We start from the raw sequence: 72089 nt of genomic DNA, 5'->3' as shown, positions 1-72089 counted from the left end.
AGCTATGTTGGTGTTACTTGTCTATAGCCTGTGTGTACATGTTTTATTGTTTACGTTATGTTTTACCTATCTCGTATGATGAATTATGTAGCTTTATCCCCTCTGCAGTGTATGCTTTGCCACTTAGTGGAGAGAAGCAGGGACTCCTGTCTCTTGATAGGACTCCCTGCTCATGTGTGGATCTGACAAATCTGAATCGAATTCTATAGCCATTAGAGTGAGTACTCCCAAAGCAAATGCATTCATCTCTACCTATGTCTAACAGAGTGACTCAAACAGATGACTATTAAATCCCATTAGGCACCAGGGTCCCGAAGTGACCGGCCATCAGAAGACCAAGATCTAAACTAAAATTGTGGAAAAGGGGTCTTAAAAGTGCCCATACACTTTCAACAACTTTCAGCTGATCATTAGTTTGGCCAACAGTTATCTCTCCTGACCTCCCCATACACATGAGCGTTCAGCACGGCCAAGATGTTTATGTTTCCCTATGGGGAGTAAGCTGTAGCCAGGCGGCTCTGCCACTCACTTATCTCTCCTGGAGTAATAGGGCCGGGCGGTAGAAATCCGACACGCTTGCCTTTGGCATCTTGAGCTGACTTTAGTGTATGGGTACCTTATAGAAGCATTCCGTGTTGTTGTTTTTTGGTTTAGTTTTTTTACCCATATCCTGCACAATCACTATCACTGGTCATACAGCCCCATTTGTTTTATCTCAGCACAGCTGCATCTATGTGTTTCATTACAGTAATTTGGTCATGTGATCACCAATCTGACTCTTCAAACCTTCCAGCACTTAATGTGTCATAGCAGGAGGTCAGTTTTGAGTTCTTGACCTGTGGACTACAAGATTACATCATCACCTGCCAGATCCCTCCTACTACCCCTCCGAGCTTTATCTGCTATTTCTATGAGATCAGTATATATATATATATATATATATATATATATATATATATATATATATTTATTAGTTATACACCCCCCCCCCTCCCAGATCTTTCTGTATGCTGCTGCTATCTCTATGGTATCAGGTATCATATATAGTAGTTTAGTAGTTATACACTTCCCCTTCAACTCTATCTGTATACTGCTGCTGCTGCTGCTGTCACTATGGGATCAGGATATATAGTAGTTATAAACTTCCCCTGAGGTTGTATTTACAACCTCAGTGTAAAAGGCCAAATACTTCAAATCACTTTCACCTCATGGCAATATAAAAAATATAAAAAAAAATAAAAAAAAACACTTTGAATCAGAAAATGCATTAAAACTGCACATAATGTAAACTGACCTTAACCCTCTTATGAGTCTTTTGAGTTCACCTTGGTGATCTTCAGCACTAGCCGCCTGATTAGATGAACAGCTGCAGTGATCAAACACCTCACCCAATCTCTCGGAACAACCAGAGGAATCACTGAAAACTTATGCAAAATCTAAGCAAAAGATTTTAGGGATCTATTTACATCCAAAATTTGGTGAAGAGTGAAGTCTGTGCGGTGGATCTGAAAGGAGGCCTGAGGCCTAGTCCAGCAACCACGCATCTACTACCAGGTAACTCCATTAGGGTCAGTTCACACTGAGGAATCTGAGAGGAATTTCCACGAGTAATTCTGCTCGCTTTTTCCTCTCCAATTCATTCAGCAGTGAAAATCCCCATAGAGCCGTGCAGAATTTCTGCCCCTCAGTTCACACTGAGGAATCTCCTCAAGCAGAATTCTGATGAGGACGTATGTTCCTGAATCAGTGTCGTTCTCCCCGGAATTGGCGCGGAATCGGCGCAGAATTCGCGTGGAATTTCCGCATGAAAAAAAATTAAAATGTATGAATAGAAATACTTGATACTCCTCCTCCGCATGAAACCTGCATTCCGCGCGAATTCCGCACGATTTCCGCTCCAATTCTGCGCGAAATTCTGCGCAAAATCTCTGTGAGTTCTTGTGGAAAAGTAACAATATTTTGAGGCAGAAAATTTCTGCTTGATTTCCGCCCCAATTCCTCAGAGTGAACATACCCTTACAGAGGTGACAGTCAAAGCCTTGCGGTAAGCCTACAGTCTTGGAGATATTATACAGGTCAAGTCCAACAACGTAGTCAAGTCCAAGACTCTAAAGTATAGCATTGACTGAATCAGTCATATAAAGCGCAATCAACTATAAGTCCCAGCAAGCCGATAAGCTTCCCTAAGTTCACCTGCATCTCCTTCACGCTGATCTGAGCATAACGGATTGTACCATCTTTTCAACCACAGTAAAGCAAGCCAATTAACCATAACCTTGTGTTGGAGTGATTATTTGCCCCGTGCCTGGCTGAGGTGAAGCTGGCCTACCTCGGGTGGTGTATAGGTCAACCACGCCCTGGCGTCATGATAAGGTTAATTACACATTACCCTCACCCGTCATTACAGTATTAGTTCTTCCTCAGCAAACCAAACCCGTACAACCTGAGTTTGGTCAGAACTTTGCTAAAAGTTTGGTTTGGTAGGAGGTTCTCAGGAGGCAGTATGGTGGTGATGTCCAACCCACTATAAAAGCCTATGCACATACAGCAGTGGAAATAAGTATTGAACACATCATTTTTCTCACTAAATACTTTGAGACAACAGTAGCTGCTATTTCCAGGTCTTCCTGAAGCTCTCCACAAGTGTCCTGGACTCTTGGACAACTCTTCTGATTATTCTTCTCATTCCTTAATCTTGAGGAGCACCTGGTCGGGACAAACTTATGGTGAAATCATTCACATTTCTGTATTATGGCTTCAACAGTGATCAATTGAATATTCAGAAGCTTACAAATCCACCTGTACCCAACACCAGATCTTGAGACAGTAGTGTTGAGCGGCATAGGCCATATTCGAATTCGCGAAATTTTGCGAATATATGGACGAATATTCGTCATATATTCGCTAAGTTCAGATTTTATTTTCGCATATACGAAAATTTGCATATGCGAAAATTAGCATATACGAAAATTTGAATATGTGAAAATGTGCATATGCAAACATTTACACATGCGAAAATTCGGATATGCGAACATCTGCATATGCAAATTTTCGCATATGTGAAGATTTGCACGCCAGTCTCACACAGTAGTATTGCAACCTTCTTTACACCACACAAGCTGGAAGCAGAGAGGGATGATCACTGTGATGTGTACTGTGAAAAGAAAAACAAACAAAAAAAAACAAATATTCGTAATTGCGAATATATAGTGCTATTCGCTTTGCAAATATCCGCGAGCAACACTATGAGACAGCTCTTTGCTGTTACCCATCATGAGGAGTGTCTTTTGGGACACCTAGGCAATGAGACCTTTTGTAGCCATTAGTTGGATTGATAGGATTCAGCTGTTTTCTTGGCTTTCCATGCCTTTTTACACCTCCCTTTCTTCATGTGTCCAATTCTTTTGTTATGTGTCATGTCATATTAATACAGACAATTTAATGTATGAACTTATTTGTTTTGGTTTCTTTGTATGTATGGATTACTTGAGTTGTTGTCAATGTCAACAGAAAATTTGGAAATATATTTAGTGAAAATATGGTGATGTGTTCAGTACTTATTTTACCAGCTGTAGCTGCAGCAGCCAATTGTAGAGATAGCAGGTGTTAGGTGAAGATCTCTGTGAGGGACACTGAGCAGCGAACAAGAAATATAGGAGTAGGACCACACATACCGTATATACTCGAGTATAAGCCGAGTTTTTTCAGCACGATTTTTCGTGCTGAAAACGCCCCCCTCGGCTTATACTCGAGTGAACTCTCCGCCTGTCAAGCCCTTCATCAGTGGTCTTCAACCTGCGGACCTCCAGATGTTACAAAACTACAACTCCCAGGACAGCAATCGGCTGTCTGGGCATGCTGGGTGTTGTAGTTTTGAAACCTCTGGGAGGTCCGCAGGTTGAAGACCACTGCGGCCTTCGTCATCATCCAGCCCCCCCCCCCCCTTTTGTTCTGTACTCACCTCCCCTCGGCGGGAAGTTAGGGTGAGCTGGTCCAGGCCATCTATGCTGCAGGGACCGTCCGGTGGGGATTGTTAGTCCTTGCGGGCTGTCCATTTTCCCCGGGGGGGGGGGCCTCTTCTCCGGCCCCGGAGTAGTGACGTTCATGCGCAACGTCCCTGTGCGTCGTCATCAAGGCAACGTCACTAGTCCAGGCCCGAAGTGCGGAGCCCCTCCGGTGAAAATGGACAGCCCGCAACGACTAACCATCCCCACCGGACGGTCCCTGCAGCATAGATGGCCCGGACCAGCTCACCCTAACTTCCCGCAGAGGGGAGGTGAGTACAAAACTGATGATGACGATGATGATGACGAAGGCCGCAGTGGTCTTCAACCTGCGGACCTCCAGAGGTTTCAAAACTACAACTCCCAGCATGCCTAGACAGCCGATGACTGTCCGGGCATGCTGGGAGTTGTAGTTTTGCAACATCTGGAGGTCTGCAGGTTGAAGACCACTGATGAAGGGATTGACAGGCAGTGATGATGAAGGGGGGGGGGGATGATGACGGGGGTCTGATGTATTTCCCACCCTAGGCTTATAGTCGAGTCAATAACTTTTCCTGGGTTTTTGGGGTAAAATTTGGGGCCTCGGCTTATATTCGGGTCGGCTTATACTCGAGTATATACGGTATATAATAATTGTTGTAAAGCAGCAGAGTGTATTCTACATCTGTTCTGTCAGCGCAAAATCTGTTTTCATTGGAAGTTAAGTGTGATAGCCTTTTTTTTTCTTTTACTCTAATTGTAAAAAAGCTAGGCATAGAGGGTTTTGTGTCACTTTTGTGCACTTTCTATGATGCCAAAATCCTGTTGCTACTTCCCAAAATGGGAATTATTTTTTTAAAGCTTGTAAAAGGCCGCTGCTTCTTCACTTTCTAGGCACAAAAGCTTGTGCTACTTCATACAAAGGGATCATTATTGGACCACTTGGAAAAAGCCATTGCTTCATCTGATACCTTTGTGTGCATATAAGCACTGACAGGCATCTGCCTCCAAAAAGTTTTTTTTTTTTTTTAAACATTAATTAAAAAAAAAAAAGTATAAAAATCCACAAGTTCAATGGGGAAGATTTATCAAAACCTGTGCAAAGGAAAAGTTGCCCAGTTGCCCATAGCAACCAATCAGATCGCTTCTTTCATTTTGCAGAGGCCTTGTTAAAAATGAAAGAAGCGATCTGATTGGTTGCTATGGGCAACTGGGCAAATTTTCCTCTGCACAGGTTTTGATAAATCTCCCCCTATGTGCTTTTATTCAACCTGTTAGTTACTACCGGGTACCATCCAATTACCCATAGTCTTGCATGTTGCCGTAACTTTGAAATTAAAGCGTACCTGTCAGCAACCCAAAAAAAACACCCAGGCTTACCCTGACACACATGCTGATGTTACCGCTGTTGTGTCCCATGGTTTTCACCCACTGGAAAAGGCTATAAGCACTCCTTCTATCCTGCTCACAGACTTTCCGTTGTCTTGCATGGAGGAACGTTCCTCTAGGCAGGTATTTTTTTATTTTATTTTTATCCTACTAGCTGAGTACCTGGCATTGCCAGGTCTTCCTACCTAAACCTTTTTGGAAAGGAAAATGAACGATGATGCTCCTGTTCTTATCTTATCCCATCTTCATACCCCTTCCTTATATCCAGACCTCATATCCCTCATATTCGGTTCTCACATCTGTCCTCATAGCCTGGCCTTATATTCCACCCTCATACCCCCTCCTTATATCCAGACCTCATATCCCATCCTCATATACAGTTCTCAGGTAGGACTGAGCTGTGATGAAAAGATTGTAGGCTGAAAATAGAAAGGGGTGTGACTTTGTGGGGGTGGGGCTTGTGGTAGGGGCGAGGCTTGTAGGAGGAGGAGGGAGGGAGGGCTGAGCTGTGATAAAGAGATTGTGGTTGAAGGAACTGTGATGTACGTGTAACGGGCAAAAAAGGGCCGAAAATAGCAGGGGTGTGGCTTGTAGGAGGGGTGTGGTCTGAAAGCTAGACCAAAACACTGACCAGGAGGTGCAGAGTGGAGCTTGTGGAGTAAGGTACCAGAAGTCCCATTGACTTGTATGGGATTGTAGACAAAATCCCTAACCCTAACCCTAACCCTCACTAATGGGGGGGGGGGGGGGGTTAAGGTAGAGGTATAGAGGTGGAGCAGGCTGCTCAGCCGGAGGGTCCTCAGGAGTCAGGAGATCCTGTCCTGTAGTAGCATGCAAAGAAAGTAGAAGAAAAGGGACCAGTGGATTCCAGGCTCTGCTTGCTCAAACACCTTAGGCAGAGATTAATAGTAAATAGATATCTGTAATTTTATTATTTTATTAATAAATATGATCCCTGCAAGGATCTTTTACTATTAATCTCTGCCTAAGGTGTTTGAGCAAGCAGCGCCTGGAATCCACTGGTCCCTTTTCTTCTATTTTATTGTTAGTTGACATATAAGTAACATATACGTTTTATCGAAATATCTCCAGCCATTTGAAAGTGATGCTGGAACATACACACACACCTACACACATATACACTCATGCATATACACACACACCTACACACATATACACTCATGCATATACACACACACCTACACACATATACACTCATGCATATACACACACTTACACACATATACACTCATGCATATACACGCACACCTACACACATATACACTCATGCATATACACACACACCTACACACATATACACTCATGCATATACACACACCTACACACATATACACTCATGCATATACACACACCTACACACATATACACACACCTACACACATATACACTCATGCATATACACACACACCTACACACATATATACACTCATGCATATACACACACACCTACACACATATACACTCATGCATATACACACACACCTACACACATATACACTCATGCATATACACACACACCTACACACATATACACTCATGCATATACACACACTTACACACATATACACTCATGCATATACACACACACCTACACACATATACACTCATGCATATACACACACACCTACACACATATACACTCATGCATATACACACACACCTACACACATATACACTCATGCATATACACACACACCTACACACATATACACTCATGCATATACACACACTTACACACATATACACTCATGCATATACACACACACCTACACACATATACACTCATGCATATACACACACACCTACACACATATACACTCATGCATATACACACACACCTACACACATATACACTCATGCATATACACACACACCTACACACATATACACTCATGCATACACACACACACCTACACACATATACACTCATGCATATACACACACTTACACACATATACACTCATGCATATATACACACACACCTACACACATATACACTCATGCATATACACGCACACCTACACACATATACACTCATGCATATATACACACACACACCTACACACATATACACTCATGCATATACACGCACACCTACACACATATACACTCATGCATATACACACACCTACACACATATACACTCATGCATATACACACACACCTACACACATATACACTCATGCATATACACACACTTACACACATATACACTCATGCATATACACACACACCTACACACATATACACTCATGCATATACACACACACCTACACACATATACACTCATGCATATATACACACACACCTACACACATATACACTCATGCATATACACACACTTACACACATATACACTCATGCATATATACACACACACCTACACACATATACACTCATGCATATACACGCACACCTACACTCATGCATATATACACACACACACCTACACACATATACACTCATGCATATACACGCACACCTACACACATATACACTCATGCATATACACACACACCTACACACATATACACTCATGCATATACACACACACCTACACACATATACACTCATGCATATACACACACACCTACACACATATACACTCATGCATATACACACACACCTACACACATATACACACATGCATATACACACACACCTACACACATATACACTCATGCATATACACGCACACCTACACACATATACACTCATGCATATACACACACCTACACACATATACACTCATGCATATACACACACCTACACACATATACACTCATGCATATACACACACACCTACACACATATACACACATGCATATACACACACACCTACACACATATACACTCATGCATATACACGCACACCTACACACATATACACTCATGCATATACACACACACCTACACACATATACACTAATGCATATACACACACACCTACACACATATACACTCATGCATATACACACACACCTACACACATATACACTCATGCATATACACACACACCTACACACATATACACTCATGCATATACACACACACCTACACACATATACACTCATGCATATACACACACACCTACACACATATACACTCATGCATATACACACACCTACACACATATACACTCATGCATATACACACACCTACACACATATACACTCATGCATATACACACACCTACACACATATACACTCATGCATATACACACACCTACACACATATACACTCATGTATATACACACACACCTACACACATATACACTCATGCATATACACACACCTACACACATATACACTCATGCATATACACACACACCTACACACATATACACTCATGCATATACACACACACCTACACACATATACACTCATGCATATACACACACACCTACACACATATACACTCATGCATATACACACACACCTACACACATATACACTCATGCATATACACACACCTACACACATATACACTCATGCATATACACGCACACCTACACACATATACACTCATGCATATACACACACACCTACACACATATACACTCATGCATATACACACACACCTACACACATATACACTCATGCATATACACACACACCTACACACATATACACTCATGCATATACACACACACCTACACACATATACACTCATGCATATACACACACACCTACACACATATACACTCATGCATATACACGCACACCTACATACATATACACACATGCATATACACATACACCTACACACATATACACTCATGCATATACACGCACACCTACACACATATACACTCATGCATATACACGCACACCTACACACATATACACTCATGCATGTACACGCACACCTACACACATATACACTCATGCATATATACACACACACCTACACACATATACACTCATGCATATACACGCACACCTACACACATATACACTCATGCATATACACGCACACCTACACACATATACACACATGCATATACACACACACCTACACACATATACACTCATGCATATATACACACACACCTACACACATATACACTCATGCATATACACGCACACCTACACACATATACACTCATGCATATACACGCACACCTACACACATATACACACATGCATATACACACACACCTACACACATATACACTCATGCATATACACGCACACCTACACACATATACACTCATGCATATACACGCACACCTACACACATATACACTCATGCATATACACGCACACCTACACACATATACACTCATGCATATACACACACCTACACACATATACACTCATGCATATACACACACACCTACACACATATACACTCATGCATATACACACACACCTACACACATATACACTCATGCATATACACGCACACCTACACACATATACACTCATGCATATACACGCACACCTACACACATATACACTCATGCATATATACACACACACCTACACACATATACACTCATGCATATACACGCACACCTACACACATATACACTCATGCATATACACACACACCTACACACAAATACACTCATGCATATACACGCACACCTACACACATATACACTCATGCATATACACACACACCTACACACAAATACACTCATGCATATACACGCACACCTACACACATATACACTCATGCATATACACACACACCTACACACATATATACACTCATGCATATACACACACACCTACACACATATACACTCATGCATATACACGCACACCTACACACATATACACTCATGCATATACACACACACCTACACACATATACACTCATGCATATACACACACACCTACACACATATACACTCATGCATATACACACACACCTACACACATATACACTCATGCATATACACGCACACCTACACACATATACACTCATGCATATACACACACACCTACACACATATACACTCATGCATATACACACACACCTACACACATATACACTCATGCATATACACACACACCTACACACATATACACTCATGCATATACACACACACCTACACACATATACACTCATGCATATACACGCACACCTACACACATATACACTCATGCATATATACACACACACCTACACACATATACACTCATGCATATACACACACACCTACACACATATACACTCATGCATATACACACACACCTACACACATATACACTCATGCATATACACACACACCTACACACATATACACTCATGCATATATACACACACACCTACACACATATACACTCATGCATTTACACGCACACCTACACACATATACACTCATGCATGTACACGCACACCTACACACATATACACTCATGCATATACACACACACCTACACACATATACACTCATGCATATACACGCACACCTACACACATATACACTCATGCATATATACACACACACCTACACACATATACACTCATGCATATACACGCACACCTACACACATATACACTCATGCATATACACGCACACCTACACACATATACACTCATGCATATACACACACACCTACACACATATACACTCATGCATATACACACACACCTACACACATATACACTCATGCATATACACACACACCTACACACATATACACTCATGCATATACACACACACCTACACACATACACACACACAGTACATACATACCACACACACATACATACACACATACATACTCCCACACAGCTATATATATATATATATATATATATATATATATATATATATATATATACACACAGTTCTTTTATTCCTAATGTACATACATTTGATGCTGTCTGTTCTCTGAGTTTCACAGCTCTCAACTTCATCAATTTTATAGACTGCTCATTACAATGTCCGGGAAAGTTTGATCTAGGATCGCCGAAAATCCATTGAAAGGAATTGAATGAACTTCAAGAGTCTTCAGTCGATGATGTAACAGTGCAGGACCACAGACTAGAACAATTAAGGCCGTATGTTCCAATGCCAGTCAGATAAATAGACGTTTTGGGAAAGTGCTATTCTGGAGGCCCTGCATGGTAGAAGGTTTTACACTCTAGGAGCAGGGCCTGGTTATTTAGGGCAGATTAATGTGTAATTCGTAACTAACTGCTGGGGACATAACAAATTGATGTCTCTGCTTTTTTACATTAAGGAGAAGAATTGAATCTCCCAGGAGACAATGCCTGAAGTCCTAACTAGACAAGACCTTAATTGACATCACTCCAAGGAGGTAAGAGAGCTGCTTCACTCCAAGGGTTAAATTACACGATTATTAGCATATTACGGCCGGATCTCTCATTGGAAAGCCTTTTGATGAATCGGTTGAGCTTGTCATTACGTCAACGTTCCCCAAGAGGAAACCATGGATTATCCGAGCGGTAATATTAAGAGAAATCTGCCTAGAGAAGATATTAAATGAAATGGAAAAGCTGCGTTTCTGCTCGCAATCTCATCTGCAGATCTGAAGACTGAATATAATGACACAAACATCTTATGAGATTAATTTTGGTGTAGAACAGAACGGCGGGGACAGTGATGCCTGTTCTGCCTGTGCCCCATCTGGACGCACTAAACGTGGCTGTGAGGCACAAGCTGAGCTCAAGCATCTCGTAGTTACAGGTCACTTCTCCGGCGACAAATACAATTTTCCAGGAGTGATGCGACTGCACAGAGATAGCGAAAAAATATTATATTCCATTCTTTTTTTTTGTTTTTTTTTCAAAGTGGGTTTATTTTTTTTTACGTACACATTTATGTCAACTCTTGAACTCCACTTTGTGGATTATAGATTAGTACATTCTATATATAAACTTCATTGTACACACAGCATTAAAGGATTCATTTGTAAGAAAATGTAACCTTCAATAAATATAGAAAAAAAGAAACAGATGAATTGTGCTATCTATGTGCCATTATCATCTAGACAACGGCACAATAAATCCCGGCCTCATATTCCATGACCATATCCCTTATTAATATCCTGTCCTCATATCCCATCCTCACATCTCAACCTCATATCCCGTCCTCATATCCCAACCTCATATCTAATCCTCATATCTCCACCTCATATCCCAACCTCATATCCTGACCTCAAAGCCTGTCGTCGCCTCCCGTCCTCATATCCCACCCTCATATCCTGTACTCATATCCCGACCTCATTTCCCGACCTTATATCCCATCATCATATCCCATCCTCACATCTCAACCTCATATCCCGTCCTCATATCTAATCCTCATATCTGTACCTCATATCCCAACCTCATATCTTATCCTCATATCTCCACCTCATATCCCAACCTCATATCCTGACCTCAAAGCCTGTCGTCGCTTCCCGTCCTCATATCCCACCCTCATATCCTGTACTCATATCCCGACCTCAATTCCCTACCGCATATCCCATCCTCATAGTCCGTCCTCATATAACAACCTCATATTCCGGCCTCATATCCCGACCTCATATCCTGTCCTCATATCCCATTCTCATATCCTGTACTCATATCCCAACCCCATTTCCCGACCTCATATCCCGACTTCATACCCTGTCCTCATATCCTGTCCCCATATCCTGAACTCATATCCCGACCTCATTTCCCGACCTTATATCCCATCCTCATATCCCGTCCTCATATCCTGACCTCATATTCCAACCTCACATCCCGTGCTGATATCTCGTCCTCATATACCCACCTCATATCCCGACCTCATATCTCATGCTCATATCTCGTCCTTATTAGTGTTGCTCGCGAATATTCGCAATTCGAATATTATTCGCGAATATCGCATATTCGCGAATTCGCGAATTTCGCGAATATAGCGCTATATATTCGTAATTACGAATATTCTTTTTTTTTTTTTTTTTTTTTTCTTTCACAGTACACATCACAGTGATCACCCCTCTCTGCTTCCAGCTTGTGTGGTGTAAAGAAGGCTGTAATACTACTGTGTGAGACTGGTGTGCGAAAATTCGCATATGCGAAAATTCGCATATGCTAATTTTCGCATATGCGAATGTTCGCATATGCTAAGTTTGTATATGCTAATATTCACATATGTTAATTGTCGCATATGCGAATATTCGCATATGCGAAAATAAAACGAGAATATAACGAATATGCGAATATTAGCAAATATATGACGAATATTCGTCCATATATTCGCGAATATTCGCGAATTCGAATATGGCCTATGCCGCTCAACACTAGTCCTTATATCCTATACTCATATCCCAATCTCATATCCTGACCTCATATCCCTTCCTTATATCCTATTCTTATATCCCTACCCTAGACCTTTTGCTGTCATGATGCCACTATTTTATTCTAATTAAACCTTTGTCTGTACCACCTATGTAAGGACCTGATGAAGAAAAAAGAATCTCTCAAAACATGTTGTACACAATAATAATAATAATTAAAAAAAATATTTTCATTTTATCAAATCCAATCTGGGAAAAGGTAGTTTTTTTGGACTGAAATATGCATCCTTTGCTTTGAGAGATCCTCAACATCATTTTTGGATTTTTCCAAGGACCCTGATTTACTACCACTCCACTTAAGTGGAGTATAGTTTTCTTCCACAGTATCTACTATTTCCCTACGTTTTGCTTTTTGTACAACTGCTCTGATCTGTGGGGTTTTCAGAACTCAAAACCATCCCATTTTCTGTGGAAACATTGGTAAATATGTACATTTTTAAAAATTTTGGGAACTAGTCTCTGTCTGGCGGCCACACTCCATTTTCGGGTTTTCTTAGTAAAAATAGAGAGTTTGTCGTGTTTTTTGGAAATTGTGGCACAAATTCTGGTGCAGGCACAATTTGTGGTGCAATGCAACACTTTTTGGCACACAACTCGACAAAACAGATCGGGTTTAAAATAGAAAACCAGGGCCATTGTTTTTGTTGTATCACCCAATGTCTCTTCAGCCTAAGGTCATAGACTACTTCCCCTGCATTTCTCCCCCTGCATTTCTACCAAGTTTCGTGACTCAACCACTTCACCAGAACAAAGATGCCAGGCTTATTCACATTGTCACATCATTTGGCCAATCTGATGCCCATGTGAGTTGGTCCCAATCTACAGCTTCTCTGACAGAAGCCAGAAGACCAGAAGCCACTGATGCCCATATGAATTGCTCAATCAGCGTCTAGTAAAGATACATAGTGGTAATAATTGAACCAGATATTATTAGTAATCGATTCAGAGTTCCAGGTAATTCCAAAGGGCTCACTTACTTTTTTTTGTGACAGTGTATTATTTTTCTTATCTGTAATTGACAATTATGCTGGTTATTAGGGCAGGTATGACCCTGAACAGAATTAAAAGAGGACCCCAACTGATGAAATATCATACCAAAATCAAAGTAACATAATATATATTAGGGCTTCTCAAACTTTTTCTATTGGGACCTCAGCAGTGAACTCTTCAAATACTAAAGTGCAGTGCAAAACATCTCTCCAGCAGGGCCAAATACAGCAATGCAGCAGTATGGTAGTTGGGGTGTTGTTTCGGTAGATGAGGGGGTTAAGGTTAACCCTATAGCTCGTGATGCTAGGCTGAGGGCTAGTATGCTGAGGTAATTCTCCGGCCTGTCGCCGCCCTTCCCAGTAACGATAGGTGCATGCATAAAATGACTGAAGGTCCACAAGGTAGTTGAACTTGAACTTGGATAACTTTACTTAAATGCTTGCGGTACATCCAATGCACAATAACAGTCTCATGAATACAGTCTCTATATAGTTCAATGACTGACAGTTGTTGCGGACCTTGACTTCTGATATAGTCTGAGAATTTAGGGTAATTTGCGAAGATCCATCCAGATTTAGGGGATAGATAAGGTCCGGTGATCCTGCAGAGTGCTTAGGGATTGATACACTCATGATTCTGAATAGATCAGCCGTTGCCGCAAGGCTCGGGCCTAACTCACTGCGGAAGACAGCTGCGCAGATCCTGCTCGTTTGACAGCCCAGGAACAAGAGAGAGAATAATGGCCGCCGCTCCCTTATATGGGCAGGGCCACTTTTACTGGTCCAAGCAACTGTCACTCACCGTCACAGGGAGTGATGGGCAAAATACATCACAGGGACCTCCAAAGGTCCTTAAGCATAAAAACCATAGAGTTTACCTGATCACGTGACCCGCAGGTCCTGCTACACTCCGTACAGGTAATTAACCATTTATATACATTTGTACAATTATATTTATATAAATCCTAAATAACTGCTAGATAAGTAATACCTAGATGAGAGGTGACAAGGGGCGGACTAGATAAGAAAAACCCCGTCATCCTAGGGACTCTGGCTATGGGGACTTCTACACAGGTACCGTATAGGATGCGGTACCGGGATACCACATATCCATCCTATGTTACAATCCTAGTACCAGAATTATCATTTGGATTTACGTTCAGTAAGGCGGCAGATTCATTCACTTAACATCATATTCATTGCATTTTATTATATGTTTTATTGTGATATTAACCATCTGAATCTGTAGCAAGCTCAGATTCTAGTCTTCTATGCTTATTTTATAAATGTATTCAATTATTTCTAATAAAATATACAACAGCAACATCCTCATTTTTTCTTCAATTTTTTTTTTAAATGTTCTTTTTTTTGAGAATTTTTTTAAAGGTTTTTTGGAGAAAAAAAAATCACTTATTTTTTATTTTTTTTAAACATTTTTTAAACCCTGTATTCAGAACAATTTAATTCCTGTCCACACCTAGAAGGCTGATTCCACTTATTTTTGAGCACTTCTATTTCCTTGGCACCTTTGGGTAGGGTGTAACTCAGTACCTCGATGTAAACAGCGTTCATTCTCATAGTGTGTAGCCACCCAATTCCTATTCATTTATATTTATTATTTAAACTTAAACACACACACACACATTATATATATATAATCTTACTTTTTTTTAACTTGAGCTGGAGCTTTAGTCTCCTCTATGCTATAAAATTACATATTTTTTCTAACAAAAAAAAGGACCCAACCTCATAAAATATCACACAATGCATCTCTAGCATAAATCTGATTCCTTCCCATTGCAACCTGGAGACTTTGATGAATAGAAGTTGTAGCCAACAGTAAAAATAAGGTCTAAATTCATATCTTAAAAAGACTTGCCCTGTTTTTGTTAAGAATTGCTATTGAATTGTTGCTTTAGGGAAACCATCCAGGGCAATCTGTCACACTTTGACTTCAAAGACGTTGTGCTTAGTATATCAATCAGGAAAACAACCCAACTAAACCTGTAACCCGGGGTTTGTCCTTCTAAGTCTACATGATGTATACCATAGCTCTTGGGGGTTTATTTGCATGTGCTTAGAAAGATCCTTCTGCAAAATGGTTCAGAAATGAACTCCAGCAAAAATGACATCTTGTTTGGTGGAAAACTACAGGACACATTTAACACTCTCCATTTCCCAAGTCTATAAAGTACTATTTATAAAACCAAGTGGCCCTAAATGTTATTCTATAGTCTTATTTCAGGTGCCAGTCAAGGACCATAACTAAATTCAGGATAGCACCACAACACCACTGTTGGGTTTACCAGTCTCCTCCTCATTGACCAGTCTCCTCTTCATTGATCAGTCTCCTCTACATTGACCAGTCTCCTCTTCATTGATCAGTCTCCTCCTCATTGACCAGTCTCCTCTTCATTGATCAGTCTCCTCTTCATTGACCAATCTCCTCCCCATTGACCAGTCTCCTCTTCATTGACCAGTCTCCTCCCCATTGATCAGTCTCCTCCTCATTGACCAGTCTCCTCCCCATTGACCAGTCTACTCTTCATTGACCAGTCTCCTCCCCATTGATCAGTCTCCTCCTCATTGACCAGTCTCCTCCCCATTGACCAGTCTCCTCTTCATTGACCAGTCTCCTCCCCATTGATCAGTCTCCTCCTCATTGACCATTATCCTCCCCATTGACCAGTCTCCTCCCCATTGACCTGTCTCCTCCCCATTGACCAGTCTGATTTCCCTATTGACATGATTAGAAAGAGGAGAAAGGGCACTGTATTCATTATAGTTAAAAGATAAAATAAGACGACCTCAGAGCCATAATATTTGGGGGGGAAGCAGTAAGTATTGACTTTCCCTGCAGTGCCTCCAGAGGTAAACCGAGGTATTGCAGTGTTCTCTAAATCAATGTATTGTCTGTGTAATGATCTTTTTTGGAGCTCTCCAATCTGGATAACAGATAAGGGTCTCGCTATTAACTCGTAATGCTCTAATATGGCATTTAAAAAGTAACATTGCATGCCAGTTTCTTTGAAATAATACTGATGTGTGTCTACTTTGGGGTTGTCCCAAAAATTACCATTTACAAATATGTTATTTTAGGCAATGAACACCCATTAAAAAATCTTGTTTAAAATGTTGGAAAAAATTGAATGTTATTGTGGACAATGGTGATGCTTGTATTAATAGAACCCTGTCCTAACAGAGACAGTGGCCAAGTTGTGAATAAACTTTTGCAATTCTCTGTGGCCCATGGCTTGTAACTTAATAAAACCCAATGCATAATATTAGGCATAGAAACATTGAAACCTAGAATGTGTCAGCAGATAAGAACGATGCGGCCCATCTACTGTAGTCTGCCCAATATTCTGAAAAGTATATGTCCATTCTTATATGAAGGATAGTCTTATGCTTATCCCTCTCTTATATGAAGGATAGCCTTATGTCTATCTCTATCTTATATGAAGGATAGTCTTATGCTTATCCCTCTCTTATATGAAGGATAGCCTTATGTCTATCTCTATCTTATATGAAGGATAGTCTTATGCTTATCCCTCTCTTATATGAAGGATAGCCTTATGTCTATCCCTATCTTATATGAAGGACAACCTTATGCCTATCCCTATCTTATTTAAAGTAAAGTCTTATGCTTATCCCTATCTTATATGAAGGATAGCCTTATGTCTACCCCGATCTTATATGAAGGATAGCCTTATGCCTATCCCTATCTTATATAAAGTATAGTCTTATGCTTATCCCTATCTTATATGAAGGATAGCCTTATGCCTAACCCTATCTTATGTGAAGGAAAGTCTTATGCCTATCCCTATTTTATATGAAGGATAGCCTTATCCCTATCCCTATCTTTTATGAAGGAAAGTCTTACACCTATCCCTATCTTATATGAAGGATAGCCTTATGCCTATCCCTATCTTATATGAAGGATAGTCTTATGCCTATCCCTATCTTATATGAAGGATAGTCTTATGCCTATCCCTGTCTTATATGAAGGCTATCCTTATGCCAATCCCTATCTTATATGAAGGATAGCCTTATTTATATCCCTATCTTATATAAAGAATAACCTTATGCTTTATACTCCCTCCTATCTTATATAAGGGTATTCTCAAATAAGATAGGGCCAGGGACTATTGATAGGATTCAGATTATTGGGCAGACTAGATGGGCCAAATGGTTCTTATCTGCTGACACATTCTATGTTTCTATGTTTCTTATGCCTATCTTATATGAAGGATAGCCTTATGCCTATCCCTATCTTATATGAAGGATAGTCTTATGCCTATCCCTGTCTTATATGAAGGATAGCCTTATGCCAATCCCTATCTAATATGAAGGATAGCATTATGTATATACCTATCTTATATAAAGAATAACCTTATGCTTAGCCCTATCTTATATGAAGGATAGCCTTATGTATATCCCTATTTTATATGAAGGATAGCCTTATGCCTATCCCTATCTTATATGAAGGATAGCCTTATGTATATCCCTATCTTATATGAAGGATAGCCTTTTGCCTATCCCTATCTTTTATAAAGGATAGTCTTATGTATATCCCTATCTTAAATGAAGGATAGCCTTATACCTATCCCTATCTTATATGAAGGATAGCCTTATACCTATCTCTATCTTATATGAAGGATAGCCTTTTGCCTATACCTATCTTTTATGAAGGATAGCCTTATGTATATCCCTATCTTATATGAAGGATAGCCTTATACCTATCTCTATCTTATATGAAGGATAGCCTTTTGCCTATACCTATCTTTTATGAAGGATAGCCTTATGTATATCCCTATCTTATATGAAGGATAGCCTTATACCTATCCCTATCTTATATGAAGGATATACCCTATCCCTATCTTATATGAAGAATTTACAAATCTGTTTAACTTTCTGGAGCCAGTTGATATATACATTTTTTTTCCTGGATAACCCCTTTAATTTAAAATATGGGAGTGGATTATACAGTCAGGGGGTGTGAATGTTGTACATTGAGAGGCGTGTCTGCCTAATGCACACCCCTGACTGTATAATCCCACCCATCACGCCCATCTGACTGATTCCCTGAATAGTCAGACAAACTATAAACCCTCATTTCTCAGGAACAGGAGGGAGTATAAAGAATCTGTAAAAAGGTGTGTGATCGGGGCAGCCTGAGATATTATATGATAATACGATCTAATATTTTTGGGTTGGCCACAGATCTTGAAGTAGAAAATGATGAAGACAATCCCCAGGGCACTTGCACATGTAACACTCATGGTTGGAAGACAGGAACACTGGAGGTAGTGGATCCACTGGACCAGTGTGGCAATTGACGCGGGCCTTACAAGGGAGTGGAGTCCAAGATGCCACTGGTTTTTGCCAGAGCCCGCCGCAAAGCAGGATGGTCTTGCTGCGGCAGGCGGTAACCAGGTCGCCACCCCTGGCACGACTCAACCAGACAGGTGTCTGAGGAGATTCGAGGCACAGGAGTGATACAGCAACTTGTAGTCAGGATAGCTGAAGGTCAGGGCTGGCTTCACAGGTGCATAGTCAGGAATGTAGCAGGAGGTCAGAAGGCAGGCGGCATAGGAGCAAGGTCAGGTCACAGATCAAGGGGTCATAAACACGGCAAGGCAAGTCAGAATAACACTTGGCACAAGGCAACAAAGATCCGGCAGAGATGTGTGGGAGGAGCAGGAATATATAAGTGAGGCACAGATGTAAAACTAATTATGAACGTGCTGGCCCTTTAAATCTTATAGCTCCGTGTGCCCTAGGAGACGAGGACACGCGCACCAGAATTGTAAGGCAGGGGAGGAGGCAGCAGAGGACCGAAGTGAGTGATGGGCTGGGATTCGCATGCGGGCTCATCCCACAATGTGAATCCCAGCCCCGCCAGGAGTGGGGCAATGCGCTCACGGCCATCGCGAGTGTCCGGAGCGCGGATCATAAGAGCACAGTTACAACTCAACCTGAAGTACCTTAGTAAAGTAAATATAAGAGATTAAAGACTTCAGGAGTCAGAGTCTATAAAGTTACATTCAAAGATCTTAAATGTCCAATAAATGATGTCCTGTTTGGGTGCACAACAAAGCAGAATTCTTGTTTTATGACAGATAAATGGAATTCAATAGTCTAGCAATAAACATTGCATCTACATTGTGATCCAATACAAGCTCAATAGAGTTGCCAGGGCATAAAGAGTTAATAAAAAATAAAAATCGGATAGTAAACTCAAGACAGACCCTGACTAATGCTCCTTATATTGGACGGATCAAAAGAGATAAAAGGACTATATTTTAGTATTATTCAGAACATCGGTAGCTAACCATATGGGGGGTATTGTTCAGGTGGGCGCGGTACGCCGCCGAGTATGATTTTGATTACGCCTGTTAATCACCGGCTGTTAGTGGCGCGGTGACATTGTCCGGCAGGGCAGCAAGCTTTGATTTAGTGACCGACTCGCTGGGGAACTCATTCACTAGACGTATTGCAGCAGAGACCCCTTCAAGAGTCTCATCAATCATTCTTTAATCAGAACGCACCCCTAGCGACTCATTGCTCTTGCCGCGTAGAGGAGGGCGGCCTGAGGTACTCCGGAACACAATCCTACTCAATATGTCTTGAGCCACCACCTCGGCAGACATGAAGCCCGTTAAGATGAGATGTAAAAGTGATTAAGGTGTTGGCTTTAAGGGGATTATTCACACTGACACTCCGAACAAGCTATTGACCACCGAGCACTGTTCCCGCTAATTAGAGACTACAACTAAAGACAATATTAGTGTTCTTTAGATGTTCCTGGAAAATTACACTGAAACGTTCCATTTCCTGTTATGCAAATCAGTATTAAACTCCTATATAACCGTATTTTTCACCCTATAGGACGCACCGGCTTATAAGATGCACCCAATTTATAGGTGCAAAATCTAAAAAAATAAAAATTTTGAACCCAATAGTGGTCTTCAACCTGCGGACCTCCAGATGTTGCAAAACTACAACTCCCAGCATGCCCGGACAGCCGTTGGCTGTCCGGGCATGCTGGGAGTTGTAGTTTTGCAACATCTGGAGGTCCGCAGATTGAAGACCACTGCATAGGAGGTAATACTCACGTGTCCCCGCCGCTCCGGACCCGTCACCGCTGCCCTGGATGTCGCTCCATCGCTGTCCCCGTCACTCCGGAATGTCTCTGCTGCCGGCCGGGTATCCTCGCTCTCCGTCGCCGCCATCACGTCGTTACGCACGCCGACGCACGTACGCGACGACGTGATGACGAGGAAGGAGAGCGCCGGCCATACAGGGGATCCCTGAACGGAGAAGACACAGAGGAGGCAGGTAAGGTCGCTCCCGGTGTCCTATAAGCACTAACCCGGCTATTCAGTCGGGCTGTTCGGGACCGACGCAGTGAAATCGCGGCGGTCCCGAACAGCCCGACTGAACAGCCGGGTTAGTGTCACTTTCCCTTCAGACGCGGCGGTCAGCTTTGATCGCCGTGTCTGAAGGGTTAATACAGGGCATCACCGCGATCGGTGATGTCCTGTATTAGCCGTGGGTCCCGGCCGTTGATGGCCGCAGGGACCGCCGCCATAGGGGTGTATTCGCCGTATAAGACGCACCAACTTTTTCCCCCCAGTTTTGGGGAAGAAAAAGTGCGTCTTATACGGCGAAAAATACGGTAGGTTTCTGTCAAAGTGAGCCTTTAATTTACACTTTTTACATGACGTGAGGCATTGAAAACAAATATAATGTGGATAGTGGAAACTACACCATTTGGTTAGTTCTTAAAGGGGTACTCCACTGGAAAACATTTGTTTTTTAAATTAACTCATCTGGTGTCAGAAATGTAAACAGATTTGTAAATTACTTCTATTAAAAAAAAAAAATCTTAATCCTTCCAGTATTTATCAGCTGCTATATGCTCAACAGGAAGATCTTTTCTTTTTGAATGTCCTTCCTGTCTGACCACATTGCTCTCTGCTGACACCTCTGTCCATTTTAGGAACTGTCCAGAGTAGGAGCAATTCCCCATAGAAAACCTATCCTGCTCTGGAAAGTTCCTAAAATGGACAGAGGGGTCAGCAGAGAGCACTGTGGTCAGACAGAAAGGAAATTCAAAAAGAAAAGAACTTCCTGTGGAGAATATAACAGGTGATAAGTACTGGAAGGATTAAGATTTTTTAATAGAAGTAATTTACAAATCTGTTTAACTTTCTGGTACCAGTTGATAAAAAAAATTAAATGTTTTCCAGTGGAGTACCCCTTTAATATGTTAATAATTAATTTTACTTTCTATAGTTACCTTAATACCTAACACTGTTCAAAGGGACTCCTTTAAAAATCAAAAAAAAAAAATGTTAAAGAGGTACTACACCGCCACAGCGTTCGGAACATTTAGTTATAAACGCTGGGTGCGGGCTGCGGGGGGTAGCGACATCCCCCACGCCCCCTCAATACAAGGCTATGGGAGGGGGCGTGGCAGCGCCACACCCCCTCCCATAGACTTGCATTGAGAAGGCGTGGCATGACATGATGAGGGGCGTGGCCATTACATCCCAACCCTCGCAGCCCGCCCCCGGTGGTTGTAACTAATGGGGTCATTTACTAAGATGTGTGATGTCGTTCATTTTTTTTTTTTTTCTTTGCGTGACCTAAATTTATTAAATGGTCGCAGGGCCTTTGATAAATTTGGTGGAGGATACACTTTTTCTGAAATTTTACTCTTCACAAACACCAAAAAGCTACGCTAATTCTAGGCTGGTGTAAAATTGCGACTTTTTGGGTTTTTGCGACTTTATTGCGACAGTCGCAGTTGATAAATTCATTACCACTGCACAAGACTGACCCTTATGTTTGCTATGGGGATTTTCTCTTTCTCTGGACAGTTCCTTAAATGGACAGCAGAGGTCAGCAGAGAGCACTGTGGTCATGACATCAGAGGAAATGCATTTCTTTTTTGGATTTCTCTTTAGTATACAGCCCCTAAAAAGTACTGGAAGGATTAAGATTCTCTAATAGAAGTGATTTACAAATCTGTTTAACTTTCTGGCACCAGTTGATTTAAAAAAAATAAAAAAAAAAAAAGGTTTCTACGGGAGTACCCCTTTAACCCCTTAAGGACTCAGCCCATTTTGGCCTTAAGGACTCAGACAATTTAATTTTTACGTTTTCATTTTTTCCTCCTCGCCTTCTAAAAATCATAACTCTTTTTTATTTCCATCCACAGAGTAGTATGAGGGCTTGTTTTTTGCGCGACCAGTTGTCCTTTGTAATGACATCACTCATTATATCATAAAATGTATGGCGCAACCAAAAAACACTATTTTTGTGGGGAAATTAAAACGAAAAACGCAATTTTGCTAATTTTGGAAGGTTTTGTTTTCACGCCGTACAATTTATGGTAAAAATGACGTCTGTTCTTTATTCTGAGGGTCAATACGATTAAAATGATACCCATTATTATATACTTTTATATTATTGTTGCGCTTAAAAAAAATCACAAACTTTTTAACCAAATTAGTACGTTTATAATCCCTTTATTTTGATGACCTATAACTTTTTTATTTTTCCGTATAAGCGGCGGTATGGGGGCTCATTTTTTGCGCCATGATCTGTACTTTTTTTTATATACACATTTGCATATAAAAAACTTTTAATACATTTTTTATAATTTTTTTTTAATAAAATGTATTAAAAAAGTAGGAATTTTGGACTTTTTAAATTTTTTTTCGTTCACGCTGTTCACCGTACGGGATCATTAACATTTTATTTTAATAGTTCGGACATTTATGCACGCGGCGATACCAAATATGTCTATAAAAAATGTTTTTTACGCTTTTTGGGGGTAAAATAGGAAAAAACGGACGTTTTACTTTTTTATTGGGGGAGGGGATTTTTCACTTTTTTTTTACTTTTACTTTTACATTTTTTTACATTTTTTTTTACACTTGAATAGTCCCCATAGGGGACTATTCATAGCAATACCATGATTGCTAATACTGATCTGTTCTATGTATAGGACATAGAACAGATCAGTATTATCGGTCATCTCCTGCTCTGGTCTGCTCTATCACAGACCAGAGCAGGAGACGCCGGGAGCCGCACGGAGGAAGGAGAGGGGACCTCCGTGCCGCGTCATGAATGATCGGATCCCCGCAGCAGCACTGCGGGCGATCCGATCGTTCATTTTAATCGCGAACTGCCGCAGATGCCGGGATCTGTATTGATCCCGGCACCTGAGGGGTTAATGGCGGACGCCCGCGAGATCGCGGGCGTCGGCCATTGCCGGCGGGTCCCTGGCTGCGATCAGCAGCCGGGATCAGCCGCGCATGACACGGGCATCGCTCCGATGCTCGCGGTTATGCTTAGGACGTAAATGTACGTCCTGGTGCGTTAAGTTCCACCTCATCAGGACGTACATTTACGTTCTGCGTCCTTAAGGGGTTAAAGGGTTACTCCACTGGAAATTTAAAAACATCTTTTTAAATCAACTGGTGCCAGAAAGTTAAGCATATTTGTAAATTATTTCTATTAAAAAAAATCTTAATCCTTCCAGTACTCATCAGATGCTACTTCCTCCACAGGAAGTTTTTTACTTTTTGAATTTCTTTTCTGTCTGACCACAGTGCTCTCTCCTGAAACCTCCCATTTTAGGAACTGTCCAGAGTAGGAGCAAATCCCCATAGCAAACCTCTCCTGCTCTGGACAGTTCCTAAAATGGGAGGTTTCAGGAGAGAGCACTGTGGTCAGAATAATTTTGCATCATGTCCCTATATAGTTCCAACTTCTACTTGGTCTCTCAGTGACCTAAACTTACATTTACCACTAAATAACCTACCTACTTAACCCTTCCATTACCCATAGTAGTCCTGAGCTGTATGTGAGCAAAAGCTTGCCCCATGACTGCTATCCATGTAGTAGCTCATGTTTTAATGTATTAAATGTTAACCTCTCAGTGGATAAGCCTGTTCCATACATTGTGGGTGGGTGTCAGCTGTTAATCACAGCTGACCATGTTCTGCAGTGTTAATTTGTCCTGATCTGGCACCACGTCCATTTATCGCTTGGTGCACTCAGCAGCTTCCCTCATCCTCTTGGCAACAGCCCTGTACTTTAACCAATCAGCTTGGTTCTGTTGCACACACCCCATAGCTCTGATGATCGCAAACCTGTGCCTGTTAGGCTACTTTCCCACTGCCGTTGTGACCCGGCATTACACCGGCCATTGCAAAACGACAGGAGTATAGCGTATATAACATGTATAGCGATATACCCCAGTAAAACAACCTACCCTATTATAATCAATGGGAACCGGCCGTGCCTGTTGTGACCCATCCCCATGCCCATTGTGACCCGTCACCATAACGGCCATTAAAGGCCCAAAAAAAGAGACTAACAGACCCATTGCGAGCGGCTCACAACGACAGTGTGAAAGTAGTCTTATAGAGATTCTTCCCATCACTCATGTTCTTTGTTCCCTGTACCTGCATATCCCTACCGGCCTCCTGTGACTTACCTGTTCCCTGACATTGTCTTTGTCTGTTGGTTGTGTATCTCACTGCTGTCAAGGTTTGACCCTAGCTTGTCCTGACTCTGTCTTGTGATTTTGTACCTTATCTGCTGTGTGTTTCTGACCTGGTTTGTCTTACTAGTCTGACTACTCTTAGACCCCTGCACGAAGTTCAATGTAGGGATCGTCACCTAGTTGAGAGAAGCTGTTTAGGCCGGATCTTCCAAGTAGGTAGGAAAGTGGTTTGGGGCGACCGGTAGGTGGCACTCTTTCCCTACCCTGCACTCTTTCCCTACCCTACACCTGACATGCAGAGGCCGGATTCAGAGATTACTAGAATCCCAGCTGTTTAACCACTTACTGTAGACGCCGCAGTAATAAGCAGCCACAGCATCTAAGTGCTTAGATAAAATAAAGAGGCTTTCTATGTCACATTCCACCCAATAATGTTTTCCAAACAAATAAATTAAAAAGTGATCAAAAATGTGAATGTACCATAAAAAGAATACACATTAGGGCAAGATTAGGGCAAGATAATATAAAACTCGCCCCTAAATTCAATCCACATTCTGCGCCACCACAGCTCAAGACTGGTCAGTTGGGACGCCATGATGATGTTCCCCAACACGCTGGCCTCAAGAAGTCAGGGGTCGGAAAACCCCTTTAAAAAACCTAAAGCTAAAAGTATCTCATGTGCAAATAATGAAGAAGGAACTTTATAACCTTTTCTTCGGCAATTTATGCCACCAAAACCAATCTTGGACCAAGAGACACTGGTGGTTGGCCATTTAAACCCCATAGCCAAGAGGTGTATCGAGTGTAACTCTTGGGTGGGTCCTACCCCCTACTGCTGCTTCTACTACACACACACAGTTCCTACTTGCGGATTTACACATCTTCGGTCCATTTATTGGGCCTCCTCAACAAAAATGAGATATATGTCACATTTCAGTAAGTATCATTGTCTGTGACAGCTGCTACATCTAAAGGGGTCATGGAGGTGGGAACTGCTTGATTTATCTCACCTTTTCAATGAACCAAAAAAATTCATCCTTCTTTCAAGTCACAAGCATCGTGACAATAGCCATCCGGAGTGACTTAAATGTTTGAAGAATTAAAGTTTGATCTTGCGTTTTGGAATTCCCTCCTGTGCATTCTGTAATACAGTTCAGGCCACACATGGATTCTATATATATATTGTTGAAATACTTGGAATTCAATGTTACAACTTAAAAACTTTTCAGTATTGTATTCTTCATATATATAAATATATACATACAGTGGTCCCTCAACATACGATGGTAATCCGTTCCAAATGGACCATCGTTTGTTGAAACCATCGCATGTTGAGATATCCGTGCAATGTAAAGTATAGGACAGTGGTCGTTGGCTGTCCGGGCATGCTGGGTGTTGTAGTTGTGCAACATCTGGAGGTCCGCAGGTTGAAGACCACTGTTAGAGGAAGTTGTACTCACCTGTCCCCGCCGCTCCAGACCGTCACCGCTCGTCACCGCTGCCCTGGATGTCGCCTTCCATCGCTGTCGCCACGTCCCCGAGGTGTCCCCAACGCTCCGGCAAGGCCTCTGCTTCCCCGCCATCCTCGCTCTCTGTCGCCGCCATCACGTCGCTACGCACGCCGCTCCTATTGGATGACGGGACGGCGTGCGTAGCGACGTGATGACGACGATGGAGAGCGCCGACGATGCAGGGGATCCCGAAGAGGACGCGCCAGAGCCCCGAGGACAGGTGAGTGATCGTCAGCGGACCACACGGGGCACCGTAAATGGCAGCTGAAGCAGTCTGCGCTGCCGGATAGCCGTTTATGCGATGGCCCCGACATACAAAAGCATCGTATGTTGATGCTGCCTTCAACATGCGATGGCCTCTGAACTCACTTTTTAACCCCTTAACGACGCAGGACGTATATTTACGTCCTGCGCCGCGATCCCGCATCATATCGCGTCGGTCCCGGCGCTAATCAACGGCCGGGACCCGCGGCTAATACCACACATCGCCGATCACGGCGATGTGCGGTATTAACCCTTTAGAAGCGGTGGTCAAAGCTGACAGCCGCTTCTAAAGTGAAACTGAAAGTGACCCGGCTGCTCAGTCGGGCTGTTCGGGACCGCCGTGGTGAAATCGCAGCGTCCCGAACAGCTGACCGGACACCGGGAGGGCCCTTACCTGCCTCCTCGGTGTCCGATCGACGAATGACTGCTCCGTGCCTGAGATCCAGGCAGGAGCAGTCAAGCGCCGATAATGCTGATCACAGGCGTGTTAATACACGCCTGTGATCAGGATGAGAGATCAGTGTGTGCAGTGTTATAGGTCTCTATGGGAGAGATCAGTGTGTGTAGTGTTATAGGTCCCTATGGGACCTATAACACTGCAAAAAAATTTTTTTTAAAAAGTGTTAATAAAGGTCATTTAACCCCTTCCCTAATAAAAGTTTGAATCACCCCCCTTTTCCCATAAAAAAAAATAAAACAGTGTAAAAAAATAAAAAAATAAACATATGTGGTATCGCCGCGTGCGTAAATGTCCGAACTATAAAAATATATCATTAATTAAACTGCACGGTCAATGGCGTACGCGCAAAAAAATTCCAAATTCCAAAAAAGCGTATTTTGGTCACTTTTTATACCATTAAAAAAATGAATAAAAAGTGATCAAAAAGTCCGATCAATCATAAATCATACCGATAAAAACTTCAGATCACGGCGCAAAAAATGATCCCTCATACCGCCCTGTACGTGGAAAAATAAAAAAGTTATAGGGGTCAGAAGATGACATTTTTAAACGTATAAATTTTCCTGCATGTAGTTATGATTTTTTCCAGAAGTACGACAAAATCAAACCTATATAAGTAGGGTATCATTTTAACCGTATGGACCTACAGAATAATGATAAGGTGTAATTTTTACCGAAATATGCACTGCGTAGAAACGGAAGCCCCCAAAAGTTACAAAATGGCGTTTTTTTTTTCGATTTTGTCGCACAATGATTTTTTTTTTCCGTTTCGCCGTGCATTTTTGGGTAAAATGACTAATGTCACTGCAAAGTAGAATTGGCGATGCAAAAAATAAGCCATAATATGGATTTTTAGGTGGAAAATTGAAAGGGTTATGATTTTTAAAAGGTAAGCAGGAAAAAACGAAAGTGCAAAAACGGAAAAACCCTGAGTCCTTAAGGGGTTAAACTACGCAAATACAACTATAGAAGCCAAGACACCTTCATATACAATTTATCATCGTGCTGCTATTTATTACTCTGTTTTAGTCTTATTTTTATTTTATTTTTTTCACTATGTCAATGGGGGAGATTTATCAAAACCTGTACAGAGGAAAAGTTGCTGAGTTGCCCATAGCAACCAATCAGATCGCTTCTTTCAGTACTCTGAGAAATGAAAGAAGCGATCTGATTGGTTGCTATGGGCAACTCAGCAACTTTATCTCTGGACAGGTTTTGATAAATCTCCCCCAATATCTAAAAAGTGGCAGCTCCCTCACCTTCCAGCAGCTGGTAGTTCTCCAGTTCCCCCACAAATCCACCTAAGGCTATGTTCACTAGTGTTGAGCGGCATAGGCCATATTCGAATTCGCGATATTTCGAGAATATATGGACGAATATTCGTCATATATTCGCTGAATTCGCATATTCGTAATATTCGCGTTTTATTTTCGCATATTTGAAAATTCGCGTGTGCGAACATTATCATATGCGAAAATTTGCAGATACAAAAAATTGCATAAGCGACAATTCGCATATACGAAAATTTGCATATGCAAATTTTCGTATATGCGAAAATTCGCACGCCAGTCTCACACAGTAGTATTAGAACCTTCTTTACACCACATAAGCTGGAAGCAGAGAGGGATGATCACTGTGATGTGTACTGTAAAAAAAAAAAAAATTAAATAAAAAAAAAAAAGAATATTCGTAATTACGAATATATACTGCTATATTCGCGAATTCGCGAATATGCGATATTCGCAAATAAAATTCGTATTGCGAATATTCGCGAGCAACACTAATGTTCATACCACAGAATGTCCGTGTGCAATTCCGCTGCAACATTGATTGAGTCCCATTGATTTCATACAAAGCAGAATTTCCATTGCGGGAACATCAGCCGGGGAAATCTTCACACCGGCGTCTGCAAAAACATTGAACCTGTTTCGGAATGGTTTGCCGGCGCTCCACTGTCTGTAGAATGTCCGCACAGAAATTTTCCGTGCGGACATTCCTCCGTGTAAATAAAGTCTGAGGGTATGTTCACACTGAGGAACTGAAGAGGAATCATTTCGGTCAGGAAAATTTCGAAATCTTCCATTTTATGCCTGCCAAAGAACTGAAGCTGAATTTTCCGCTTGAATTCTGCTCCAAATTGATTTCATCAGTAGTGTTGAGCGGCATAGGCCATATTCGAATTCGCGAATATTCGCGAATATATGGACGAATATTCGGCATATGTTCGCGAATATTCGTAATATTATCGTTTTATTTTCGCATATGCTAAACTTCGCGTATGCGAAAATTACCATATGCGAAAATTAGCATAAACCAAAATTAACACAAGCGAAAATTCGCGTATGCGTAAAATCGCATATACTAATTTTCATATATGCGAAAATTCGCACACCAGTCTCACACAGTAGTATTAGAGCCATCTTTACACCACACAAGCTGGAAGCAGAGAGGGATGATGGGTACTGTGAAAAAAAAAATAAAATAAAAAATAAACGAATATTCGTAATTACGAATATATAGTGCTATATTCGCGAATATTCGCGAGCAACACTATTCAACAGGGGAAAAAAAGTCCCATTGACTTCAATGGGCTTTTAGGCTGAGTTCACACTTCGGAATTTCCGTCTGGACAAAATCCGCTAGGACCGCGCAGACATTGTAGTCCCTATTGACTGCAATGTCTGCAGAGCAGATTCCGACAGAATGCAGCGACATTTCCGAGCGGAATTCTGCTCGAGGGATTCTGTAGTGTGAACCAAGCCTTAAAGGGGTATTCCAGGAAAAAAACTTTTTTTTTTTTTTTTTTTCATTTCAACTGGCTCCAGAAAGTTAAACAGATTTGTAAATGACTTCTATTACAAAAATATGAATCCTTCCAATAATTATCAACTGCTGAAGTTGAGTTGTTCTTTTTTTGTCTGGCAACAAGTCTGCTGCTTGTCTTGGGAACTGCACAGAGTAGAAGAGGTTTGCTATGGGGATTTGCTTCTACTCTGGACAGTTCCCGAGACACGTGTCATCAGAGAGCACTTAGACAGAAAAGAACAACTCAACTTCAACTTTTTTCCTGGATAACCCCTTTAAGAACAGATGCAGCCAGAAGTATGAATATGTTCAGTCTACTGGCGGAATAGAACTCAACGTCGGAATTCTGCTAACGGAAATTCCTCAGTGTGAACAGGGATGAGGAAAGTCCTTTTTTAAATTCAAAGGTACTTTCATTCAAAGCACAACTGAAGCAGAATAAGCAAGCGCAATTACTCAAGTAAATCCCTCTCCAATCCCTCAGCGTGAACATAACCTAAGGTAAAACAGAAAAAAAAAAAACAGGACAGAGGAGGGGGATGCAGCTGCAGTTTGTCTTTGTCTGTAAGACCAAAATACTGTATCTTAAGAAAAGAATTGCATTTAACCTATTTATAACTGCTCAATAAGTTGGACTTCCCCCAACTTGCAAAAATCGACCATGCTGGGATGGCAAGGGGTGGCAGTGGCCACAGGAGGATGTGTGAGTAGGAGACAAACCTCAAAAAGTGCTTTTGCAAAACTACAACTCTCAGCATGCCCGGACAGCCGTTGGCTGTCCGGGCATGCTGGAAGTTGTAGTTTTGCAAGATCTGGGGGCACACTGGTTGGGAAACACTTTGGGAGGGAGAACTGCAATACATGGGAAGATCTGGAGGAACACTGGTTGGGAAACATGTTGGGAGGAAAAACTGTTAAACATAGCAGGATCTGGAGGGTTACTGGTTGGAAAACACATTGGGAGGGAGAACTGCGAAACATGGAAATATTTGGAGGCACACTGTTTGAGAAACACGTTGAGAGGGAAAAACCGCAAAACATGGCAAGATCTGGAGTCATACTGGTTGGAAAACATGTGAGGGAGAACTGCAAAACATGAGAAGATCTGGAGGAATACTGGTTGGAAAACACGTTGGGAGGGAAAACTGTTAAACATGACAGGATCTGGAGGCAGACTGGTTGGAAAACACATCGGGAGGGAGAACTGCGAAACATGGCAATATTTGGAGGCACACTGTTTGAGAAACACGTTGGGAGGGAAAACCGCAAAACATGGCAAGATCTGGAGTTATACTGGTTGGAAAACATGTGAGGGAGAACTGCAAAACATGGGAAGATCTGGAGGAATATAGGTTGGAAAACACGTTGGGAGGGAAAACTGTTAAACATGACAGGATCTGGAGGCAGACTGGTTGGAAAACACATCGGGAGGGAGAACTGCGAAACATGTCAAGATTTGGAGGCACACTGGTTGGAAAACATGTGAGGGAGAACTGCAAAACATGGGAAGATCTGGAGGAATACAGGTTGGGAAACACGTTGGGAGGGAAAACTGTTAAACATGGCAGGATCTGGAGGCAGACTGGTTGGAAAACACATCGGGAGGGAGAACTGCAAAAAATGTCAAGATTTGGAGGCACACTGGTTGGAAAACACATCGTAAGGGAGAACTGCGAAACATGGCAATATTTGGAGGCACACTGTTTGAGAAACACGTTGGGAGGGAAAACTGCAAAACATGGCAAGATCTGGAGTCACTTTGGTTGGGAAACATGTGAGGGAGAACTGCAAAACATGGCAAGATCTGGAGGCACACTGTTTGAGAAACATGCTGGGAGGGAAAACCAAAATCATGGCAAGATCTTGAGGCACACTGGTTGGGAAACACATCAGGAGGGAGAACTGCAAAACATGGCTGGATCTGAAGGAACACTGGTTGGTAAATATGTTGGGAGGGAGAACTGCAAAACATGGCTGGATCTGAAGGCACACTAGTTGGGAAAGATGTTGGGAGAGAGAACTGCAAAACATGTAAAGATCTGGAGGCACACTGTTTGAGAAACACGTTGGGAGGAAGAAGTGCAAAACATGGGAAGCTGCAGAAGCAACATGGCATCCCCCCTAACACAGGACCAGGTTGAGGCACTTCTTCCACCTGCTTCAATGAACCAGCTGTAATTTCAACAATCTGAATTTGCCTAAAGCAGTTAGTACAGGCTAGATCCCACCTCTAGGATTCTGTTCAAGTTTACTACGGGGCCTAAACCAGAGAGATGACAAGATGTTGGAATCACTTGAGATCATAAGCTCTACCATATCTCATACCTATGGTGTCAGTCTGCTGCCTCTAAAGCTAACAAGATATGGTAAAAGTTATGAAAAGAAAAAAACAGAAATAGACCGTTGCGCATCTAAGCGCAATCATCATTTTAGGAGATAGTATGTCAATGTAAAAAAAGGTTTGCTCGCCTACTAGTGTTGTACTTTGAGCACAACACCATTGAAGACTTGATACCGCTGTCTGTGGTGCAAAGAAGGAGTGCAGCCGGCACCGGTACCGTACTCAACTGGTAGAGGACGGTCTTGAGAAATGGCAGATAGAGGAGAATGATTCTCCCAAAAATGGTGTCTTCTGTGGCGCTCTCCTCCGAAAGGTCTGTGTCTGGATTTGGGCAAATGACCGACCAAATACGGAATGGCTCCGCTCCCATGGGGAGCGGAGCCATTCCGTATTTGGTCGGTCATTTTCCCAAATCCAGACACAGACCTTTCGGAGGAGAGCCCCACAGAAGACACCATTTTTGGGAGAATCATTCTCCTCTATCTGCTAGGATATGGTAAAAGGGATATGGCATAAAAAAATAATTTTTTGCACTTACCTCATCCTCCCCGTTAGTGTTGTACAGTCCAGTTTTTGGCCGCAGCTCATAAAGAGGTCATCCCAGAAGTGTGAAAAGAGTGCAGAAAAGAACGACGGAATGAATAGGAGGTATAGAAGAAGGTATGTAATGTATTCACTCTAGAAAGGTGACAGCTAAGAGGGATATGACAGCTTCATAGAAATATGTTAATGGCCCTTATCAAAACTTCTATCATAACTCAATCTATACTCAAAAAACCCAGAGAGAACTCAAGGTCAAGTCGGGACTGAAAAACAGAGTCTGTTCAGCTCTAAAACAATCTCTCATGGGCTGTAATGGCAGATAAAGTCTTATATAGTATATAGAGTATATAGAGTATAACAAGATTTCTGGTCCTTTTTACTATTATGTATGAGGGTTGTGAATTTTCTAAGCCATAACTAGAGATGAGTGAATCAATATAGTGCATGTTGGATTGGTTCAAAATTTCCCCAAAATTTGGCAATTTAGCAAACTCTACATTTTTTAGATTAATTTCGAATGATTTCCCCAACATGGCAGCCGCTAGTACGTCTTCTACTACTACTATCCCTAAACAGCTACATATCTCCTGCTTTGTCCATCATGTTCCTTATATATTAACATAGAATGTGTCGGCGCTATCCCATGCATGCTTAAACTCCTTCCCTGTAATTGCAGCGACCACTTCTGCAGGAAGGCTATTCCATGCATCCACTACTCTCTCAGTAAAGTAAGACTTCCTGATATTACTGCAGAAACCTTTCCCCTTTAATATAAATCTATGTCCCCTTGTGATAGTTTTTCACCTACAGTATATACAGTAAATCTCCTCTCCTCCTTTACCGTGTTGATTCCCTTTATGTATATAAAAGTCTCTATCATATCCCCTCTGTCTCTTCTTTCTTCTATATATGTTAAGGTCCTTTATCCTTTCCTGGTAAGTTCTATCCTGCACAAGTTTAGTATCTTCTCTGAACTCTCCAATGTATCTATATCCTTCTGGAGATACGGCCTCCAGTACTGCGCACAATACTCCAAGTGAGGCCTCACCAGTGTTCTGTACAGTGGCATGACCACTTCTCTCTACTGCTAATACCTCTCCTTATACACCCATAAGCACTTCCCTCTCTACTGCTAATACCTCTCCTTATACACCCATAAACACTTCCCTCTCTACTGCTATTACCTCTCCCTATACACCCATAAGCACTTCCCTTTACTGCTAAAATCTCTCCCTATACACCTGTGAGCACTTCCCTCTCTACTGCTAATACCTCTCCTTATACACCCATAAACACTTCCCTCTCTACTGCTATTACCTCTCCCTATACACCCATAAGCACTTCCCTCTCTACTGCTAATACCTCTCCCTATACACCCATAAGCACTTCCCTCTCTACTGCTAATACCTCTCCTTATACACCCATAAACACTTCCCTCTCTACTGCTATTACCTCTCCCTATACACCCATAAGCACTTCCCTTTACTGCTAAAATCTCTCCCTATACACCTGTGAGCACTTCCCTCTCTACTGCTAATACCTCTCCTTATACACCCATAAACACTTCCCTCTCTACTGCTATTACCTCTCCCTATACACCCGTAAGCACTTCCCTTTACTGCTAAAATCTCTCCCTATACACCTATGAGCACTTCCTTCTCTACTGCTAATTAGTGTTGAGTGGCATAGGCCATATTCGAATTTGCGAATATTCACGAATATATGGACGAATATCCGTGATATATTCGCGAATATTCGCATATTCGTAATATTCTCATTTTATTTTCGCATATGCGAAAATACTTCCCCCTATACACCCATGAGCACTTCCCTCTCTACTGCTAATGCCTCACCCTAGACACCCATGAGCATTTCCCTCTCTACTGTTAATACCTCTCCCTATCTGCCCATGAGCACTTTCTTCTACTGCTAATACTTCTCCCTATACACCCATGAGCACTTTCTTCTACTGCTAATACTTCTCCCTATACACCCATGAGCACTTCCCTCCACTGCTAATACCTCTCCCTATACACCCATGAGCACTTTCTTCTACTGCTAATATTTCTCCCTATACACCCATGAGCACTTCCCTCTCTACTGCTAATACCTCTCCCTATACGCCCATGAGCACTTCCCTCTTTACTGTTAATACCTCTCCCTATACACCCATGAGCACTTCCCTCTTTACTGTTCATACCTCTCCCTATACACCCATGAGCATTTCCCTCTCTACTGCTAATACCTCTCCCTATACACCCATGAGCACTTTCTTCTACTGCTAATACTTCTCCCTATACACCCATGAGCACTTCCCTCTCTACTGCTAATACCTCTCCCTATACACCTATGAGCACTTCCCTCTTTACTGTTCATACCTCTCCCTATACACCCATGAGCATTTCCCTCTCTACTGCTAATACCTCTCCCTATACACCCATGAGCACTTTCTTCTACTGCTAATACTTCTCCCTATACACCCATGAGCACTTCCCTCTCTACTGCTAATATCTCTCCCTACACACCCATGAGCACTTCCCTCTACTTCTTCTACTAATACTACGATGACAACTACTACTACTACTGCTAACCCTACAAAGCTGAACATCTCCTGCCTTGTCCATCACATTCCATACTGCTCCATCAATTTTGATGCACTTTTGATTCAACCCCAATTTTTTTTGTACTGACACAAATCTTTTAGCCAATTCAAAACAAATTGGACTCATAGCGAATTTCAGAAAATTTTCTTATCTCTATCCATAATCCATTTGGCCCTGATTGCCTTCCTTGACTGATGTGAAGTCACGCTGGGGGTTGTCGTTACGCAACATATAGAGGTCCACCATTTGGATACAAAACATATCTAAAACAGCAGTCATCCTAATACACCACAATATAGACTTTCTCCATTATTCTTAAAGCTGAATGCCCCTCTCCCTTATGACAACCCCTCAGACACATGGTAACATCTCTCCCCCGTAAACACAATTTTTAATCTCTCCTCTTTTTCGCGCTCGCCGTACATACATATGCAATGACTTCATCCAGCAATACGGACACGAGACACGTCTAACAGGCAGAGATGTATGAACACAATTTAACAAGTCTATGAATCAAGAAAGGTATAATTCAGTGTAATAATATAAAAAGTGTCAGGTTATTATAGCGAGTCAGGGAATGATTGGGAGACGTTGGTATGAGATCGTAAGACTTAGAACAATCTCTTCTCTATGCTAATGCCGGTGTCATTATTTTGTCAGCTCTCATTGTGGCTTCCAGACAGCTCCACTTAAGGTGTATTGAACTAGCAATAAGGGAAAAGCACTCGCTCATACAACATCATTATTCTTTTTTGCACAGGATTTTTTTTTTAATAAGGGGATGGGGGGGGGGGGGTTCCATTTTTCACATTAATTTAACAAATCCTACCAAGGAACATTTTTCATTTAAACAAATGTCAAATCGTGTGGATTATACCTAAAAATAGTCAAACGTATCCTGCTAAGAGGGAATAAGGAAAAGGTGCGGGGAGATTAGAGGGTTTCTTATCTTCAGGTTCAATGTTAATTGCAGCAAAGGGAAAAACTGTTTTACGGTGGGTTCAGGGATTGTGAGAATAAGTCGGATCGCACACAATGGCTACGGGAATGGATGTACAGTATTTTGCTTAAAGGGGTACTCCACTGACCAGCGTGGAACTAAATGTTCTGAACGCTGTTTTTGCACAGCAGGGGTCGGCCACTCCCCCTCGCGATATCACGGCCACGCCCGCTCAATGCAAGTCTATGGGAGGGGGCGTTACGCCCCCTCCCATAGACTTGCATTGAGGGTGCGTGTCTGTGATGTCACGAGGGGGCGTGGCCGACCCCGCAGTGTGAAAACAGTGTGGAGAGGGGTAGAGTACCCCTTTAAAAAAAAATTCAATCTGTAAAAGTCAGACTGCCTCCCCCCCTCTACACACACACACCATAATCAGCTACTTATCCCCTATCATGTGGATAGGGGATAACTTATAATGGTAGGAATGCCCCTTTAAAGGGGAAGGCCCACTATTATAATTTTTTTACCTATACACAGGATTGATTAATAATGTGTGATTGCTAAGGGTCCAACTACCAAAAAAACACTGATCAAGAGAATGGTGGTCCCTGTGCGCCCCTTGTGAATGAAGCACGCCCACCGCTCTATTCACTTCTATGGGACTGATAGAGATAGCTGAAGACACTGGTGGATGAGACAAAATAATGGGGTCCCCATTTTTTACAATTTAGTGGGATCCAAGCATTTAGAGTTCTACCAACCAAATATTCAATTATGGCCTATCTTGTGGAACGCACGGAGCATGCACGGCCAGCATGCCATTCATTCTCTATGGGGCTTATGAATATTGCCAAACACAAGACATTGCCAAACATTGCCACAAAATAGGTCATGAATACCAGGCTGTTGGAGGTCTGAATGCTTGGATCATATTTACCCCTTAAGGACCAGGCCATTTTACACCTTAGGACCAGAGCGTTTTTTGCACATCTGACCACTGTCACTTTAAACATTAATAACCCTGGAATGCTTTTAGTTATCATTCTGATTCCAAGATTTTTTTTTCGTGACATATTTTACTTTAACATGGTGGTAAAATTTTGTGGTAACTTCTATCCTTTCTTGGTGAAAAATCCCCAAATTTGATGAAAAATTTGAAAATTTTGCATTTTTCTAACTTTGAAGCTCTCTGCTTGTAAGGAAAATGGATATTCCAAATAAAAAAAAATTTGATTCACATATACAATATGTCTACTTTATGTTTGCATCATAAAATTGACGAGTTTTTACTTTTGGAAGACACCAGAGGGCTTCAAAGTTCAGCAGCAATTTTCCAATTTTTCAGAAAATGTTCAAACTCACTATTTTTCAGGGATCAGTTCAGGTTTGAAGTGGATTTGAAGGGTCTTCATATTAGAAATACCCCATAAATGACCCCATTATAAAGACTGCACCCCCCCCCCCCCCAAAGTATTCAAAATGAAATTAATTCAGAGTTTTAACCCTTTAGGTGTTTCACAGGAATAGCAGCAAAGTGAAGGAGAAAATTCACAATCTTAATTTTTTTACACTCGCATGTTCTTGTAGACCCAATTTTTTTTTATTTTTACAAGGGGTAAAAGGAGAAAATGTATACTTATATTTGTAATTATGTCTATGTAAAGTGTTCGGCGGGTGCAGTAGAGGGCTCAGAAGGGAAGGAGCCACGAGGGGATTTTGGAGAGTATGTTTTTCTGAAATGGTTTTTGGGGGGCATGTTGCATTTAGGAAGCCCCTATGGTGCCAGAACAGCAAAAAAAAACACATGGCATACCATTTTGGAAACTAGACCCCTTGAGGAACGTAACAAGGAATTAAGTGAGCCTTAATACCCCACAGATGTTTCACGATTTTTGCATATGTAAAAAAAAATGTTGTTTTTTTCACTAAAATGTATGTTTCCCCCCAAATTTCACATTTTTGCAGGGGTTAATAGCAGAAAATACCCCCCAAAATTTGCAACCACATCTCTTCTGAGTATGGAGGTACCCCATAAATTGACCTGAAGTGCACTACGGGCGAGCTACAATGCTCAGAAGAGAAGGAGTCATATTTGGCTTTTTGAGAGCAAATTTTGCTCAGGGGGCATGTCGCATTTAGGAAGCCCCTATGGTGCCAGGACGGCAAAACAAAAAAAACACATGGCATACCATTTTGGAAACTAGACTCCTTGAGAAACGTAACAAGGAATAAAGTGAGCCTTAATACCCCACAGGGATTTCACAACTTTTGCATATGTAAAAAAAAAAAAAATGTTTTCCCAAAAATGTGTTTCCCCCCAAATTTCAAATTTTTGCAAGAGTTAATAGCAGAAAAGACCCCTGTAAATTTGTAACCTCATCTCTTCTGAGTATGGAAATACCCCATGTGTGGACGTCAAATGCTCTGCTGGCGCACTACAATGCTCAGAAGAGAAGGAGCGCCATTGAGCTTTTGGGAAAAAAAAATTTGGAATGGTAGTCAGGGGTCATGTGCGTTTACAAAGCCCCCCCGTGGTGCCAGAACAGTGGACCCCCCACATCCTATTTTGGAAACTACACCCCTCACAGAATTTAATAAGGGGTGCAGTGAGTATTTACACCCCACTGGCATTTGACAGATCTTTGGAACAGTGGGCTGTGCAAATGAAAAATTACATTTTTCATTTTCACGGACCACTGTTCCAAAAATCTGTCAGACACCTGTGGGGCGTAAATGCTCACTGTACCCCTTATTACATTCCGTGAGGGGTGTAGTTTCCAAAATGGGATCACATGTGGGTATTTATTTTTTTGCGTTTATGTCAGAACCGCTGTAAAATCGGCCACCCCTGTGAATCACCAATTTAGGCCTCAAACGTACATAGTGCGCTCTCACTCCTGAGCCTTGTTGTGCGCCCGCAGAGCATTTTACGCCCACATCTGGGGTATTTCTGTACTCAGGAGAAATTGCGTTACAAATTTTGGGGGTCTTTTTTTCCTTTTAACCCTTGTGAAAATAAAAAGTATAGGGCAACACCAGCATGTTAGTGTAAATTTTTTTCTTTTTTTACACTAACAAGCTGGTGTAGCCCCAACTTTTCCTTTTCATAAGGGGTAAAAGGAGAAAAAGCCCCCCAAAATTTGTAGTGCAATTTCTCCCGAGTACGGAAATACCCATATGTGGCCCTAAACTGTTTCCTTGAAATACGACAGGGCTCCAAAGTGAGAGAGCTCCATGCGCATTTGAGGACTAAATTAGGGATCGCATAGGGTGGACATAGGGGTATTCTACACCAGTGATTCCCAAACAGGGTGCCTCCAGCTGTTGCTAAATTTCCAGCATGCCTGGACAGTCAGTGGCTGTCCGGAAATGCTGGGAGTTGTTGTTTTGCAACAGCTGGAGGCTCCGTTTTGGAAACACTGCCATACAATACGTTTTTTATTTTTATTGGGGGGGGGGGGGGCAGTGTAAGGGGTGTATATGTAGTGTTTTACTCTTTATGTGTTATTGTAGTGTTTTTAGGGTACTTTCGCACTGGCGTGTTACGGTGAGTTTACTGCTAGGAGTTTGAGCTGCGGCAAAAAATTTGCCGCAGCCCAAACTTGAAGCAGGAAACTTACTTTAAGCCTGCCTGTGTCAATGTACCCTGTACGTTCACATGGGGGGGGGGGGGGCAAACCTCCAGCTGTTTCAAAACTACAACTCCCAGCATTACTGACAGACCGTGCATGCTGGGAGTTGTACTTTTGCAACAGCTGGAGACACACTGGTTGGAAAACCTTCAGTTAGGTTCTGTTTCCAACCAGTCTGCCTCCAGCTGTTGCAAAACTACAACTCCCAGCATGTACTGATCACCAAAGGGCATGCTGGGAGATGTAGTTATGCAATAGCAGGAGGGATCGCAACTACAACTCCCAGCATGCCGAGACAGCTGTTTGCTGTTTGGGCATGCTGGGATTTGCAGTTTTGCAACATCTGGAGGGCTACAGTTTTAGAGAACACTGCAAAGTGATCTCCAAACTGTGGTCCTCTAGCTGTTGCAAAACTACAATTGCCAGCATGCCCAGACAGCAAACAGTTGTTTGGGCATGCTAGGAGTTGTAGTTTTGCAAGATCTGGAGGGCTACAGTTTAGGGACCACTATATAGTGGTCTCAAACTGTAGCCCTCCATCTGTTGCAAAACTACATCTTCCAGCATGCCCAAACAGCTGTCAGGGCATGCTGGGAGTTGTAGTTTTGCAACATCTGGAGGGCTACAGTTAGAGACCACTGTATAATGGTCTCAAACTGTACCCTTCAGATGTTGCACACCGGCTTAAGTCGGATCCAGCCACACGTCATCGCCGATCTCCGTCGCCCGTAGCCTCCATCGCCCGCCCGGATCGGTAATTTTCCCCGTCCTGCCCCGCCTATTGTGGGTGGGCAGGACGGGGAAAACGAAAGTAAACCCCCCCGCCCCCGATCTGCTATTGGTGGTCGCGTCTAGACCACCAATAGCAGGGATAGGAGGGGTGGCACCCGTGCCACCTCACTCCTATCGCTTCAGGGGGATCGTGGGTGTCTTAGACACCCGCGATCCCCCTTACATTCCGGGTCACCTGGTCACTATAGACCCGTAATGACCCGTAATTGCGCAAATCGCAAGTGTGAATTCACTTGCGATTTGCCGTGATCGCCGACATGGGGGGGTCTGATGACCCCCCTGGGCATTTGCACGGGATGCCTGCTGAACGATTTCAGCAGGCATCCCGGTCCGATCCCCGTCCGGCGCACGGCGGGGACCAGAACTGCCCATGACGTAACTGTACGTCCTTGGTCCTTAAGACCCAGGGTGTCGGGACGTAACGTTACGTCATGGGTCCTGTAGGGGTTAAAGGGGTACTCCCCAGGAAAACGGAAAACTTTTTTTTTTTTTTATCAACAGAAAGTTAAACAGAATTGTAAATTACTTCTATTTAAAAATCGGAATCCTTCAAGTACTTATCAGCTTCTATTTTCTCCACAGGAAGTTAATTTCTTTTTGATTTTCCTTTTCAGTCTGACCACAGTGCTCTCTGCTGACACCTCTGTCCATTTTAAGAACTGTCTGCAGCAGGAGAGGTTTGCTATGGGGATTTGCTCCTATTCTGGACAGTTCCTAAAATGCAGTCAGCAGAGAGCACTGTGGTCAGGCAGAAAGGAAATTCAAAAAGAAAAGAACTTCCTGTGGAGCATACAGCGGCTGACAAGTACTAGAAGGATTAAGAGGTTTCAATAGAAGTAATTTGCAAATCTGTTTAGCTTTCTGGCACCAGTTGATTTAAATAAAAATTCAAAATAAACATTTTCCAGGGTAGTACCCCTTTAGATGGTAAAATGGGAACCCTGGTTTTCTGTCTCTCCCATCAGTGTCTTTAGTTATCTCAGTCAGTCCCATAGTAGTGAAAGGAGTGGTGGCCGTGCAAGCAAACTACTGCTTCATTCACAATCATGTGGATAGATAAATATTGACAGCTGAAATACCCCTTTAAATTAAAGATAAGGTATTTTACAAGGCCCTGGCATGGCTCTAGACACTGTGTATACGTACAGGGAGGGTTCAATATCCAGACAGTGTCACAACAATGTAGATACAAAGAAGCTGAAGAAGAGGAATAGATGGGGCACTCACCGGGTACCCGTATAAAAACTTCAGTTTATTGCATATAAAAACAATAAAACAGTATAGTGGGGAGACAAGGAACAGGCGGGTAGCGAAGATAGGCAACAGCTGTTTCTAACTGAACAGGCACTTCTTCAGGCCTCCACTCAAGTGCAGGCCAGAAGAAACACCTGTTTGGTGAGAAACGTCTGTCACCTTGAGTGGAGTCCGGAAGAAGTGCCTGTTTGGCAAGAAACGGCTGTCACCTTGAGTGCAGGCCGGAAGAAGCACCTGTTTGGTGAGAAAAGATCATCATCTCGAATGGGAGCCAGAAGAAGCCTTTTTTGGTGAGAAATGGCCATAACCCAGAAGAAGCACCTGTTTGGTGAGAAACGTCCATCGCCTATCCACGCTACCTGCCTGTTCCCTCTCTCCCTGCTATGCTGTTTCATCATTTTGATTTGGAATAAACTGAAGTTTTTATATGGGTTCCCAAAGAGTGCTCCATTTATTCTTTTTACTTGTTTGTATATACCCTTTTAATTGTCTGTATAATCTGCACGTACAGTCTTACTCCTGATCTGTGAAGTCCTGTTCTGTTATCTAGGTACTCCCTGCCATATGTGTCTATTTGTTTATTGATACAACATCATTTATAGCAGAAAGTAATCCTAATTGCTTTTGCAGAGCAGCTGTAGATATCTAGAAAATGAATGTGCGCGGTAAGCAAGCTAATAATTATGCGCAATGAGGGGAAAAAGAAACAAAAACAACAAACACAACGCCTGCTGAGCCCGTGTCTGTCCTCTGTAAATGATCGCCTGCGCCATAAGATCAGACCAAATAGTAAACACTATACATATGTCGCGTTTTCCACTAGATCCTGGCATCAAGAATAACGCTTTGCGTGCGTCTCATAGACTGAGGCTGGACACAGACGTAACAAATTTGAGTAAAAACGATAAAAAATTCCATTGTCTTTTTTGAGTGAAATCCGGAAGAGTCCTGTAAACAAAGTGAATAATCAGAATTAGGTGAACACGTGACCATTGACCACTATTATGTCCCCCACAATGAGGTATCTTTAATATTGTAACCTCTGAAAAAAAATCAATATTTAGGACAAAAAATCAATAAAGAAAGGGTAAAAAAAGGCTTTAGGATAAGTTATGTGTCTTAAAAGTCAAAGGGGTCCTCCGGAGGATAATAATTAAAAATAAATAAATCAACTGGTGCCAGAAAGTTAAACAGATTTGTAAATTACTTGTATTAAAAAATCTTAATTCTTCTAGTACTTATCTGCTGCTGTATGCTCCAGAGGAAGTTGTGTAGTTCTTTCCAGTCTGACCACAGTGCTCTCTGCTGACACCTCTGTCCATGTCAGGAACTGTCCAGAGCAGGAACAAATGCATATAGCAAATCTCTCCTGTTTTGCACAATTCCTTACACGGACAGAGTGCACAGTGTCCGATTGGTCCGATTGGAAAGAACTACACAACTTCCGTGGAGCATACAGCAGCTGGTAAGTACTGGAAGGATTAAGATTTTTGTATAGAAGTAATTCACAAATCTGTTTACCTTTCTGCCTCCAGTTGATCTGAAAACAGTTGTTTCCTCTCTTTAAGGCTATGTTCACATTGTCAAATATAAACAAAATGTCCTGCCCGGAAAAAACAGGCGAACGTTCCTCAAATGGCAGGTTGTCTCCATAGATGGCAATACATTTTGTCAAGTCTTTTAGCCGAGGCAGAAATCGAGATGTTTCTGCCACAGAAGTTCCGCCGTTTTCACGGCGCAGCAGTATCCCATTAAAAACAATTGGAGTCTGCTGCAACAGAATTTCCAAGTGGAATTTTTCCGCCGGATTACGCTCGGAAATTCTGTCGTGAGAACAAGGCCTGAAAGTAAATATTCATGGTGACCTAGAGTGTTTTAGGGTAGGGTCACAAATGCCGTATTTTGCAGCGTATTTTCTGAAGCTGACTTTGCTAACTATTGACTTCAATGGGTAGGAAAATACGAAGCAGCAAATACACAATAAAATACGGCACGTGGGACCCTAATACATATATTGCAAGTTATATCAGTGTTTCCCAACCAGTATCCCTCTGGCTGTTGCAAAACTACAACCCCCAGCATACCCGGACAGCCGTTGGCTGTCCGGGCATGCTGGGAGTTGTAGTTTTTAAACAGCCTGAGGCACACTGATTGGAAAATGCTGGGAATCTATGTATTATCTATGGTGGGGCTAGTTAGGTATAATAACACTGGCTAGTCACTATACAGTAGAATACCACTTTCTAACAAAATGAACATAACAGGAATACTACAAAGCTACAAACAGATATACCAGGCAGGATATAGCATACTAACAAACAGTTCAAGAACCAGGATAAAGACTAACGGCACAAATGATAATATAAACAAGACTAGATATGGGGATAAGTATACAGCAGACAAAACCAGGAGATGCAGGGGTGAACAGGTTAACTGAATGTTAGAACACTAAATGGGTCAGGAAATCAAGAGCACAGTTCACACTGGACTCAGAACAAGGAACACATTGGACACCCCACTCCATGTCCCTCCAACATGAATACTAAGGCTAAATAGGCTCCTTGCCAGCAGACACTCTACACAGTGAAAACAGGATACTAGCCTAGGAAGAAACAGAAATCCTAAATACATGCAAGCACGGGTACAGGCACAAGACTTACTCCTAGATAGACGGATTAGCATAAGGTTCTGAACAGGATTCTATCCTAGGAGATCCAGGATCAAACAAAGTCAAAACAGGACTGGCAAAACACGGAGTCAGGCAACACAAAGCAGAACGAAGAATAAAAAAATACTAAAACCCGACAAAGGTACTAAAACAAAGCAAGCTAATATATATATATATATATATATATATATATATATATATATATATATCAAACAGAACAGATAACCATGGTTAAAGCTCAGGATACATGTGATCAGACAGACATAGTGAACATAATGCAAACATGGTCAGAGTAACAGGTGTAATTACAAGCCCAGAACAGCATCTGAAGAGGCCTTATATACCCTCCCAGTGCTGAAGGGCTGGAAGGTTAACTTTTCCCAGACCAGGGAGAGTAAACACAGAAACTGTTCAGACATAAACATAATGTCTGAACAGGACTCAAAGCAGAAAAATGCAAAATACAGATACATGGGCATTACAATGACAAGCAGATAATTGCAAGAAAAACATACAAAGCACATTTCAATACTGACAAGAACAGCATCACCAATAGACCATAGATGGAAAAGATGGTGGCACAAAACAATGATGATGGTGGAGGTCAGGAGTGAAGCAGAGAACAAACAGGTGGAGGTCAGGAATGAAGCAGAGGACAAACAGGTGGAGGTCAGGAATGAAGCAGAGGACAAACAGGTGAAGGTCAGGAATGAAGCAGAGGACAAACAAGTGGAGGTCAGGAATGAAGCAGAGGACAAACAGGTGGAGGTCAGGAATGAAGCAGAGGACAAACAGGTGGAAGTCAGGAATGAAGCAGAGGACAAACAGGTGGAGGTCAGGAATGAAGCAGAGGACAAACAGGTGGAGGTCAGGAATGAAGCAGAGGACAAACAGAATTAGCTGTTCCTAATCTTTCCCTAGATATTTTCCTAAACTCTAAGTCCCATCTAAGTCTCACCGCCCCTGCAAATATCCCTACAGGAACCTGGACTCACTTTCTCTATGAACAATGAACAAAAGCAACTATAAAATACAAACACAAGGAAAATCAACCAATCATATTGCTTCTTTTGAAAAGCCGTGTGAGAAATAAGAACTCGATCCTTCTTTGCTTTGGTTTTGCAGCTTTCCCAATGAATTTAGTAAACTGAGGATTATTTACATTTGGGGGTGTGGGGGGGGGGAGGGGAATTAATAGCTTGCCCCTTCCTAGATCCAGCAGAGGCATATCAATAGTTAATGAAAGGAAGGACTAGACAGCGGACAGCGGAGCCTTGGGGCTCTACCAGCTCTAGTTATTACCTCCTTTCTATGTGCAGGTGTTATTACTTTCTTTTCTGCATTTATTAGAGTTTATACTCTCTATGACTGTTTGTTGCTGTCCAGGATGTTTGAGCATTAATGTAATGTGCCCTAAGTTAATTTCCGGGTTTCATTGAATGTACTGTGTGTGGTGGTCTGGCATTGCTGAGGGGGTCAAACGCATGATACTCAAATACTCTCCCCCCTGCACTGGATATGTATCCATTTTCTTTGTTCTGATGGAATAATAAAAGGCTGAATCTCCTTTGTACATAACTATGTGAGTATCATTTGTTTCCTTCTCTATATAGCACACTTATTCTCCAGCGTTTGAGAGTAGTGACAGGTTTCATGGAAATAGTAACATTCCTGGTGGTCTAGAGTAAGGACCATTAACATTCCTGGTGGACGAGAGTAAGGACCATTAACATTCCTGGTGGTCTAGAGTAAGGACCATTAACATTCCTGGTGGTCTAGAGTAAGGACCATTAACATTACTGTTGGACTAGAGTAGGGACTGTAAACATTTCTGGTGGACAAGAGTAGGGACTGTAAACATTTCTGGTGGACTAGAGTAAGGACCATTAACATTCCTGGTGGTCAAGAATAAGGACTGTTACTAATCACCAAAGGAGTGACTAGTAACATTCCTGGTGGTCTAGGGGAGTGATCAGTAACAGTCTTAGTAGTCTAGAGGTTTGATCAGTAACATTTCTAGTGGTCTAGAGAAGTAATTTGTAACATACCTGGTTGTCTAGAGGAGTCATAATTAACAATCTTGGTGGTCTAGAGGAGTGATCAGTAACATTTCTGGTGGTCTAGATGAGTAATTAGTAACATTTTTAGCGGTCTAGAGAAGGGATTTGTAACATACATGATGGTCTAGAGTAGTAATAATTAACACTATTGGTGGTCTAGAGAGTGATTAGTAACGTTCCTGGTGGTATAGAGGAGTGATTACTAACGTACCTAGTGGTCTAGAGGAGTGATTAGTAACATTCTTAGTTGTCTATAGAAGTGATTAGTAACATTCTTGGTGGTCTAGAGGAGTGATAAGTAAAATTCCTTGTGGTCTAGTGGAGTGACTAGTAACATTATTGGTGGTCTAGAGGAGTGATTAATACCATTCCTGGTGGTCTAGAGGAGGGAATAGTAACATTCCTGGTGGTCTAGAGAAGTAATTAGTAACATTCCTGGTGGTCTAGAGGAGTGATAAGTAAAATTCCTTGTGGTCTAGTGGAGTGACTAGTAACATTATTGGTGGTCTAGAGGAGTGATTAATACCATTCCTGGTGGTCTAGAGGAGGGAATAGTAACATTCCTGGTGGTCTAGAGAAGTAATTAGTAACATTCCTGGTGGTCTAGAGGAGTGTTTAGTAACATTCCTGGTGGTCTAGAGAAGTGATTAGTAACATTCCTGGTGGTCTAGAGGAGTGTTTAGTAACATTCCTGGTGGTCTAGAGAAGTGATTAGTAACATTCCTGGTGGTCTAGAGTAGGGAATAGGTAACATTCCTGGTGGTCTAGAGAAGTGATTAGTAACATTCCTGCTGGTCTAGAGGAGTGATTAGTAACATTCCTGGTGGTCTAGAAAAGTGATTGGTAACATTCTGGTGGTCTAGAGAAGTGATTAATAAGATTCATCATGGTCTAGAGGAGTGATAAGTAAATTTCCTGGTGGTCTAGAGAGTAATTGGTAACATTCCTGTTGGTCGAGAGGAATGATTAGTAACATTCCTGTTGGTCTAGAGGAGTGATAAGTAACATTCCTGGTGGTCTAGAGGAGTGATTAATAAGATTATTCATGGTCTAGAGGAGTGATAAGTAAATTTCCTGGTGGTCTAGAGAGTAATTGATAACATTCCTGTTGGTCTAGAGGAATGATTAGTAACATTCCTGTTGGTCTAGAGTAGTGATTAGTAACATTCCTGGTGGTCTAGAGGAGTGATAAGTAACATTCCTGGTGGTCTAGAGGAGAGATTACTAACATTCCTGTTGGTTCAGTGTAGGGACCAGTAGCATTCCTTGTGATATACAGTGGGGAATAAGTAACATTCCTGGTGATCTAGAGGAGTGATAAGTAACATTCCTGGTGGTCTAGAGGAGAGATTACTAACATTCCTGTTGGTTCAGTGTAGTGACCAGTAGCATTCCTTGTGATATACAGTGGGGAATAAGTAACATTCCTGGTGGTCTAGAGGAGTGATAAGTAACATTCCTGGTGGTCTAGAGAGATTACTAACATTCCTGTTGGTTCAGTGTAGGGACCAGTAGCATTCCTTGTGATATACAGTGGGGAATAAGTAACATTCCTGGTGATCTAGAGTAGTAGATAGCAGTCATCTAATACTCCCCACCATTCGCTCCTTGAGCCGTGCCCTTGTCATCTTACAAATAACACATCAGACACATAATTTCCTTTTTTTTGTGGGTGGGGGTTGACCATAGATTTTATTATTCTCTTTTTTAATTTTAAACATTACATACACGACACAAGGGGTTTGCAGCATTATGCCAACCCCCGGACTCCCAGGGAGCACGTCAGCCGCCACAGATTACTGAACACTTTATAATCACACGACCCGCCGCTGTGACTTGCATGCGGAGAACATCAGAAAACGGTACAAGCCTCCTATAACGAGTGGAACAAAAATAAGTAACAAAGCAAACAAGGGAGGGAGGGTAACAGTCAGACTGGCACAGGAACTACCAAAAAGCCCCGGAACGGCCTTTACATTAAGAGGCTGTGCTATTTCTAAATGCTGCCTTACAAAGCGAGGGTGGGGATTGGGGCCGAGCCTGCACTACCTGATATTAATTTGCACTGACAATGGCCTGGATTGCTTTTTAACTACTGATAGATGTCAGCTGTTGTCTTGGCTTTCCATGCCTTTTTGCACGTCTCTTTATTCATGTGTCCAATACGTTTTCTCTGTGTCATTTCCCATTTTTACACATAACTTTATTTGTTTTGGTTTCTTTGTATGTATAATAAAGTGTTTCCCAACCAGAGTGTCTCCAGCTGTTGCAAAACTACAACTTCCAGCATGCCCGGACAGCCAACGGCTGTCCGGGCATGCTGGAAGTTTTAGTTTTTGGAACAGCTGCAGGCTCCCTGGTCAAGAAACACTTTATGATACATACAAAGAAACCAAAACAAATAAAGTTATGTGTAAAAATGTGAAATAACACAGAAAAAACGTATTGGACACATGACTAAAGAGACGTGCAAAAAGGCATGGAAAGCCAAGACAACAGCTGACATCTATGAGTAATTAAAAAGCAATCCAGCCCATTGTCAGTGCAAATTAACATCACTACTCCGGTAGAAAAAGAAATGTTTCCAAATCAACTGATGCCAGAAAGTTATCTAGATTTGTAAATGACTTCTATTTCAAAAACGTAACCCTCCCAGTACTTATCAGCTGCTGTATGCTCCAGAGGAAGTTGTTTAGTTCTTTTCTGTCTTAACACAGTGCTCTCTGCTGACACCTCTGTCCGTGTCAGGAATAATGATAAGCGGCAGGGGCCAAATTCAAATTTGCGATATTTCACTAATATATGGACGAATATTTGTCTTATGTTTTGCGAAATTCGCATATTAGCTATCTACATTTTTTTTTTCATGCGAAAATTCGCAACAAAATTTGCATAGTGCGCAGGCGCAATTATATCTTTCACCTAAAAGAAGGCAGGCATCAGTGTCCAGTCTGGAAGTGCCGATATTTGTATAAAAATTTGCATAAAAAAATAACAATATTCACCATTCCGAATATATATCACGATATTCGAAATATTCGCGAAATTGCGAAGTGCCGGTATTCGTGGTAAAAATTCGCATTCACACTCAACACTAGTCAGGAACTGTACAGAGCGGGATAGGTTTGCTATGGGGATTTTCTCCTGCTCTGGACAGTTCCTGACACGGACAGAGGTGGCAGCAGAGAGCACTGTGGTCAGACTGGAAAGAACCACAAAACTTTCTCTGAAGCATACAGCAGCTGATAAGTTCTGGAAGGATTAAGATTTTTTTTATAAAGAAGTCATTTACAAATCTGTATAATTTTCTGGCACTACATTTTTTCCCCCACCAGAGTACCCCTTTAAAAGCGCTCAGTACATAATAGGCTGAAACGCTCCATATATATTGTGCACATCAATTAGGAATCGATGTCCCTTTAAGACAGTCACAGTTTTCCTTTGTTTTCCTACCGGTTTACAGACTAATATATCATCTTTCATCTCTGTCTATAGGTCCCAGGGGAGTCCTCAGAGGTCGCCGCATATACTGTGGTAACGGAAGACGTATTTAATCACCGCGTTCCTAGAATGAGAGCGCGTTACCGCCATCCCAACACGACTGCCATGACGCATCACGAGCGAGATCTCCTCTTCTGCTCCTTCTTTCCACAAACTGTTTGTTGATGTAATTAGGACGAAATGCGTGCAAGGGCTCCGCATACTCCATGTACTGTGATGGCAGGCGGGGACTCGGGGAATAACCTAGTAAACCGTCTCCGTTTCCAAACCACCAAGCACAAAAATGCGCCTAATTTATCATATAGTAAAAGCTACGGGGCGTGGTGTCACATCACGAGGGGCATGGTGTGACATCACGAGGGGCGTGGTGTGACATCATGAGGGGTGTGGTGTGACATCACGAGAGGTGTGGTGTGACATCACGAGGGGCGTGGTGTGACATCACGAGGGGCGTGGTGTGACATTACGAGCGGCGTGGTGTGACATCACGAGGGGTGTGGTGTGACATCACGAGGGGCATGGTGTGACATCACAAGGGGCGTGGTGTGACATCACGAGGGGTGTGGTGTGATATCACGAGGGGCGTGGTGTGACATCACAAGAGGCGTGGTGTGACATCACGAGGGGCGTGGTGTGACATCACGAGGGGCATGGTGTGACATCACGAGGGGCGTGGTGTGACATCACAAGGGGCGTGGTGTGACATCACGAGGGGTGTAGTGTGATATCACGAGGGGTGTAGTGTGATATCACGAGGGGCGTGGTGTGACATCACGAGGGGCGTGGTGTGACATCACGAGGGGCGTGGTGTGATATCACGAGGGGCGTGGTGTGACATCACAAGGGGCGTGGTGTGATATTAAGAGGGGCGTGGTGTGATATCACAAGGGGCGTGGTGTGGCATCACAATGGGCGTGGTGTGACATCACGAGGGGTGTGGTGTGATATCACGAGGGGCGTGGCGACCCCCGAAGCCCGCACACAGCATTTGGAACATTTAGTTCCAAACGCTGGGGCAGTGGAGTACCCCTTTAAATTTTCTCACCAAGACTACAGCATTCAATCTACGGATTTTGCCGAAGTCCCATGCAAGTCTAAGGGACCACCACCAAATCCATACATTGATCGCCATAGTCTTATGCAAGTCTCAGAAAATGAGAATGTAAATATATATCCTGCTACCTACGCTAGATCAAGTGTATCTGCATCCTCAGGATGTAGATACAGTTGAATACTATGGCAGAGCTAGGAGTTGGTGGCTATTGCCATTTATTCTAACACACTTTATTCTCATCCAGCTCTCAATATCATGTATACCAAAGAGTAGAGTTTCCCAACCAGGGTGCCTCCAGTTGATGCAAAACTACAACTCCCAGCATAAGGCTGTCCGGGCTTGCTAGGGGTTGTAGTTTTGCAACACCTAGAAGTACACGGATTGGAAAACACTGCCATAGAAACAACTCCTGGAGCCCATAGATATTTATGCCCTATTCTTAGTATGGCCTCACCACCAAGAGTAGGGACTTATATAGGGCATCCATTAATAGAGGTAAAACTGAAAACTCATGGGCCCTAATGAAAAATCAGTGACAGACAGGGTGCCTATAGGGTTCCCATAATAATAATAATGATGTTGAGTGCCCCTTCTGGTGTGACTGCTACCTCTGCCACCATCTATAAAGATGAAGTAACCCTCCATCTTGCAACCATTCAAGAGAAGGTTTAAAGCGTACCTGTCAGATCCTACAAAAATAATACTAATGATCTGTTACTCAGTACCTGATCCTGAGCATGTACATCTATTTGTATGCCTCTATCTCCTATATTTATTATAAAAATCCCTCTTTTCATTAGCTCACAGTGTTAGAAATCCTCTCAGGGGAAGAAGGCGCTCCCTTGTGTTGGTGGGAGGTGATTGGTGTGTGGTGGAAGGGAACGTGTCCCTCCCTTGTGGTGGTGGGAGGTGATTGGTGTGTGGTGGAAGGGAACGTGTCCCTCCCTTGTGGTGGTGGGAGGTGATTGGTGTGTAGTGGTAGGAGGCATGTCCCTCCCTTGTGGTGGTGGTAAGGTGATTGGTGTGTGGTGGAAGGGGGCGTATCCCTCCCTTGTGGTGGCGGTAAGGTGATTGTTGTGTGGTGGAAGGGGGCGAGTCCCTCCCTTGTGGTGGTAAGAGGTGATTGGTGTTTGGTGGAAGGAGGCATGTCCCTCCCTTGTGGTGGTGGTAAGGTGATTGGTGTGTGGTGGAAGGGGGCGTATCCCTCCCTTGTGGTGGCGGTAAGGTGATTGTTGTGTGGTGGAAGGGGGCGTGTCCCTCCCTTGTGGTGGTAAGAGGTGACTGGTGTGTGGTGGAAGGAGGCATGTCCCTCCCTTGTGGTGGCGGTAAGGTGATTGTTGTGTGGTGGAAGGGGGGGTGTCCCTACCTTGTGTTGTTGGGAGGTGATTGGTGTGTGGTGGAAGGAGGCATGTCCCTCCCTTGTAGTGTGGAAGGTGATTGGTGTGTGGTGGAAGGGAACGTGTCCCTCCCTTGTGGTGGTGGGAGGTGATTGGTGTGTGGTGAAAGGAGGCATGTCCCTCCCTTGTGGTGGTGGGAGGTGATTGGTGTGTGGTGGAAGGGGGCGTGTCCCTCCCTTGTGGTGGCGGTAAGGTGATTGGTGTGTGGTGGAAGGGGTGTGTCCCTCCCTTATGGTGGTGGGAGATGATTGGTGTGTGGTGAAATGGGCGTGTCCCTCCCTTGTGGTGGGAGGTGATTGGTGTGTGGTGGAAGGGGGCGTGTCCCTCCCTTGTGGTGGTGGGAGGTGTTTGGTGTGTGGTGGAAGGGGTGTGTCCCTCCCTTATGGTGGTGGGAGATGATTGGTGTGTGGTGAAATGGGCGTGTCCCTCCCTTGTGGTGGTGGGAGGTGATTTGTGCATCTGCTCATGCAACCTTCAGTCATCTCTTGTCCATGACTCATAGACAAGCCTGATGCTGCTGCAGGACTGCTTAGTGTCCCAGTAGGTATGGGGACCCCTAGTGGTGGGAATTTTAGGAGCCATGTTCTTTAATAAATATTTAAAAATCATATTAACAAGGCGTTTAATTTTCATCAGTAACAACATACGAAACGTTTTTGGATCTGACTGTGCCCATTTAACAAATGTTGAGTGCTTTTGGACCAGGACTGGCCACCAACAAGAAGGTGGGGTTCTCTACAGTAGGTCAGTGATTAGGGTTCCTTCCAAAGTAAGGTTTAGTGGGACCTTGAGTCCAACCCCCTCAAGCATAAGGAGGAATCATTGTATTCTATGGATGGTTCATTGACTTTGCTTTGACATTGACTATTGTAATGTAACATCTGTCTAGGTTTTTGATGGTCCTGATAGGGTTGTAATAGTTGTTTTTCTTGTTACATTATATGTTATGGTTCTGTAGAGTAAAGTCCCTCCTAGGTGACCTTGTATATTCACACATCCTGAATGACATTCAAGACATCTCTCCTTAAAATGTACATTGAGCCTGTGCCCGAAACTGCTTCTCCACTTGTCCCGGACAGACCTCCAAACCCTGCCAGACTGCCTAGAATCCAGGCGACAGTCGGATCCGCTCCCAGCTCATAAATCTGCAGCTAATCTACAGCAATCAATAATTTTCATTAGGAACCTGTGAGAGGCGCCATTAGAGGGACAAATCTGTTTAACCTGACACCTTGATGAAGTTATTCGGTGCTGGGGCTTAAGCCATTGAAAGGTAATAAAGAGCTAAGAGAGATGAGGGAGCGTCACTGGGATGTCACACTGGGAATATTTACTGATTCCGGGACTGATGAGACTCCGGCAGAAAAGTGGAGCCCGCTGGACTATGAGGCATCGAAGACGGATTCCTCCGCACTCTGTCATTGTCACATGGGCCAAGACGCTCCTCAGAATTACAACCTTTTATCTGAAAGGACAAAAAGAAGCCAGCACAATATTTATATACACGGTATATATATATATATATATATATAGTCATCTCTGCCTCACTCATAATTGTTCTGCTCATAATAGCCCTGATAATACAGAGTATACAGAGCGCAGAGCAATCCCTCCATGTGCACAAAGATATCCAACCAGAGGAGGAAGACATAGAATATATACCAATGTACACATAATACTATATACGTGAATGGTTAATAAAACATCCATCTATTTACCTATCTACATTCTATATCTATCTATCTATTTCCTATCATATCTATCCTCTATCTATCTCATATCTATCTATCTATCTCATATCTATCTATCTCATATCTATCTATCTCATATCTATCTATCTATCTATCTCATATCTATCTATATCTCATATCTAAAGAATAAGTTGGCCAGCACTAGTATTCTAAACTATTGTATAGACCTGGCTTGCAGGTGCAGGCTGCTGGGCTAAATATACAGCAACAGGAGAATACAGCAGCACACTGCCAGCACAAAGATATAGATGAAACATGAGTATATAGATAAAACATGAGTATATAGATAGAACATGAAAAGCTATACAGCTGTAATGCAATAAATGAAGATATGAAACTATGAAATTATGAGGTACTTAGCTTTCAAATTTGGCGCCAAATAGCGTGGACCGTCCCATCACGGTAAGGTGACCTCATTCTGGGACGGACCCTACATTGTGTATATGCCTCTGTGTGAACAGTACAGCAGGCATGCAAAGTCTGAAACATCCAAGGCACCTTATATACACCTAATAGAGGTGGGTGGGGTGCAGGAGCCAACAGTGTGCTGCTGTATTCTCCTCTTCATATCTTCATTTATTGCATTACAGCTGTATAGCTTTTAATGTTCTATCTATATACTCATGTTTTATCTATATACTCATGTTTCATCTATATCTTTGTGCTAGCAGTATGCTGCTGTATTCTCCTGTTGCTGTATATTTAGCCCAGCAGCCTGCACCTGTAGGCCAGGTTTTTACAATAGTTTGGAATTTATAGTGCTGGCCAACTTATCCTTTGGTTGTATTACACATACGGGGGAGTGGCTACCTCCATGTTGGCTCCTGCACCCCGCCCACCTCTATTAGGTGTATATAAGGTGCCTTGGATGTTTCAGACCTTGCAATGCATGCTGTACTGTTCACACAGAGGCATATTCACAGTGTAGGGTCCGTCCCAGAATGAGGTCACCTTACCGTGGTGGGACGGTCCACGCTATTTGGCGCCAAATTTGCAAGCTAAGTACCTCATAATTTCATAGCTTCATATCTTCATGTATTGCATTACAGTTGTATAGCTTTTCATGTTCTATCTATATACTCATGTTTTATCTATATATTCATGTTTCATCTATATCTTTGTGCTAGCAGTGTGCTGCTGTATTCTCCTGTTGCTGTATATCTCATATCTATCTATCTCACATCTATCTCATATCTATCTATCTATCTCACATCTATCTCATATCTATCTATATCTCATATCAATCTATCTCATATGTATCTATCTCATATCTATCTATCTCATATCTATCTATCTATTTCATATCTATCTATCTCATATCTATCTATATCATATCTATCTATCTCATATTTATCTATCCCATATCTGCCTATCTATCTATCTATCTATCTCATATCTATCTATCTCATATCTGTCTATCTATCTATCTATCTATCTATCTCATATCTATCTATCTCATATCTATCTATCCCATATCTATCTCATATCTATCTATCTATCCCATATCTGTCTATCTATCTATCTATCTCATATCTATCTCATATATATCTCATATCTATCTATCTATCTATCTATCTATCTATCTATCTCATATCTATCTATCTCATATCTATCTATCTATCTTTCTATCTATCTATCTCATATCTATCTATCTATCTATCTATCTATCTATCTATCTATCTCATATCTATCTATCTATCTATCTCATTTCTATCTATCTGTAGTGGCCGAGGACAGGAGTTGCACCCTTGCTGTCCTGTCTGGTGGACTCTACTGTACTGTTCCCTTAGTTCCCCCTTAAGCTGTGTATTATAAATGGTTAATTATACCTTGTGTTATTGATTGCATTGTCTGTATAATGTATATACCTTTAAATGTTGTTGCTAAGTCATGTAACCAGGGAAGGTGTCAGTGACCAGGTGACTTGTGGGTGACCTATAGGACCCCTCTAAATCACTCCCATATAAACCAAGAGAGGAGCTAGCCTAGTGAGTTGTGAGTTTAGTGCTGAGGACAGAACAGTCTAGTCCTGAGAGTGTCTGGTGTCCTGAAGAGACCCAAGGCCTAGTCACACAGCCACGCTTCCATCACCAAGTGCCCCTTCAGGTAAAAGTCAAAACCTGGTAAGCAACCACAGGGGTGAAGTCTAGTCAGTCCTAGTCAAATCAGTCAAGATCAGTCTGTCCAAATTCAGCAGGGATCTGCAGGAATTAACCCAAGTCCACTACAAGTCCCAGCGAGCCCGCAAGTCTCTAAAGTTACTGGTCACGTCCTTGGGCCTAACTCAGCTGTAAAGACTATTCCATCTGTCTGCCTCAGTAAAGCTGCCGTTGTTCCATAAATTGATGTCGGAGTGATTAATTGCCCCGTGCCTAGCCCAGAATACAGCGGCCATGCCTTCGGGTGGTGTAGAGGAAAAACCACGCCCTGGTGTCACGAACACAAGGGGTTAATGCCATCTGCCCCTAGGATAATAACATCTGCCCTCTCCCACACCCTCACCACATATCTATCTATCTCATATCTATCTGCAGTGGTCAACCAGGGTTGTGCAAGGACTTGTAGTGCTTGTGGTCACCAGGGTTAGTATCATAGCAGCAGCGAGTAGGACCTTTGGCCTTAGGATAGTTACCTGATGACCAGTAATGTAATGATGGGATGATGAGAGTCTCTGCCCCCTTGTATCTCAGCTTGTCCCCTTGGTGTTCATTGTGCACTGATGTAGTCAGACACAGGTTTAACAAAACAGTAGAACAGTTCTATATGTAGGTAACAGGTGGTGGGGCTGGTGCAAGTATTTTTGACACCCTAGGCAAAAGCTAATTTTGCCGTCCCTTGACCCTGCCCATTGGCTCTTCCTTTTGACACGCCCCACTTACTACTAGGGTGACACACTGTAACAAACCTCCTCGTCATATAATCTCCTTACTACTGGGGTGACACACTGTAACAAACCTCCTCCTCATGTAATCTCTTTACTACTGGGGTGACACACTGTAACAAACCTCCTCCTAATGTAATCTACTTACTACTGGGGTGACACACTGTAACAAACCTCCTCCTCATGTAATCTACTTACTACTGGGGTGACACACTGTAACAAAACCCCTCCTCATGTAATCACCTTACTACTGGGGTGACACACTGTAACAAACCTCCTCCTCATGTAATCACCTTACTACTGGGGTGACACACTGTAACAAACCTCCTCCTCATGTAATCTACTTACTACTGGGGTGACACACTGTAACAAACCTCCTCCTCATGTAATCTACTTACTACTGGGGTGACACACTGTAACAAAACCCCTCCTCATGTAATCACCTTACTACTGGGGTGACACACTGTAACAAACCTCCTCCTCATGTAATCTCCTTACTACTGGGGTGACACACTGTAACAAACCTCCTCCTCGTGTAATCTCCTTACTACTGGGGTGACACACTGTAACAAACCTCCTCATGTAATCTCCTTACTACTGGGGTGACACACTGTAACAAACCTCCTCCTCATGTAATCACCTTGCTACCGGGGGTGACACACTGTAACAAACCTCCTCTCATGTAATCTCCTTACAACAGGGGTGACACACTGTAACAAACCCCCTCCTCATGTAATCACCTTACTACCAGGGTGACACACTGTAACAAACCTCCTCCTCATGTAATCTCCTTACTACTGGGTTGACACACTGTAATAAACCTCCTCCTCATGTAATCTCCTTACTACTGGGGTGACACACTGTAACAAACCTCCTCCTCATGTAATCTCCTTACTACTGGGGTCACACACTGTAACAAACCTCCTCCTCATGTAATCTCCTTACTACTGGGGTGACACACTGTAACAAACCTCCTCCTCATGTATTCTCCTTACTACTGGGGTGACACACTGTAACAAACCTCCTCCTCATGTAATTACCTTTCTACTGGGATGAAACACTGTAACAAACCTCCTCCTCATGTACTCACCTTACTACTGGGGTGACACACTGTAACAAACCTCCTCCTCATGTAATCTCCTTACTACTGGGGTGACACACTGTAACAAACCTCCTCATGTAATCTCCTTACTACAGGGGTGACACACTGTAACAAACCTTCTCCTTATGTAATCTCCTTACTACCGGGGTGACACACTGTAACAAACCTCCTCCTCATGTAATCTCCTTACTACTGGGGTGACACACTGTAACAAACCTCCTCCTCATGTAATCACCTTACTACTGGAGTGACACACTGTAACAAACCTCCTCCTCATGTAATCTACTTACTACCGGGGTGACACACTGTAACAAACCTCCTACTCATGTAATCTTCTTACTACTGAGGTGACACACTGTAACAAACCCCATCCTCATGTAATCACCATAGTGGGCAGAGCAGCGCCCCATCATGAGGGCGCTCTAGGTGACTGCCTATTTTGTCTATAGGCAGAACTGTCCCTGATGGTGTGTGGGGGCAATATAAGGAAACTCACTCCTAAACTTTTGTTACAAATACAGTCCTGAAATGCTTCACTAAGGGGGTCTTCACTGGTTGGCTGCCAGTGGGTGAAGCTTTATGTGGTAAAATATTATTCCTAAGGTTAAAGATACAGCTGCCTATCACAGAGTGCGGTCTGTATGGAGATAAACACTGGTATAAGCCTGAGGCCCTTGCGGATACCAGCAAAAACAAAGAGGCTCTTGTACAGCTTATCCTCTCTGACTGACCAACCACTCCCTCTCACAGATATATCACTTATTCTTGGAGGTGGCAGGGTATGTCACTCCTTCTCGGAGGTGGTACAATGGTATGTATCCCTTAAAGGGGTACTCCTCCCCTAGACATCTTATCCACTATCCAAAGGATAGGGGACAAGATGTCTGATCACAAGGATCCCGCCTCTCACGGGAACCCCGCAATCTCCCTGCTGCACTCAGTATTCATTTGAGAGTGTCGGGTGCAGCGCCGGAGGCTCATGATGTCACGGTCATGCCACGCTCGTGACATCATGGCCACACACCCTCAATGCAAGTCTATGGAAGGGTTCACGCCCCTTACCAAAGACTTGCATTGAGGGGGCGTGGCCATGACGTCACGAATGGGGCATGACCGTGACATCACGAGCCTCCACCTCGAAGTTCGCTCCGTGTACCAGAGGTCTGGGGTGCCGGGATCCCCGCTATCAGACATCTTATTCCCTATCCTTTGTATAGGGGGATAAGATGTCTAGGGGCGGAGTACACCTTTAAGTAAGAACTGGGAGGTTCATAAGGAGTAGATTTTTTTAATGGTTGTAACACTTTAAGGGGACTAATTGACTTTTTAAGGTTTCCTCAGTCTCCTTACATATCTAGGATCAGTCAGATCTCCTGCGATCACGACCAGGAAAACTGTTGTCCCGGCAGCTTAAGCGCTAACGCTAGTCTGTGTCTCCTAGGGCTATATTTACAGTCTGCCACAGGCTCTACCAATAGAGCGCAGATCTAATGGATCAATGCAGGATGTAGTCACCCAAAAAAATAAAAATTATATATATATATATATATGTCACGCTTCGGCTGGCAGGAGGTGGATCCTCTGTGCCAGAGAGGTATTGGCGTGGACCGTGCTGGTGGACCGGTTCTAAGTTGCTACTGGTATTCACCAGAGCCCGCCGCAAAGCGGGATGGTCTTGCAGCGGCGGTAGCAACCAGGTCGTATCCACCAGCAACGGCTCAACCTCTCTGACTGCTGAAGATAGGCGCGGTACAAGGGAGTAGACAAGAGCAAGGTCGGACGTAGCAGAAGGTCAGAGCAGGAAGCAAGGATCGTAGTCAGGGGCAACGGCAGGAGGTCTGGAACACAGGCTAGGAACACACAAGGAAACGCTTTCACTGGCACAATGGCAACAAGATCCGGCGAGGGAGTGCAGGGGAAGTGAGGTATAAATAGGGAGTGCACAGGTGAACACACTAATTAAGCCAACTGCGCCAATCAGTGGCGCAGTGGCCCTTTAAATTGCAGAGACCCGGCGCGCGCGCGCCCTAAGGAGCGGGGCCGCGCGCGCCGGGACAAGACCGACGGAGAGCGAGTCAGGTACGGGAGCCGGGATGCGCATCGCGAGCGGGCGCCTCCCGCATCGCGAATCGCATCCCGGCTGAGAGAGGTATTGCAGCGCACCCGGTCAGCAGGTCTGACCGGGGCGCTGCAATTGCGAGGATGTTGCGAGCGCTCCGGGGAGGAGCGGGGACCCGGAGCGCTCGGCGTAACAGTACCCCCCCCCCCCCCTTGGGTCTCCCCCTCTTCTTGGAGCCTGAGAACCTGAGGACAAGACTTTTGTCTAGGATGTTGTCCTCAGGTTCCCAGGATCTCTCTTCTGGGCCACAGCCCTCCCAATCCACCAAGAAAAATTTTTTCCCTCTGACCGTCTTGGAGGCCAGAATCTCCTTCACGGAGAAGACGTCAGAAGAACTGGAAACAGGAGTGGGAGAAACAAGTTTGTGAGAGAAGCGGTTAATGATGAGTGGTTTAAGGAGAGAGACATGGAAGGCATTGGGAATACGAAGAGAAGGAGGAAGAAGGAGTTTGTAAGAGACAGGGTTAATCTGGCACAAGACTTTGAAAGGACCAAGATAGCATGGTCCCAGTTTGTAACTGGGGACACGAAAGCGGACATATTTAGCGGAGAGCCATACCTTGTCTCCGGGAGCAAAAATGGGGGAAGTTCTTCTTTTCTTATCGGCAAACCTTTTCATGCGGGATGAAGCCTGTAAAAGAGAATTTTGGGTCTCTTTCCATATGGTGGAAAGATCACGAGTTACTTCATCCACAGCGGGCAAACCAGAGGGCAAGGGAGTAGGGAGGGGGGGGAAGAGGGTGACGGCCGTACACCACGAAAAATGGGGACTTAGCAGAAGATTCTGAGACTCTGAAGTTGTATGAGAATTCGGCCCATGGTAGAAGATCTGCCCAGTCATCCTGGCGGGAGGAAACAAAATGCCGTAAATAGTCACCCAGGACCTGGTTAATTCTTTCTACTTGCCCATTGGATTGGGGATGATAAGAAGAAGAGAAGTTTAATTTAATCTTGAGCTGTTTACAGAGGGCCCTCCAGAATTTAGACACGAATTGGACGCCTCTATCCGAGACGATCTGCGTGGGCAAACCGTGAAGACGAAAAATGTGTACAAAAAATTGTTTTGCCAACTGAGGCGCTGAAGGAAGACCAGGAAGAGGAATAAAATGTGCCATCTTGGAAAATCGATCAACGACCACCCAAACAACAGTGTTGCCACGGGATGGGGGTAAGTCTGTAATAAAGTCCATACCAATCAGTGACCAAGGCTGTTCGGGGACAGGCAGAGGATGAAGGAGACCAGCAGGCTTCTGGCGAGGAGTCTTATCCCGGGCACAGACAGTACAGGCCCGCACAAAATCAACAACATCCGTCTCCAGAGTCGGCCACCAATAGAAACGAGAGATGAGTTGCAAGGATTTTTTGATGCCCGCATGGCCTGCGAGGTGGGAGGAGTGTCCCCATTTGAGAATCCCGAGACGTTGGCGTGGAGAAACGAAGGTCTTCCCTGGAGGAGTTTGCCTGATGGAGGCTGGAGAAGTGGAGATCAGACAGTCAGGAGGAATGATGTGTTGCGGAGAGAGCTCTACTTCCGAGGCATCCGAGGAACGAGAGAGGGCATCGGCCCTAATGTTCTTGTCGGCAGGGCGAAAATGAATTTCAAAGTTAAAACGGGCAAAGAACAACGACCACCTGGCCTGGCGAGGGTTCAGCCGTTGGGCAGACTGGAGATAGGAGAGATTCTTGTGATCGGTGTATATGATAACTGGAAATTTTGATCCCTCCAGCAGATGCCTCCATTCCTCAAGCGCCAATTTAATGGCCAGTAGTTCTCGATCCCCGATGGAGTAGTTTCTCTCCACCGGAGAGAAGGTCCTAGAAAAAAAACCACAAGTAACAGCATGCCCGGAAGAATTTTTTTGTAGAAGGACAGCTCCAGCTCCCACTGAGGAGGCATCTACCTCCAATAGGAAGGGTTTAGATGGGTCAGGTCTGGAGAGCACGGGAGCAGAAGAAAAGGCAGACTTGAGACGTTTAAATGCGTCTTCCGCTTGGGGAGACCAGGACTTGGGATTGGCATTTTTCTTGGTTAAAGCCACGATAGGAGCCACAATAGTGGAAAAGTGTGGAATAAATTGTCTGTAATAATTGGCGAACCCCAAAAAACGTTGTATAGCACGGAGTCCGGAGGGGCGTGGCCAATCTAAGACGGCAGAGAGTTTATCTGGGTCCATTTGTAATCCCTGGCCAGAGACCAAGTATCCTAGGAAAGGAAGAGATTGACATTCAAACAGACATTTCTCCATTTTGGCATAAAGTTGATTGTCTCGAAGTCTCTGAAGAACCATGCGGACATGCTGGCGGTGTTCTTCTAAGTTGGCAGAAAAAATCAGAATATCGTCCAGATAAACCACAACACAGGAATATAAGAGATCACGAAAAATTTCATTAACAAAGTCTTGGAAGACGGCAGGGGCGTTGCACAGGCCAAAGGGCATGACCAGATACTCAAAGTGTCCATCTCTGGTGTTAAATGCAGTCTTCCATTCGTCCCCCTCCCTGATGCGGATGAGATTATAAGCACCTCTTAAGTCCAGTTTGGTAAAGATCTGGGCACCTTGTAGGCGATCAAAGAGTTCCGAGATAAGAGGTAGGGGGTAGCGGTTCTTTACCGTGATTTTATTAAGTCCGCGGTAATCAATGCAAGGACGTAGGGAGCCATCTTTTTTGGACACAAAAAAAAATCCAGCTCCGGCAGGAGAGGAGGATTTGCGGATAAACCCCTTTTTTAAATTTTCCTGGATGTATTCTGACATGGCAAGAGTCTCTGGAGCAGACAGAGGATAAATTCTGCCCCGGGGTGGAGTAGTACCCGGGAGGAGGTCAATAGGACAGTCATAAGGCCTGTGAGGAGGTAAAGTCTCAGCTTGCTTTTTGCAAAACACGTCAGCATAGTCCATATAAGCCTTAGGAAGACCGGTTACAGGGGGAACCACAGGGTCACGGCAGGGAGTACTGGGAATCGGTTTAAGACAGTCCTTGAAACAAGAAGTACCCCAGCTCTTGATTTCTCCTGTGGACCAATCAAGGGTTGGGGAATGGCGTTGAAGCCACGGTAATCCAAGAAGAATTTGGGAAGTGCAGTTGGAGAGGACCAAAAACTAAATTTTTTCGTGATGAGGTCCGATGCACATTAGGAGAGGTTCCGTGCGGTAACGCACGGTACAGTCCAATCTTTCATTGTTAACAGAATTGATGTAGAGGAGTCTGGCGAGACTGGTCACCGGGATGTTGAACCTGTTGATGAGAGAGGCCAAAATAAAATTTCCTGCAGATCCGGAATCCAAGAAGGCCATAGTAGAGAAGGAGAAGGTAGAGGAAGATATCCGCACAGGCACAGTAAGGCGTGGAGAAGCAGAGTTGACATCAAGAACTGTTTCACCTTTGTGCGGAGTCAGCGTACGTCTTTCCAGGCGGGGAGGACGGATAGGACAATCCTTCAAGAAGTGTTCGGTACCGGCACAGTACAGGCACAGATTCTCCATGCGGCGTCGTGTCCTCTCTTGAGTAGTGTTGAGCGGCATAGGCCATATTCGAATTCGCGAATATTCGCGAATATTCGCCATATATTCGCGAATATTCGCATATTCGTTAAACCCTCGTTTTATTTTCGTATATGCGAATATTCACGTATGCGAAAATTAACATATGTGAAAATTTGCATATACAAAATTAACACATGCGAAACTTTGCATATACGAAAATTAGCATATGCTAATTTTCGCATATGCGAATTTCCGCACGTCAGTCTCACACAGTAGTATTACAGCCTTCTTTACACCACACAAGCTGGAAGCAGAGAGGGATGATCACTGTGATGTGTACTGTGAAGAAAAAAAAAAAAAAAAAACGAATATTCGTAATTACGAATATATAGCGCTATATTCGCGAAATTCGCGAATTCGCGAATATGCGATATTCGCGAATAATATTCGAATTGCGAATATTCGCGAGCAACACTACTCTTGAGGTGTCAAGCGAGACCGGTCAACTTGCATAGCACAGGAACGGATTGCAGAGGACCAGAGGAGAGAGGAGCCGGGGAGAAAAAACGCCTCGTGCGAACAAAGTCCATATCCTGGCGGAGCTCCTGACGCCTTTCGGAAAAACGCATGTCAATGCGGGTGGCCAGATGAATAAGTTCATGCAGGTTAGCAGGAATTTCTCGTGCGGCCAGCACATCTTTAATGTTGCTGGATAGGCCTTTTTTAAAGGTCGCGCAGAGGGCCTCATTATTCCAGGATAATTCGGAGGCAAGAGTACGGAATTGGATGGCGTACTCGCCAACAGAAGAATTACCCTGGACCAGGTTCAGCAGGGCAGTCTCAGCAGAAGAGGCTCGGGCAGGTTCCTTAAAGACACTTCGAATCTCCGTGAAGAAGGAGTGTACAGAGGCAGTGACGAGGTCATTGCGGTCCCAGAGCGGTGTGGCCCATGACAGAGCTTTCCCAGACAGAAGGCTGACTACGAAAGCCACCTTAGACCTTTCAGTAGGAAACTGGTCCGACATCATCTCCAAGTACAGGGAACATTGCGAAAGAAAGCCACGGCAAAACTTAGAGTCCCCATCAAATTTATCCGGCAAGGATAATCGTAGGCCGGAAGCGGCCACTCGCTGCGGAGGAGGTGCAGGAGCTGGCGGAGGAGATGATTGCTGAAGCTGTGGTAGTAGCTGCTGTAGCATCACGGTCAGTTGAGACAGCTGGTGGCCTTGTTGCGCTATCTGTTGCGACTGCTGGGCGACCACCGTGGTGAGGTCGGCGACAACTGGCAGTGGGACTTCAGCGGGATCCATGGCCGGATCTACTGTCACGCTTCGGCTGGCAGGAGGTGGATCCTCTGTGCCAGAGAGGGATTGGCGTGGACCGTGCTGGTGGACCGGTTCTAAGTTGCTACTGGTATTCACCAGAGCCCGCCGCAAAGCGGGATGGTCTTGCAGCGGCGGTAGCAACCAGGTCGTATCCACCAGCAACGGCTCAACCTCTCTGACTGCTGAAGATAGGCGCGGTACAAGGGAGTAGACAAGAGCAAGGTCGGACGTAGCAGAAGGTCAGGGCAGGCAGCAAGGATCGTAGTCAGGGGCAACGGCAGGAGGTCTGGAACACAGGCTAGGAACACACAAGGGAACGCTTTCACTGGCACAATGGCAACAAGATCCGGCGAGGGAGTGCAGGGGAAGTGAGGTATAAATAGGGAGTGCACAGGTGAACACACTAATTAAGCCAACTGCGCCAATCAGTGGCGCAGTGGCCCTTTAAATTGCAGAAAATTGCGGGACAAGACCGACGGAGAGCGAGTCAGGTACGGGAGCCGGGATGCGCATCGCGAGCGGGCGCCTCCCGCATCGCGAATCGCATCCCGGCTGAGAGAGGTATTGCAGCGCACCCGGTCAGCAGGTCTGACCGGGGCGCTGCAATTGCGAGGATGTTGCGAGCGCTCCGGGGAGGAGCGGGGACCCGGAGCGCTCGGCGTAACAATATATATATATATCATAGGAAAGAAATGTCCGGCACTCAGGTGTTTGCAGGTAAAAAAAACTTTGTATGGCTTTATTCCCAACGCCCAACACAGGACAGGATCTGACGCGTTTTGCACTACAGAGTGCTTATTCGTAGAATAAGCACTCTGTAGTGCGAAACGCGTCAGATCCTGTCCTGTGTTGGGCGTTGGGAATAAAGCCATACAAAGTTTTTTACCTGCAAACACTAGTGTTGCTCGCGAATATTCGCAATTCGAATATTATTTGCGAATAACGCATATTCGCGAATTCGCGAATTTCGCGAATATAGCGCTATATATTCGTAATTACGAATATTAGTTTTTTTTTTTTTTTCTTCACAGTACACATCACAGTGATCACCCCTCTCTGCTTCCAGCTTGTGTGGTGTAAAGAAGGCTGTAATACTACTGTGTGAGACTGGCGTGCGAAAATTCGCATATGTGAAAATTAGCATATACTAATTTTCGCATATGCGAATCTTCACATATGTTAATTTTCGCATACGCGAAAATAAAACGAGAATATAACGAATATGCGAATATTCGCGAATATATGACGAATATTTATCCATATATTCGCGAATATTCGCGAATTCGAATATGGCCTATGCCGCTCAACACTAGCAAACACCTGAGTGCTGGACATTTCTTTCCTATGGTCTTGGTTGAACCGGGGGCGGTACCGGTGTCCGTAGCACAAGGAGGCGCAGCAGACGGAGGAGTGGTGAGCGGCTCTACCTTGCTTGCCTATATATATATATATATATATATATATATATATATATATATATATATATATATATATAATGAAAGTTTAAATCCCCCACCTTTTCCATTCTCCAGACAAACTGTAAACAAAGTAAAAAATAAACAAATTTGGCACGACCATATGCAGAATTGTCCGAACTAAAATAGTGTAAAAAAAAAAAAAATGAAAGAAAGAAAAAAAAGTTAATAAATGTGATTCAACCCCTTCCCTAATAAAAGTTTGAATCACCCCCCCTTATCCGTAAAAAAAATACCAAACTCCAGAATCGAGTATTTTTGGTAACTTTGTGTACCCTAAAAAAATTTATAAAAAGGGATCAAAAAGTCCAATCAAAACAAAAATGGTACCGATAAAAACTACAGATAACGGCGCAACAAATGAGCCCTCATATAGCCTCTTATGCGGAACAATAAAAAAAGTCATAGGGGTCGGAAGAGGACATTTTTAAACATGCAAATTTTTGTACAAAAATATAGAATTTTTTTTAAGGGTAAATAAAGAGCAAAAAATAAAAAAATAAGTAATTCACGGCGAAAAATTTACTGCCGGAAAAAAGAATTTTATTTTCGTGCCAAATTTGCATTTCAGGTGGAATTGCGCGTGGAAATGGGTGAGCAAGAATTGAAGGGTTTGTCAGCAATTTCCGCATAAATTCTGCGCGAATTCCGTGTGAAAAGGATGTCGCCTGAAGAAAGAGCAACCCCTTTCTTCAGGCGGAAATTTTCTAGCGGATTTTTCATCCGAATTTTCCGCTTCACAAATTCCGAAGTGTGAATTTGTGAACGGAAAACCATTCACTACACTATGCATTATAGTAAGCGGAATTTCTGCCGGAAATTTCAAAGCGAAAATTCCAGCGGAAATTCCCGTAGTCTGAACCTAGCCTTACCCCATTGAAGTGAATGTTCCGCGCGGAATTTGCATGGAATTTGCGAAGAATTTGCATGGAATTAGTGCATTACTGTGTGTCCTATCCGATTTTTTAAGCGACCATTCCGCTCACACCTCAACCAGTGTGAACACACCCTAAAGAAGTAAAACAAAATCGAACCTATATAAGTAGGGTATCATTTTAATCGTATGGACCTAGAGAATAAAGATAAGGTGTCATTTTTACCGAAAAGTCATTTTTACCATTTTGTTCCGAGTGCTTGGTGCGGGCGGCGGGGGTCGTGATGTCACGGCCACACCCCTTGTGGCATCACACCACGCCCCCTCAATGCAAGTCTATGGGAGGGAGCGTGGCGTATGTCACGCCCCCTCCCATTGACTTGCATTGAGGGGGCGAGGTGTGACGCCACGAGGGGCGTGGTTGTGATGTCATGGTCACGACCCTTGTGGTGTCAAACCACGCCCCTCCAATGCAAGTCTATGGGAGGGAGCGTGGCGTATGCCACGCTCCCTCCCATTGACTTGCATTGAGGGGGCGAGGTGTGACGCCACAAGGGGCGTGGTTGTGATGTCACGGCCACTCCCCTTGTGGCATCAGACCACGGCCCCTCAATGCAAGTCTATGGGAGGGAGTGTGGCGTATGCCACGCCCCCTCCCATTGACTTGCATTGAGGGGGCGAGGTGTGACGCCACGAAGGGCGTGGTTGTGATGTCACGACCCCTGCCACCCGCTGTGGCATTGGGGCAGCGGAGTACCCCTTTAAACAAGAGGAAAATACGACTGTAAAATGAACGTCACTTGAAATAGGATTTTTATGAGCTTTAAAGCAGCTGGAACGCGGCGACCAAACATTTTATTTGTGACTCTGTTGATTTATTGCAGATATTGCCCAGAATTACTATCGGCGGAAGTCTAGTTATATGGAGTAGAAGGAGAAGGGGGAGGGGAGGGGGGATGATCTGAAGCCCTTTCCCAGGACGCTTATTACAATGACGTCTTCATAAATTACGCCACCATGGCTGAGCGTCTTAAAGTAAGAGCTGGTAAGAGTTATTAACGCAAAAGCGAAGGAGTCACGCTGGGGGAAACAGTGGGTGTAATTACAGGTGCATGGAGAACAAAGCATGCTGGGACCTTCAGAAGTACAATAAGGAACCAGACCCCCGAACCTGTGTAAACAAAGAACAGGGCAATAAGGAAGCGGCATGAAATGCGCTAATTGATCGACTGGTTAAAATGATGATTGATATGATAGGCAGCCGCCCGGGATGTGACTATTTATAAAGCCTATTTATGAATCACACAGTGGGAAGGCAGTGATTCATGGGGCTTCATTGTTCCTCACATTATACATTATCTCGTATCGCTGGAGGACTATTAATCCCATCAGAGTACAGGCTGGTGTGTGCTGAGGCCGTCATCGTATAGACTGCAGTATATAGATGTATATCCTTTATTATAGAATTCTTAGCATGGGATCACAATCACCTTTCTTTCCCCAGAAACAGCGCCACCTCTGTCTATAGGCTGTTAGGTACTATTGCACTGAATACTGTCATACTAAATACTAGCCTCACTGCGAATAGTATCTCTGTACTGTGACATCACTGTGTATTATCCCTGTACTGTGACATCACTGTGTGTATTATCCCTGTACTGTGACATCACTGTGTATTATCCCTGTACTGTGACATCACTGTGTGTATTATCCCTGTACTGTGACATCACTGTGTATTATCCCTGTACTGTGACATCACTGTGTATATTATCTCTGTACTGTGACATCACTGTGTGTATTATCCCTGTACTGTGACATCACTGTGTATTATCCCTGTACTGTGACATCACTGTGTATTATCCCTGTACTGTGACATCACTGTGTATTATCCCTGTACTGTGACATCACTGTGTATATTATCTCTGTACTGTGACATCACTGTGTGTATTATCCCTGTACTGTGACATCACTGTGTATTATCCCTGTACTGTGACATCACTGTATATTATCCCTGTACTGTGACATCACTGTGTATATTATCCCTGTACTGTGACATCACTGTGTATATTATCCCTGTACTGTGACATCACTGTGTATATTATCCCTGTACTGTGACATCACTGTGTATTATCCCTGTACTGTGACATCACTGTGTATATTATCCCTGTATTGTGACATCACTGTGTATATTATCTCTGTACTGTGACATCACTGTGTATATTATCCCTGTACTGTGACATCACTGTGTATATTATCCCTGTACTGTGACATCACTGTGTATTATCCCTGTACTGTGACATCCCTGTATATATTATCCCTGTACTGTAACATCACTGTGTATTATCCCTGCAATGTGACATCACTGTGTGTATTATCCCTGTACTGTGACATCACTGTGTGTATTATGCCTGTACTGTGACATCACTGTGTATTATCCCTGTACTGTGACATCACTGTGTGTATTATCCCTGTACTGTGACATCACTGTGTATTATCCCTGTACTGTGACATCACTGTGTATATTATCCCTGTACTGTGACATCACTGTGTATATTATCCCTGTACTGTGACATCACTGTGTATATTATCCCTGTACTGTGACATCACTGTGTATATTATCCCTGTATTGTGACATCACTGTGTATATTATCTCTGTACTGTGACATCACTGTGTATTATCCCTGTACTGTGACATCACTGTGTATATTATCCCTGTATTGTGACATCACTGTGTATATTATCTCTGTACTGTGACATCACTGTGTATATCATCCCTGTACTGTGACATCACTGTGTATATTATCCCTGTACTGTGACATCACTGTGTATTATCCCTGTACTGTGACATCACTGTGTATATTATCCGTGTATTGTGACATCACTGTGTATATTATCTCTGTACTGTGACATCACTGTGTATATTATCCCTGTACTGTGACATCACTGTGTGTATTATCCCTGTACTGTGACATCACTGTGTGTATTATCCCTGTACTGTGACATCACTGTGTATATTATCCCTGTACTGTGACATC

General features: G+C 43.2%; 1 long non-coding RNA gene across 1 annotated transcript; it reads left to right on the top strand.

The window, feature by feature from the left end:
* Window positions 1-31706: 31706 nt before the first annotated feature.
* LOC130284950 (uncharacterized) lies at window positions 31707-51902 on the top strand. The gene is made up of 3 exons (XR_008847195.1): window positions 31707-31758; window positions 34164-34258; window positions 51586-51902. It is a non-coding gene; the product is annotated as an uncharacterized LOC130284950 (long non-coding RNA).
* The last annotated feature ends 20187 nt before the right edge of the window (window positions 51903-72089 follow it).

The sequence above is a fragment of the Hyla sarda genome, chromosome 8 (genome assembly GCF_029499605.1).
Source record: "Hyla sarda isolate aHylSar1 chromosome 8, aHylSar1.hap1, whole genome shotgun sequence".
NCBI lineage: Eukaryota > Metazoa > Chordata > Amphibia > Anura > Hylidae > Hyla > Hyla sarda.
This window is presented reverse-complemented; position numbering and strand designations above follow the sequence as displayed.